Genomic DNA, 71,477 nt, shown 5'->3' on the forward strand with positions numbered 1-71,477 from the left:
TGGGGTGCAGGTGACAGCCACCACCCATGGGGACACCACTGGTGCACCCCACCTTGCTTTGCCTCTTGGGTTGCTATCGGTGGGAAAGCTGGAAAATGGGATATCCCTGGAAGCAAGCGTGACATCTAGGCGTTTTGTCCCTTAGCTGGGACCTGAGATTTGTCACCCAGGTGAGGGCTGAACTGTGCTGGTCATCAAACCGCAGGGAGCAGTCACCAACTGCACTGTTAGCTGGGTTAAAATAAAAGAAAATCTGAATGGACTGACTGATTTGTCACTGGTTTGCAGAAGTAAGGCCATCCTAGGATAAAGAAAAAAATAGGTCTGGTTTTGAGGTACACAGGCCCATAGTGCAAAACTAATTTAATCCGAAATGTCGCGGGGAAAATGAAGTCATCCCATTACTGCGTTAGTGGATGCAGATGGTGTGAACCACAGTTGTGGCACAGCGCAATGTCAGACAGTGAGTCCTGTCAGATGCTCTTCCCCTCCCCAAAACAGAGGCAGAGGCCTCGCCAGAGTAACTGCAGGCATTTTTTTAACTGCAGATAAGTAACGGTGTGTAATTTGGAGCAATAAAACCTTACAGCAGTGTCACGAGAGCACAGCTGCCTGCCACATTGCCCCTGCTAGAGGAGACCTTTGGGTTTGCTGCTCATCACTCACTGCAGCAACTCCTCTTCAGAGACAACTGACCCACCGAGGAATTTTTCCCTGCTTACAACTCTAGTGTTAATTCTGCTTTTGCCCATGAGATGTGGAGCTGGGTAATGGAATGGGCACCAGCATTCAGGGGGCAGGAGGGCTTTGGGAGGTTCCCTCTGTCTGGACACGGCTCCCTCTGCCATGTCACCCACCCAGGAGCTACGGCTCCATGTTGTACCCATGACCTTTGCAGGAGAGCCCTACAATTTTAGAGCAGGGAAACAAGGGAGTTTATTGCAAAGCACCACACTAGCCATCCTTATGCACTTCAGCAACGTGCTGAATGAATGGAAAAGGTACGTTCTTTATGCATTGACTAAAATCTGTGTTCACTCATACATAAATCTACTGAGTTTTGATTGTTTTAAGACAGCAGATACAATGACATGATCAGATGCCTTTAAAAAAACACTAAGTTCCCCTTTGGTAAATGCAAATGTACTTTCCTGTCCTTAGAGCTTGGAAAATTTAAAAAAGTGTATTTCTAGGTCATATCTGCTGCCACATTCCTGGTGTGCGTCAATATTTATGTGACAATGAACAGACAGGAAAAATGCATCTGAGAAAAGGTGGGGTTGTGTGCCAACAACTGCACCAACTCCACACAGCCGTGAATGTGCGTGGGATGGGCTTTCTGGAAAAATATCCTCTCTGGAGGATTTCTTTGATAGTTTCTGTTGCTTTCGGGGGAGGCTTTCATGCCAGCATCCCCCTTCGCCATCTGCTGCTGCTGGGATGCTCCAGACCCTTGCCGGTGTCAATGAGCAATGCCGAGGTCAGTGCAACCCACCTTGCACCTATAAGCTGGACAAGCAGCTTAAAAATAAGGAATGCAAACAAGATAGCACAGTGACAGCCCCAAAGTCCTCTCTCTAACCCAATGGGTGTGACGGTGAATAGAAACGCAAAATTTAGAAAAAGGAGCGCAAGGTGCAAAGGGAACGGGTGTCCTGGCACCAGCAGGTCGCACTTCTTCTGGTCTCCTTGGACCATGCCATGCGGGCAGGGGTGGGAAAGGCGATGCAACGGGGGAGTGTGTCGGGCCAGGCTCTCCCCGGGTGTAAATCAGCAGTGGGTCATTGAGCGGTGCTGTGTTGATTAATACCAGCTGAAGACTGGGCCCATTTTATTTTATTACGCCATAAAACAGAGAGAAATACCCTAAACCTCAGTAAATGCATTGCTGGTTTTATAGAGAGAAATCTGAATCGTGGGCTGGGGTAAATGGGAAATGAAAAATCATTTCGATGCGATTACTTCTTGGCTAAAGCTCCTGAAAGGAGATAATGCTGATTTTTATATTCAAGGATGCTTCTCCGAGTTTATGTTTTCCTATCCTTCGCAGACAAACAGCCAGCCCCAAGCTGTTGAAGGGGTGATCAGGAGCGGAGCGTGCGGATGGAAAGCTGATGGGATCCTCTCTGCTCGCGCCGTGTTTGAAGACGCTCGTTTGTCACCTCTCGTCAGACACTCTGCCCGTCACTACATTATTCATGAATTGAAAGGGGGCAAAAAATCATCTTGAGAGCTCCTCAGTCAGCTGGGAGATGCTCTGCAAGAATATAAAGCGTAATACCTGAGCCCCTCGAACAGGCAATGTCTGCCCGGGGGCAGGAATAGGCTGTCCTGGCCATATTCCTCCTAACTGCAAAAGACCTCTTGGGTGATAGTACGGTCAGGATTGTTGATTGTATCCAATGGCACGCGTGAATGGGGACATTAATATTAATATCCTTTTTAAAAATAAATAAGTATTTTCATAGCGGATGGGATTCAGCTGTGGGGTAGCTCCGCTGCGGTGGTAGATTGGTTTGCTAAATAAGATTTTTGCAGCAAAGATTCAGATAATTCTACAAAACAGGAGGTGGTGAGCGGGGGCATGCTTAAAATATCTCCTGAATGTGGCCAAATGCTCCAGATTCAGTCTTCACCCCCCACCGCCGTGTCTCTCCCCTGCCAGTTAGAGACGGCGTTAGTGAGGACGCCTTTTCATTGCTCCCGAAATAGGCCTGCCGTAAAAACTGGTCTTACTGGAGGTAAATGAATCCCTGGGTTAATTAGCATTGCTCCAAGTATGGGACAAGCTGCTGCCAAAGCCCAGAACAGAAATACAAACTCTTGCTGTCTTGACGGTGAGCTGGTGGGAAAAGAAGAGAGTACACTGAGATCTGGGCTGTGGTGGCCGGGGCAGCTCTGCTGACCTGAATCAAAGGCTTCCCTTGCAAACCCGGATTTAACTCACATTCCTAGAAATGCTGCCGAGAGCAGGGTTTTGTCTCAATTTCATGGGATGTTTGGAGGTGCTAGGCAGCCCTGTAGCATCCCCAGCCTGCAGACAGCGACCTGCCACCTCTCCGCCTCATTCCCCCAGCGCAAACCCCACACGAGTGCTGTCTGATCCCAGAAATCCCGAATTTCCTTTTTTTTTTTCACAGCAATGAAAGCAAAAACCACAAGCCCAAACTGAATTCAAGATGCTTTTTTAAAATGTGACATATAGAAAAGATTCAAGGCAGTTTTTAAGCAAGCTGTGCTACCTATGCTAAGGAAACAGATTCATGTCCCTTTTGCATAGTGTAGGTCATGCCTCCACAGAATCACAGAATCACAGAATCACTAAGGTTGGAAAAGAACTGTAAGATCATCAACTCCAACCATCAACCTAACCCCACCATGCCCATTAAACCATGTCCCGCACTGCCACGTCCACACGTTCCTTGAACACCTCCAGGGATGGGGACTCCACCACCTCCCTGGGCAGCCTCTTCCAGTGCTTCACCACTCTCTCAGGAAAGACATTTTTCCTAATATCCAGCCTGAACCTCCCCTGGCGCAACTTGAGGCCATTTCCTCTTGTCCTATCACTTGTCACTTGGGAGAAGAGACCAACACCCCCCTCCCCACAACCCCCTTTCAGGCAGTTGTAGAGAGCGATGAGGTCTCCCCTCAGCCTCCTCTTCTCCAGACTGAACACCCCCAGCTCCCTCAGCCGCTCCTCATCAGACTTGTGCTCCAGACCCCTCACCAGCTCCGTCGCCCTTCTCTGGACACGCTCCAGCATCTCAATGTCCTTCTTGGAGTGAGGGGCCCAAACCTGAACACAGCATTCGAGGTGTGGCCTCACCAGCGCCGAGTACAGGGGCACGATCCCCTCCCCACTCCTGCTGCCACACCATTTCTGATACAGGCCAGGATGCCGTTGGCCTTCTTGGCCACCTGGGCACACTGCTGGCTCATCTTTAGCCGGCTGTCGACCAACACCCCCAGGTCCTTTTCCGCCGGGCAGCTTTCCAGCCACTCGTCCCCAAGCCTGTAGCGTTGCCTGGGGTTGTTGTGACCCAAGTGCAGGACCCGGCACTTGGCCTTGTTGAACCTCATACTATTGGCCTCGGCCCATCGATCCAGCCTGTCCAGATCCCTCTGCAGAGCCTTCCCACCCTCCAGCAGATCAACACTCCCGCCCAACTTGGTGTCGTCTTCAAAATGACTTCTTACTTAGTGTTTTCCTTTAGTGTCTGACACTACATGTTGTTGCACAGTTCAACCTTGCAACTCATATATAATATAAATAAATGTGCTGCCTCTTGAGAGCAGATGAACTGAACCAGCTTTGCTCTCCGTTGCTTCTCCCCGGCTCCTGGGACCCTCCACACTAAGTTACCCCCAGCTTTGCCACCGGCCACATGAAATTTCTCTTTATGGAAACATTTTCTGTTGGCTTATATTTTTAATTTTGCATGTGGGAGGCCAAGTTTCAGCCAGTGCAAAACTGCACCACTGCACCGACGTCAGTGCAGGCATCTGCACTGCCCAAACGCTGCTGTGTCGGTCCTGGGGAATTCCAGTTTTCCTTCCATCTGGGATAACTTATGGTAACTATGGAGGGGTGTTAACTAATGTATGGAAAGACAGACACGCTTCCAAAACAGCACGTTTTTTGGTGCACAAGCAAAAAGTGTTGCTCGTCTTTGAGGAAGGTCCTTCAGTAATGGGACTTCTGCTTGGAAGCCTGATCCGGCAAACAGGAGGGAGGAAAAAGTACGTAATCACATTTATCATCTCTTTTTTATCATGATTCCTCACCAAATTAATATTGATAACATTTCCTTAGATTTTTAATGCAATTTGATGATATTTGGAAGAAGCAGCTGGGGAATGAGATATAAAGAAAAGCGCCTCAGGTTTTTCATTTGGATGACACAAAAGTTTAATAAAAATATTATATTTTCCTTTTGGGGCCAGAGAATTTAAAACCCTGAAGTTTTGATAGGAAGCCTTTGGAAGTGGAATTCCCCTTTCCCGACCATCCCACACAGAGCTACTGAGTCGGCTTTTTCCCTCTAACTAGAAAAATCTGCTGCAACCTGATATCCCGTGGCCAGATAGAAGCTTCGGGTTGTGCTCCCAGCCCTTCTGCAGGCAAAAATCCATCTTGTGCAGAGCTGGTTGGAAATAAATTAGCAGAAATAGCAGATCCTGCCAGTATACCCTGCCAAGGGCTGAACCTCCTCCAGCCTGCGGCTTCTTCTCCCTCGCTGAGGACAGTTGTATTGAGCAGGGGAGTCGAGACCATACGGCACCTCGGCCGGGCACGGCTGCAGTTGTCTGTATTTTAAATATAAAGGCATTTCCCTCACAGAAAGGGTGTCTGTAGCACAGGGAAATGCAGGATTTAATAGTTATATTGGGCTGCGCTCGGTGCAGGTACCTACAGGTGCAGAATATTTACGAAGAGTTATGGTTAAGAATGTCATAGTATTATTAAATATGTATTACTGATAATAAAAAACCTAAGAGTTTATAATAAAGGAGGCCACCGGGAGTTGTGCAGCTGTGTGGACAAGCTCTTCCCATCACGGCCAAGCTGCCGGCCAAGACTGCAGCCTCGTGGTCTGTCTGCCAGCCACCCCAAATAATTTTGCCCCGGGCTTCTGCCAGACCCTGCCTCACTGCCTTGCTGCACTAATTTGGCCATTTCTTTGCTTTTCTGGTAGTTCTTTCCTCGTGGAGGTCTGTTAGCATTCCTGCATTTGGATTATCTTCTTATTCCAAATTAAAGGATACTGTCTGCGCTCTGCTAATCGAGCGTGACAGAGTATGTATCTTAATTTAAAATCATCAATATGGTTATTATTCTAGGTCAGACTGTACAAGGAAGCAGAATAACACTTTGGGGAATAGTCAGTATGTTTCTGCTGCAGAGAAACATTACATCCAGGTGTTTTTTTATTTAAAGGCATTTATTTAAGTCTTAAAATATATGCAGGAATCCACTCCTTAGGTATGCATGTATCTGGGCTCAGATGATGTTTGATCTAAGCATGGGCTTGTACCGTATGATGGCTGCAGAGTCCTGGTACATCCCTGCTGCACAGATGAGGTCTCTTCCCTTTGCTGGCACCGCGCTTCCCTCCTCTCCATCTCCCTCTTCTTGCCGGGACCAGTCCTGGCTCCGGGCTGCGGCGATTGACGTGTTTGCGAAGATTTGTTTTGCTCATTCAGCAAACGCATCGTCAAATCCCAACTGAACCCCCCCTCCGTGTTCCCGCAGCCTTTGCGAGGACTCAGGGGCACAGGCTGGTGCAGGAGCATCCTCCGGAGCAGAGGTGGGTGCAGATCGCAGCCCTCAGCCTTGCTGCGGTGTCTCCCGAGCCTGCTGGGGTGTTTAGATTTGGGGTTTGGCCTGGGACTCCTTTGTCCCCCAGCCAAGGCACATCCCTGGCCGCCGGCAAGCAGCACTGTCTCGCCACGCCATCCCTTCAACGCCCTAACCATAACCAAACCGCTTGGCCTGCCCATCTCCAGAGGACGAGCCCCTGTGAGGGAGAGGCGGCCGAGCCAGGGGAGTTGGCATCTAGCATCCCTCCTCCTGCCGACGAACCCTCCTCTGCTGCCCGCTGCTTTCTGCCCTCCGATCTCCTCCGTCGCCACAGCGATTTCAATTTATCGGGAAAAAAGTCACGGCTGAGATTCCTCCTCCCCCAATGCTTTGCCCACCGTTGTTTTGGGCTGAATCAAAGAGTTTTCAGAGCTGGGATTATTGTGGCTTGAAAGCCACAGGCTTAAAAATTGAAAGATGCGATTCAGCTGTTGGTATATAAATATGCAGAAATTATAGCTCATTCCTAAACTCAATTGAGCACCACATGATCTGCATTCACTGCAGTCAATTTGGAAACATTAAAAGCTATTTTGATGGCTGTTTTTACAGTTACTGATTTGTTAATGTGTGTTTTGCAAATGCGGTTTTGATTGGCTCATCTTAATTTGCCAATTGGAAGGCCCTCCTAATGAAGCTAAAAGAAGCGGAGGATTTCATTTGACTTTGCGTTTTAATACAGCGGCTGGCATTTATTTTTCCACTCTAGCCCGCACGGGAAGAGAAAGGGGGTTGTGGTGAAACACCCCCCCCGGCCATTGAGCACTTTGATGTACGGTGCGTCTGAGGGAAAACGCTGCTTTGCTGGTGCGGCTGTCTGTCACCCAGCAAAGCGGTTTTGGGAGGTGTGCCAAGTTACTCAGCAACAGTGCATTTTGCAAAGGGAAGAGCCCATGGGTACCCAGGGAGCTCGGCAGCATCTGCTCAGGAGAAGCAAAGCAGCATCCGAGCATTTCCACTGCACCGCAGGCACTGGACGTCCCCAGAGAACGTTGCCAGAGGGTGCAGGAGGCCACAGATAGCCGCGTTGTTTCTACTACTGGGGAAATAAAGAGAATCTAAAGTCCCAAGAAATATATCACTATTTGCGCGTGTCGTCTTCATGGTCCCTCGGGAGAGATACGGGAAGAGATGTGCTCCTGTGTGTAGCCAGCCGGGGAGCCCAATTTTTGAATACCATCATATTAGATACATAAATTCAGTATTAGCTGAATGCTTATATATTGAAAACCACTCATTCCACTGGACTTTTAAAAATGCTTCCATTGATTTTAAACTTCTACAAAAATCAAAGTAATGGCCACTGTTAAGCATGTAATTTTACTTTGGGAGAGATAAGGAGTTTCTGTTCCTCCCTGAAAAGGGAAAATAAGGCTCTGGACTGTGGGATCCCCCTTGGCTTGGTGATGCACACCATGCTGCTTTGCACGGAGCCGTGCAATTAAACGGGACACCCTTCTGCCTTTCCCTCGCCATCCTAAGGTCCTCAAGCACTGTGATCAGCCGCTCACTGGATTTTTTATTAGCAAATCGATCGGGTCTATTTTCACACTGAATGGGAAGAGACAAACATTGAACAGACCAGAGCAGCAGGACTCAACCTTATTAACTCAAGCATTTAAGCTGATTTCAAACAACCAGTGCGTGGAGGTAGGAGATAGGTTTGGTTTATAGTTTTTGAATGTAATCATCAGCATCTCCCAAGCCTCAGGCTCTGAGCCTTACACCTCCCTGGCACTCCCTCCGTGCTGCCGTGACTGGGCTCTTGGCATTTCGTCTACATTGCCGACTAGCCTCAAGCTGCAACGAAGTCTTTGATTGACCAAAGTAATAAATACTTCCAAATCCTGTTCCTCTGATCCAATTTGCTGCTGTGGAAAGCATGCAAAAGAGCAAGTGATTGGCAGTGGTTTTATCACCAATAAATTCTTCAATTTTTTCCCAGTCTCAAAAACGATGCAGTTATTGAAACCCAGGGCACCCAAAACTCAACTCTTAGGATGCTGCTACAGGAAGAGGAGGAGGAAGGCTGTGCCCTGCTACAGGAGGCTCAGAAAGACAATTATTCAAATTTCTTGGTGGCGATCTCATCTGCACCCGGCTGACCGTGGGAACAAAGAAATCCTCGACAACATCAACCCATTCTGTGCACTCCCCCTCCTTCTACGTGTTAGTTATCACACGCAGTGATCAGATCAGCTACGAGGGTGGGTGGCAGGATCTCAGGTTTTTCTGGTCTGACTTGACGGATCCTCAGGTTTATCACAGAGTCCTCTGCTACTGCAGGCACCACATCAAATAGTCTCCTCCTCCACCTAAGAACGTAGTCATCCACTGTCTTGAGCGGAGCTGGCTTCTTAGCTTTCACAACTGGCCACCAAAACAATGTCTCAGTCTGAAACCTCACTGCTGTAATAGTTTTATTTCAGATCTTAAAGAGTTCCTCCAGTTCCCATTGTGTTCTCACATTTGTCCATGACCTGAAAAACTTCTTGTCTCTACCTAATATCTGTCCCTTAATTGTCTTCACAAACAGCAGTCAGATTTTCCCATGCTTTACTTTGCTGAGATTTCGGTAGATTAAATGCACCAAGTTCCTGTAGTCTATCCTGCACCCAGAGAGCTCATTTTTTCTTAAACATGCCTGATCAGAGTCGTGTACAATGTCTCAGATAAAGTCTAGTGAGATCTTTGTGCATCTCCTGGAAGGTCTTCGTCCCCCATGACCAGGCAGAACTCTCCTTCTTAATCATTTTGAACCGATGCACTGTTATCGTAGGGCTCAAGTCTTCATTGTGAGATCCCGAGTGCATTTTACACTATTGAATTTCCTCTCCTCCTGTATTTCAGCCCTCAAGGTCCTTTAGTTATTGATGTTTCCCCTTGAATTTGTGCCATCAGCAGATTTCATCAGCACCCTTTTTTTTTTTTTTTTGTTACGGTCATTAATGAAAATATCAGACAATGTTGCTTTCCACATGGATCTTGAAGGAAATGGTTCCACTCCTCCGGCTGTCACCTTCCCTCGCCGTTTCTTGCCTCCCTTTGAAACCCTCTCCTTGTCCCACCTATTCCCCACGCAAGTGCAACCTGCTTTTACTCAAGTCCAGCTAGATGCAATCTCCCAAATTTCCTTTGTCTTAGAGATCCATTATCTTAGCAAAGTCAGGCTCAATTAACCTTTGTTTCACCTTTGCTCCAGTTTTATATCATTTTCCATTTACCTCAGTAACAGTAATGGTTCCTTCCTTCATCCATTCTTTTAAATAAAGTTAGATTAGTTGGCCTTTAATTACCCAATCATCATTTTTTTTAAGTGTCAGTATTACATATGCTATTCCCCAATAAAACGCAGAGCAGTCCTTGGAGCAGGGATCAAACCCCGTAATTCCTCTCTCCCAAGTGGGAGTCCAAATCACTAAGATAAACCACTAAGAACCACGCACCGGTGTTTCCTTTGCCCTTCAGCATAATATCTCTTGTGCTTTCTTAAAGCTTTATTGCCATTAATAGGTCATGAATTAGAGGTAATAACTCCGGGAGCTTCATTAATTTCCTTACTGGGCGCGAATGAAAAAGGTGACCTGGATAAACCCATCATGTTCTGGATATGCTCATCAATCCTTGGAGACTGAATTTCTTTGTTCCTCTTCACATTGCTGCATTTCTTTCCCTGCAGCTTGGGTGAAAATGCTTCACGAATCTCTTCAACAGGGCCTTAAAATACTCAGAAATGAGTGTTTTCACTTCTGGAAATCCGAGTTCAAACGCGGGAAGTAGAAATGAGACGTACTCATTGCAACTTGATGCCTACAGCTCCACTTCATAACCGAACCCCAGAGTGGTGCTGCTGGTTGGGGTACGGGGCAGGAGCACTGAGGCTCTGCCCGGGACATATCAGACTGACCATGAGCAGCACCAGCTTCATGTAGCCTTGGGAGATGTCCGGGCAGGTGACGGCAGTCAGATGTCCCAGGCCACGTACCTGGCACTGAAACCTTGTGCAGGACCGTTAAACCCCGTCGCGCTCGCCTCCCCACTTCGCATCCCACTGCAGCTGGACTTGGGGCACATCACACCTCTGTTTTGGGGAGCCAGATAGCTTCTAGGTGGACATCCACCTCCCACCAGCTGCACGACATAGAGGGGCTCTGAAAGCCGGGTCCCAGCAATGGGATACTAATGGGTGATCGCTGCTGGGCGGGAGGCAGAAAGCCCAGAAATTTCATGGCAAGCCGTTCCTAGGGGATTAACAAGCGGAGTTTGCATACTTCTGTGGTTTGGACAAGTCCCTGAATGCCTGCGTGTGCGTCCCAAAACCAAAACCAAATGCTGAATTTCATGAGAAGCTCCAATTACTGCTTTGATCCTTAGGAAAAAAAAAAAGGCATTGCTTCACCTTCTGCAGCCCTGCTGCTTCTCAGGAGCTGATCAACCCCCAGCGACGTCTTGCTACGCAGACTCCGCTCCTTAAGCTGCAAGTTGACATCCTCAGTAAAGAACTTGATGAAAGTAGGTTAGGTGTTTATTTTAGGACACTGTACATGTGTAACACTTGTTTTAAAAAGTAGAATTCAGGTTCACAGAAGTGGAGGTGTACAAAAGTTGGAAGGAAGCTGGATTTTTCATCCATAACCAAAAAAACTCTGACGCAGTGAACAATGCCGGCACTTTCCTTCATCAGTGCCACCCCGCCGCAGCCTCCCTTCCTGAACTCTGCATCTCGGTGCTGTTCATGTCGGTATGAATTTGGGCCAATTTTGGGTGAGCCAAGCGGGATGGCACAGGGAGCCCGGGCAGGACCGTGCACTTCCCCGGGCGTTACACCTGCACCCAGTCCTGGGAGTGATTTGGGGCTCTTGGGGCTGCAAACCCAGGGGCTGCAGTTGGGAAGGAGACACAGGACGGAGCCAACCAGGTTTTGAATTGATCCCCAAAAGCAGTGGGAGGACAATGCTGTGGAGGCAGGAGGAGTAGTGGCTTTTCATAACTCCATACTATGTGCCTAGATGTACCCGACACACACGCCCGGCACAAGCAACACATCGGAGGCTTCAGCAGACTGTGCCAAAAAGAGCAGACTGTGTCCCGCGCCCTGGGTTTCTGAAGACACACATGATAAATGACAAAAGGTGTGTTTGCATCCATGGGGACCCGGTGGGTGGCCTGTGGCGGGGAGGCTAAGTGGCCACGGAAATTACTAAACCTAAAATAAAATTACAATAAAATGCTACATTCCATTTAGCATCAGGGGAGCAGGATGATGCCTCTCAATTTAATTTAGAAGCATCATCTTTATGTTTCGGAGTAGGAATTTGCTGGGACTGCAAAGGAAGCAGGTTTGCCCGGCAGCGTGCCCAGCGCAAGGGCAGCTTCCCATCTCAGAGGCATTTGTGGCAGCCTGGCCAGCTTTGTTCCAGCCCAACAAGACTCAGAAAAACATTTTGAGGTGGTTTGAAGAACATTGTTGAAATGCTTTTGCACATCTGTCATTGACAGAAGCCTGGGGAGGCTTCAAGCGCAGGTTTTCCGCTGCCTCGGCAGGAGGCTAACTCTACTCCGTAGTGCTGGAGTAAAACCACCATCTCATATCTTCGCCTTCATGGAGCACTTGCAAAGCCTGTAGCTCCGTCTGCTGCAACCTGAATGAGCCCAAAGCATGGTCTCAGACTCCTTTATTCCCACCGACCCTCCCTCCCCATCCCAATAGAGCCTGAGCCCCCCGAGAGTGCCTAACCCGCTCTGTCCTGCCTTCCGCACCCTGGCAATTCTTGCAGTATTTTTCACCCAAACAACATATATATGTAGATACATGTATTTTTTGTAAAACACTTAGATCTCATTTAACTTAGTTTCCAATGCAAAAAAGGCTTTGTCAGCATTTCCTCCATTACATTTAATGAAAACACCCTGCCTTAGGTCACCAGTTCTCATCTTCTGCCCACATTTTCTTCCCAGGCATTTTCCCTCGCCCCATGTGCTGCTGTCCTGGCCAGGGTTATCTCACGGCTCCTTTGGCGCTCGCTGCCCAGCCCATGCCAGAGATGCCCTCTGAATGTCCTGCAATTATGCTTTAATGGCTCCTCATTAAACTTTGTGGCTGTTAAAACTGCCTACAAAAAAGAGGCGTTAAGTACATTAATAAAAAGGCAAACCTATCGGTTTATTGACCCAGCTGCTGCAGGGCAGGGGCTGCTCCGACGGCAATGCTGCAGGACAGGGACCCGACAACGGGCAATGCCACCCCTTGCATGGGCTCTGCTGGTCCCCGTCCCCTGTGGCCCCCCTTCCCGGGGAGCTCTGCTCTGCCGAGAAAGCCACAGCTTGGGCCGGATTAAGTGCCTGCTAAGTACCCTGAAACCACACAATAAAAATCCCTCTGGAGTGCAGAATATTTATGTTTTATGAGTTCATCATAAAGCTGATGTGGTGAAGATACCTAACGCATGAATAATTTGGCGGTGGCTACAAAATACACAATGGACTGCAGTGAAAGGGAATGGCAGAGAATTGGAAACGCATTTTCCTTCTCTTGTTTCAGCAGCTCGTTATTTAAAGAAAGGACTCAGGGAAGAGCACTCAAATACACGTTTCGCGCACATTAGATGCAGTTTAAAACGAGCCTCAGCTCAAAGACCGACAAAAGTCAACTGATGGCCGACGGAGCAATACAGGTCAAACTCATCCAGTTCTGCAAGGCGTTTCCTTGGAGAGGCACGCAGGTAGGAAATAAAACAGCCAAAGCATTTTCTACCCCACCGAAATGTTAGTCAGGACGCAGCGCACCTCTGCTGCCCGGGGCAGCGATGGTGATGAGTGCTGGGTACCGAGGAGCGCTGGGTACCAAGGAGCTGCGGTGCCTTTGGGGATGCAGGAGCTGGGTCACCGCAGTGCTGGCCCCCCGGCAGGCAGGAGGGCAGGCAGAGGCAAACCCGAACACCAGGCAGCGCTGAGCACAAGCTCCTCTGATGTTATACTCCTAAATAACAGGGCTGCAAAAGAAAGATGATAGCAGGGTATTTCATGAAGTGGATGAAGAAAATGCTTGTGTTGATAAGGTTGTATGGATATACATAAATATGTATGTGTAGCGTGCCTTACAGCTGCTTTGCCCTTGCAAAGGCTTGCCCTGGAAGCCGGCTCGGCCGCTGCTCCGTGCAGGGACAGTGTGGTGGCAGGACCAGCTCACGAGAGCCAGGAGGGACTGTCACCCTACCCTGGCCCAGCCCCGGCCGATGCTGACCCAGCTACTGCACTTCACCCGCCCAGCCTGAGCTCTGGTTTCAAGGATTTTCACGCCACGTTGGAATATTTTTTTTGCTTGGCTTATTCTGCTTATAAATGTATTACTTGTGTTGGTAACATTCATATCTTCTTCCTCTGCATCTCACCCAAACAAGGGCTGACTCAGTCCCTAGGCGATGCGCCGAGGTGAGTACAAGCCGAAAATTCTTCTGGGACACGTATCTGCAGACAAACACACGTGCGTGTCTAAATATATCCACAGCTCTCTCCACTCCCTGCAGCTTTTCTCTTCCTCAGGCACACACCCCCCCCCAAGAACTCCTCAGGGTAACAGGACATGTATTTTTAAATGGCAGCATGCAGAAGTGGTTCCTGACCAGGAAAAAAAATAATACTGTTTAGGCACCACTGAATTTGAATATAAAGGCGAGGGCTGCGGAGGCAAGCAACAAAAAGCAGCTTCTGGAAGCCAGGGGTGAGTTACCAACACACCGCGTTATCCTCATACCACGCACGCTGGCATTTCTTCCTCGCAGATCTTCGTGCCTTGGGCACTGGCAGCAAGTCCTGCTGCTCCTGAGAGCCCCAGGTCTTCCTCCCACCGCGGCTCTCCCCTGTGGATTTACACCAGAGCACGAATGGGATCTAACTCTGACAGCTAAATATTTTTTTTCCACTTTACTTCCCCAAATGTGCTAAAATTTTTTGCCCTTTTTTTCTTCCTTCCCACTTCTTAGCAGACAGACATGCTCCTGGGGAAAGCCTAGACGTGTGGGAGCCCAGAGCCGGAGGGGTACATAGGGAGGACTACAGCATGTCCAGCATTTCGTGTTTCCAGAGACTTCTCCAGCCCTCCAGAGCAGGAATTTCCATGCAGCCAGCAATCCCATGTGGTAGATACTCAGTGAAAGAAGTTATCTGGGGGCTAGCTGTGTCCACGTGGTTTCGTCATAGCATTTTTGTTGCGTGCAGAGCAAAAGAAAGACGGTATTTATACAACCGGGGAGCGCAAAGGTTATCATTTTTGTTCGACTTTCGGTTTCTGAATGCAATACTACTGTCCCCACGTCGCTTCTGGAGGCGTTACAAAACCTGGCCCGGAGCCTGCAGATTTCCGTTTGGCATTAGTGGTCCGTTCCAAGAAAAAATGGCTAGGAAGAGTTTCCTGACAAACTATGGGAAAATTTCACACCGAGCGCCTCGGGAAACAGCCGGCTGCAGCTCGGGGCTGTGCTGCCCATCACATTATGACGTCTGAAACAAGACACCACGACCGACAGCCCTGAATACCACAGGGCTGAGCCAGCTGCCACCCCGGAGAAACAAGAACACAAGGATCTTTTCCCAACTACGAGGGCGAGAGCAGCACGGTCTTCGCAAAAGATTCAGGGTCTCCCCTGTGGTCATTAAACCCCTGAATTCTGAAGGATGCTTAACTGGGAGCATGACGAATGCTCTGGCTGACTCCAGGCATGTTCCCAGGTCCTGGTGTAGCTCTTTGGGATCACACCGGGGAGTGCCGCTTATTTTTACATGCTATTTTGAGTTATGTTTAAAGCGCTCACCCATGGCTCTGGGCGCTTTCGCAATAATTTAAAGTGTGCATTAACATCAGGGAGTTTCTCCATGTCCGTGTGGGAGAGGCTGTTCCCTGGGCTGTGGGAGGATGGTTGGATGCAGGAGGGCATCGCCCTCCGGTACCTGAAGAGCCATGCAATCATCCATGTTCCTTGGTAGGTCATTTATTTTTGTTATTTATTATTAATTATACTATTCAGTAGGATCATTCCGAACTGTAGCCCTGCCAAACACTCTCACACGCCATCATCTCTCAATGCCAGATGGGTTGGGGATTGTGGTAAGGAACCATGGCTCTGCCCCTTGCCGCTGTGCTCTAGCAACGACGGGCTTGAGCGATGAGCTCCAAGGGCACCGTCCCCTGTCCCCTAGGAGCATCCCTGCCCTCACAGGTGCTCCCAGGAGAGCTCTCTTCCATGCATAAACCCTGAGGAGGAGCCAAGATGAAGCTGTTAGCTTTGCAGACTCACTAACAAACAGGAAGAACTAGCGATGTTTACCAGCTGGTAGGAGCGGGTGAGATTCTTCCTAGAAAAAAAAAAAGAAGCTGAGGCGTGTGTACCAGCGCCGGTCAGGTACTCGCACAGTCACAAGCGCTTCCTGCCCGTTAGCGTCCCTGCCACAGCTTTGGAAACTGGGTTCGTTAACCATCTGGCCTTAAAAGAGAAGAAACAGCACTTGAGTATTCGTCACCTTTCATTTTCCCTTCCTGGCTCACGTAACCATGGCAAAGGAGCCTACGCTAGCCTGTGAGATGGCATAATTCATGCCAACCCCCATCCATTTTCGGATTAAACTGCCCGATGCAGAGCTATGTAGTCTTCACATCTTTCCGAGTCTCACCTTAGCACTGCTGCCACTAAAACATCAGGATTTTGTGCCTGGGCAGGAAGGGACCATGCTTTGCTCCGGTCCGTGAATGATACCTGCCACTTCTGCTCCCCCCCTTCCTCCGGTGCCTGGTGTGCGGCTCATTGACGGGAGGATGGAGATAGTACGGGAAACCCACGCAGGCAGCTGTCAGAAAACGAGCTTACTATAAAAGCAACATATGCTGCACTGAATTACAAGACCTTCAAATGACTACTTAAAATATTCCGGAATTTAATTACAAGAATATATGTTTTAAATGCATGAATGTGTAATGCAGACTTGGGCTGTGACAAGGGAAACTCTTCTTCCACATGCACTTGAAGGGGCTGGAAGGGAAAATCCCTGGAGGGCACGGTGGAACAATCAGCTGGGATCCACAGAGCCGTGTTGCCCCGTTGCTAGCGGCCGGGATGCCACCACGGGTGGGTGACATCCTCTGGTGCTCTGCATCCGGGACTGCTGAGCCAAATGAAGGCACGTTTATACTGAGGGTGTGTGCGTAAATCTCAGTTATCAAAGACATATTAACAGCTACAAAGTTGTTTGGGTTGAACCCTTTCAAAAATGTTTTTAATCCTAAAAAAGCTTGCCTGTACTGGAACAACTCACTCCTTTTCTATGTCATCTGTCCTGATCTCACGTGGTGTTTGTCAGACAGACGAGGGTTCATCCCTGACTAAAATACATTGTTATTATCTTCCACGAAGTTAAATGCTTTGTGTATTGTGCCTACAAAAATGAAGATGGACTTAACATAACAATGTGGTTATTAGCTTAATGGCAGGATGAGAAAACTTAGGGATGAGAATTAAAGCACTGCTCTTGCAGAATGACCCTGAGGAAGGATCCCTGTGTCCGGGATACCCATGAAGGCTACTCACCCCCCCGAGGTTTCCTGGCAGGCATCCCACTGGCGGATTAGCATCGCAGCGGCTAACACGACATGAGATGGGGAACCTGAATGGATATCACACTGATTTGTAGTAGATTATTATTATTTTCCTACTTTAATTAGCATAGAGAACTCAAATGAGAAAAGAGAGCACATGTATTTTCCAAGCAAAGAAACAACTGTTTGGAAAAGACTTTGACCTGCAAGCAGCGATGCAGGATTGGACTGGAAAACTAATCACCATGAGCCAGAGCATCCTCCCTGTTTGGAAGAGCCGGGCATGGCGCAATATTCCTGCCCATAAACCCGTGGAGGGGCCAGGGCGAGCCTGTGCAGCAAGCCTAGGGTTTTCAGGACGTAGAAGAAAGCCAGAACCATCATTTGCAGGTTTGACAGAAGGACATTTGCTGGTCTCTTCTGACTTCCCATCAGTCATCATTCCCACCACTGCTTCCCCACCCAGGGCGGAAGCACAGCTGAGACGACACCACGCACGCACCCATGGGCTGGAAGGTATCATTTAGCACAAAGGTATCAACAAGACACTTAGATGACAGCCAGGTCAGAAATGAGGTTTGCAGTGTAAATACGGAGACGGAGAACGCACATGTCGTGCCAGGTAACCCAAGCAGTGACTCATGCTTTGCAGCTACGTCACGCTCGGGATCTTTCTGCAGGAAACACTTACCGGAAAAAGCAACGGCAACCGTTGTATTATTTGGCTCATTTTAAGGCTGGAGAGAAATCAGGACTAGAGCTGGAACAGCTGCTCAGGGCTTACTGGGCCTTTTATCTCTTGATTTTATTTCCAAAGCTCTCAGGCTGCTGTTTGGAGCCAGTAAGTTTTGGGATGAGCTGAGCAGAGATCGTAGGCACGTGGCCGCATCCCTCTGTGTCTCACCAGCACCACGAGCATCAAATGCAAAACCTTCGCTTCTGGTTTCCCAACCCGAGCTCATCGGCACCATGTGCCTGAGAAAACACCGTGGGCAATCAGGTCCCCGCTTCAGACTTGGGCTGGCACAAACACTGACCTGGCAAAGGATGGGGCTGAAACAGGGATTTGGGGCTGTGGGTCAGCTGAGGCAGCGGTCGTTAGCTGTCTGAGTTTTCAGGGGCTAAGCAATCCCAGCTTCAACAGTCCCAGAGCCCATCAGGGTTTGGTGGCACTCAGAGATCAGCCATGGATACCAAAAGAAGGGGATGGGGTGATAAAGCCCATAAAACCACCATGTCCTACGCTTCTGGCCAGAGGCTGGGCTCCGGTGCCAGAGGTCAGCAGCGCTTCCGAATCACCGGGCCCTTGCTAGGGAGGAGGGACTCAGCTAGACTAACGACTACTTTAATTAAATACGGCAATATCATTAACCCGCTGGAGTTCATCAAATTAGTGTTGCAAATGAAAACCGCATTGGCCTCATTTTCATAAGGCAGTTTCAAGAGGGGAAATAGCATTTTGCTGTTGAAGATGATGTTTGCTTTTCCGATAAAACAAAACCTCTTCTTATCCCTCTGGAGCTTTGGCTCTGTTCAGTTCTCACCAAAATATTTGCTTTGGCCCTTCCTTGTTTTTAGGGTACCTATAGTGAAGGTACTTGACATGATAGGGGATTGCTGCAGGAAAATAGTGAGAAAGAAGGATTTAAAAAAGAACTTTGGGGAGGAGGAGGTGCTGGTATCCCTCCTCTAGTGCATAAATCATTTCTGTAGTTCAAAATAAACCAGCATCTGTGCTAGTTGGACTGCTGCCATTTATTTTCTTATCTTTCTTGTTTGCTGAAGGGTGACTCAGTGCAAAACTAACAAGGTGCCCATGGGAGCGCTGCTGGGAATGTGCTGATGTCACCGACTGCATCGAAGCCGAAGGGCTTGAGGGCTGGGAGGGGGATTTCCACCTGCCGGAGAGGAAGGAAGAGAAGCGATAGGGATCCCTCCACTAGCACCCTGGCTCTTAGCCCAGGCCACTTTCCTTGCTTATGTTGCACTTGGGGGAGAGTGTCTTAAATAAATAGAAGCGCTGCTTCATACTGGGCTGGTGTCCCACTGGCGCAGGGGGAACCTCCCTCTCCCTGGAGCTCATTGTGGCATCTCGGTGTTGACCGAAGGCTTGGGCTTTCCTAGCAAAATCAAATCCCTCTTGTCCGTGGCTTGTCCCGGAGCCCTTGGGCTTGCACTGCGAGCAGCACGGGGGGATGGCGTGTGCCCCAGGGTCTCAGTGCTCCTTGCTGGGATCCCGGGGATTTCTGCCTTCCCCATGAAATGCTGCTGGCTTGTACCCACCAGAGTTTGAGACGCTGGGAGTTGCTCGACTTTGTTTCCACATCCCTATTAATCACCCCTTTCATCCCCTCTTGAAAATTCAAGGTCATTTTGCAAAGCTGAGTAAGATTAAGGAGTCAGGGAGCCTGAGTCCCTTTAGGTTGAATGGTCTCCAGAGCACAGTGGTCCCCGGGAGATGCTCCTCCATTTTTGGCATTGCAGGGGCATCGCTAAAACCAGCGACCAAGCTGCTTCTATGAAGGGATCTAGAGGAGCCGACAAATGAACCCAGCTCCATCAGCAGCTCCCGGAGATGGCATGGGAGATGCACGCCCTGCCCCGGGAAGGGATGGGCAGTACGGGAGGGCTCCCATCGCCCTGACCGGCCCCACGCTGCCAGGGCAGAGAAGGCACTTGGCCTTAACCCCAGCGATGAAGCAACCCTGTGCCTTTGCAAACACTTTGAAGCGGGTTTCACAATAAGCAAAGCCAATTTCTCCACCTGTGGCCCTGCCAAGCACGAACGCATTCAACTACAGCGTGGGGGCAGCCCCATCGTCTCCTGACGTCCGTTATCACCCCGTACAGCCCCCTCACATCCGCTCGGACCTAGGCACGGGTAGGATTTAACATGAGAAAAATCCACCTCGGTTTGCCCGTAATTCCTGTGCTACTTGATGCCAAGAGGCTTTTTCATCAGGAGCTGGTGCTGTGTTGCTCAAAAGCTCTGGCACAGGAGGGAGTAAGCCAGCGTTGCCCTTTGACAGACTGTGCTCCTGACCCAGCTGTGCTGGTGGCACTGCCACCCGGGGGGACATCCCCGGTGGCGGTCAGGGAGCTGCCACCCCCATAAGTTGCAGTTCCTCGATCTCCATGGGGGCCAGGCATTGGTGTCCCCAAAATGAACACAACCAATAAATCCTCCGTCGAGGAAACGGGGAATTCTCTGGGCTTGATTCACTGCAGCTTTCAAACTGCCAGGGACGTGAGCCAGCTTGCCTGGTGCAACCGCAAGCTCCAGGTGTGGTTAAACCGGCACTGGGGAAAGGATGCCAGTGTGGCGAATGCCATCTCCATCCTCGCCCACGCCCAGGGGACTGGCTGTGCTCGCTGGTATGTTAGCTTGACCCTCCGGTGGGTGCAAATCTTGCCCTTTCTGAGCTGCCATCCTTTCTGTAAAAGCAGCTGAGGGTGCACCCGGTTTTCCTGGAGCACCATGGCCCAGGCTTTGCTCCCTAGGTGTTCCCTGCTAAAAAGATCTGCTCCCTGGTGCCAGCGGTCAGATCACTTGGGTTTAGTGTCTCCTTATCTGGGGACAAACAGCGAACCACCGCCTGGATGGGCTCCTTGGTGCGATCCCCGGGGTGGTCATCACTCCTGTTGGACTTGGTGTGGCTTTGCACGCTCCTATGTACCGTCCAGCTAAGGAGCTTGTAAATATTCTTCTCTTGTTATTGATTGATAATAAAACCCAGCATCACTTGTCAAAGCCCCATCTTCCCTCCAACACAACCTTCCTCCCCGCAGCCTCCACCTAAGGGCAAAAAACCACTTTCTTTTCTTCATCTGCCTCCGGCTCCTCATCAGGGCCAGGCCCCTTGGGCTGAAGACCTTTTGGTCACCGCCTTTAAGCTTTTTGGGGTTGAAGCATGGTTCCTTGAGATGCTTCTGACATTTCAGACCAACGCGGTTGGGTTGAACCCACCAGGCAGCAGGAGGGACACAGCCCTGGGCAGTGCGGGCTCCTGCTAGCAGCACCCAGAGTCCTGGCAGGGAGGCAATAGAGGCACCCACCACCTTTGCCAGCAAAACTCTGGGCTCCCAGGAAGCACAGGAGCTCCTTTGGAGGTGGTGGCAATGGGTTTGCCCTCCCAATGCCCTTGTGAGCCTGGGAGTTGCTACAAGCCTCAGATAAGGAAAGAGGCATGGAGATGTGAACTGGCTTGCCCCATATCCCACTGGAAAACTGGCAGGAGAACGAGGAACAGAGTAAGTCTCTTTTGTACTTGGACCAGAAGATTCCAGAAACCTTAGGATTTACCCATTTTAGTGTCTAAAATTAGCTTTTAGTTATTGTCAGCGCATCGCCCTCTCTGCCATGCTCATTTCGGTAGGAGAAAACTGTTGCAAGACCATCCTTCTCATTCCCCATGTAACAGACTTCCAAAACTCCATTCCAAAGTCCCTTTTTTTTTGGAGAAGATTTACCATCCACCCCCTGCTGATTTTCACAGGGATGAAATTGCGGAGCAGTGCTGTGACTCTGGCCCCGAGCACTCGAGCAGGGATGCTGACCCCACACAGGCATCCCATTCCCACCAGGAATATCCCCTCAAGCCCCCAGACCATGGCATGAACAAGCTCGGCTGCTGGATAATCCTCTCTCCCCATCAATATTTATTAGGCAGGAGGTCAGAAGAGATTTCTGTGCCAGATGTCCCCCCAGACCTGTGAAAACTATGGGTGGCTCCAACAAATTTGGAAAATACAGCGGGAAAAAAACTGTGTAAGCATCGAGGGAACGAGACCCGGCTTCTGCATGTATCTTTCTTTATGAGAGGTTATTATATACTTATAATTAATTGTTGGCTCATGGCAGAAAAGGTTTGACTTGCACAGACAAGTCAGAGGGAGGGAGGAAGACCTGGGATGGGAAGCAGATACGTGGGAGGACGCAGCATTCTTTTCCCACGTTGAGGAGCAGCAGGACATGTAAATTCAGCTCTGGAATTTTGCTCCTTACCTTTTATGGTGAAAAAAATGAGGCTTTCCTTTGACTTTGCAAATACATGTTCCAGCTGAAATCCAACCTGTGCATTAATACCCAGCCCAGCGTGTGCAGCCGCTCACCTGGATGTGCTGAGCACGGGCTTATGCATAAGGGCAAGCACATCTCTAGGCTCCTAAAGGCTCCCAGACCGCTCCGCGCAGCTGATGTAATGGTTTTATCTGAGGACAGGATTTGGTTCTTATTGCTCAGTCTTGCCTTCAATACGAAATAACTAAGTAATTAATTTTTAATGCATCCAATATAGGCAGGGAGAGTTTTGGAGTGATTTATGCAGGATACCGCTGCTGCTGCCAGTCCGCTCCTGGGCCTGGAGAGGCAAAGGGGAATCTTGCAGCAACGCCCGAGCCCTGCGCCGAGCCCCGCTCTCCCAGCGATTCCCCGCCGCTGCCTCCCCTCCACCTCACGGAGCCCAGAGCCACACAGGCAAACCCAGCGACACTTTCCCAAGGCTCGGAAAGCCTGGCACTCCTCGCCTTGCCAGCATGGAGCCCACACACTCCATGGGGTTTGGAGGGGAAGGGATGGAGCAGCGATGTCCTGCAGGTTCCCTCCAACCCTTCTTTTACGATATACCAAGCCGCAAATAAAGTGAAGCCGCTCCAGGAGCCCTTGCTTTCTATAACCTTTCTATAAAACTTGTTTTATTTAGTAAACAGCAGTGTAGGAAGAAGAGATTTAAAATTTGGAATCATTCATTTGCAAACACCCAACTACAAAACCAAAATGCGTTAGAAGACCAGTTAGTCTTTTCTGAGTCATTTAATTAGAGCAACTAACTTTCCCTGTCTATGGAAATCTCAGGGCAGAAAGTGTGTGAAACCTGCTGCAACCAACACTTGCCTAATTAGCCTCTCGTTTGCCTCTCTCTGAAGGGAGTCAAAGCGTGTGCAACCCACAGACGTTCACCCTTTTTCAGCCTAATCTAGTTTAGGAGTTGCTGAGGTGGGACAGGCTCTCGCAGTAGCAGCCGTGGGACCCCCAGCCTGCTGCCCACCACCGTCCATCCATCCATGCTGGTGCTTTCTGAGCTCCAGGTCCTGGAAACACCGCAGAGCGAGCCCAGGAGTTGGGGCTGGGCACGTCGCATCCCTCCATGCACCACTACAGCATCTCGAAGCAAGCAAAGAAATGGAGCAAAACTCTGCATTTCATCTTCCCGGCTGCAGGGAACGTGGATGAAAATCAAGGCCGGGATCACCATGACCCAGAAAGTCCTGTTTGACCCAGGGGCTTGGTTTAAATCTCATTTTTGCTTTGCAGCTCTGGTCCGCAGCCTCACGCAAGCAGCCCTGGAGAGCGGCTCCTCCTGAAGCAGTAATCCCTCGGTGCCGACAGCCATGGCCATGAAGAAGCTGTCTCGAAAATGAACGGCTTTTAGTTAAACAGAAATTTGGGGGTAAGGATTTGTGCTAGGAGCTTTTGCTTTTTCAGTGACTGTCTAGGAGGAAGTTTAATAAGGTTGAACATTTACTATTCTTATTTTGGGCCAGAGATTTAGATGCCCAGTTCCCACAGACACCCTTGCACCTCCCGAATCCCCGCGTGTCACTGCAAAACGCGCCGCTCACCACTGCTTCTCGCAGAGGATTTCTTCTCTCTGCTATTCGCTTTACAGAAGCGCTGGGTTCTGTGCATGCAAACCCCACCACTTGCAGGTCGTCACTGCTGGGGGCAAGCTGGCGGGTGGTTTGCCCCGTGTGGGTGCCCGTGGCCGTCCTGCCGAACCCTACTGCTTTCCCCCCCGAAATTCCTGAGGTTTTTCTGCAGAGCGGAGCCAGATTAATCACAGCCTGGCACTGCTCATCCGCGAGGCTATAGCTACCAGCTTCACAAGCCTAATAAGTGGAGAAATTCAGCACAGAACTTGGCCCTGTGACTTTATGGTGGGAAAGGGCATGCCTATGGTTCAGAAAAGAACAATAAAAATCAATGCTGAAGCATGTTAAGAGTTTCAAATGGCACAGAAAAAATGCTTGCTATGTTTCTGAGGGCCTATGCTGCTGCCCCGGACGCTGCTGTTACTCATTCACATGGGCAAGAATTACAAGTATGTCTGTGCAGCCAGGAAAGCTTTGGTTCACCGAATATTTGAGGCTTGGTGTGGTATGAAGGGGTGGGGAGCACGGCTCCAGCCGGCAGCACTTCGAGGAGAAGAGAAACAGTTTTAGCTTCCTCGGGACAATTAAACTGCCTTGGTGGTACTGCGGCCAAAAAAAGAAATTGCATTTATTATTTGCCGAGTTCTTTCTGCTCTTCAGCAATAATTTAAAGCCGCTTTGCCTTCAGGGAAAGTCCTGTGAAGTGCAGCGTTCACAGGAATGGGTAAGGACATGCAGTACTGACCTAATCCACTCCACTCTGCCCTGGAAGCTGTTCCCAGCTTCTGTCCATGGCCCCCAGCACCCGCTGGGATAGGCCAGAGCTGGGTGAGAATTGGGGATTACACAAGTTCACTTGCTTTTTCCATCCCAAAATGGGATTAAAGAAAAAGGATTTCAAAATTCCCTGTGAAATTAAATCCATCCTTTGACTAAAGTCAAAATGTTCAAGCTTACACATTTCTTACATATTTCCAAAAAATATATTCTAAGAAAACCTTGGAATTGAATGTCTCATTAAAAAAATGTTAAATCAGAACGGTGCAACCAGAGAGCTTCATATCAGAAAGTTTCTAAGACAAAATTTCACTGAAATTGAAGCAGTTCTGCAAAACATTGTGCCTTCAGCATATCAATATTTCTGATGGGAAACCATTCTGTCAGAAAATTTTTATCCAGCTCTAGGCTAGCATTTCATATCAAATAGTTTTACTGTCTCCCCAGCAACTGGGACTGCTGATCCTCTATAACGAATTTCCGTAATTAACCTCCAGGAACTGAAAATGAAATCTTTTTGTCTGCAGGGTATTCTCAAACAACGCCTAGAAATCATTTCACTCTGAGCCAAAGCACAATAAATTCAATAGGATTTTCTCCCCAAATTTCAATGGATCTTCAGATCAGCCCGGTTCAGATCAGAGTTCAGATCCAGATCTGTTTAATACAGCTCTGGATGTTTCTTCAAATTTGGATGGGGCTTTGAAAAAAATTAATCTCAAAACAATTCTTCCTTTGTCTTGAAATTGAATCCTATATTGTCATCCAGATTAAGGACTCGTACTCTTTGATGTCTGCGGATAGAAGTACTTCATAAGATGTTTGTGCTGATTTTGTATGAGTGAGGAATGCACAACAGCATTAGGAATTTAGACAAAATACCAAAGTTAAAGCTGTGGGCTCCGAATGCTGATTTTTGGCTTCTCACGTGTGTTCTTGCTCACTAAGGGCTGTTCCCCATACCATCCTACAGCAGAAAATGTCCTTGAGCTGCACGTGATTTCACGGATGGCAGAACACCCCCGACGTGCAATTTGTTCTTACTGCGAGCACTAACAAATCATACATAATGTAACAGCAAAGCAGCTAACGTTGGATTTGCATGAGATACTTTACTGTGTTTATCCAGGAGTTGTCCTGGTTTAGATGTATTTACCCAGGAGGAGTAAGTTCTGCTTCAGGGAAGTTTTGATTTGAGGCAATTCCCCAGCTGGTGGGATAAGAAGGTCAAGCGGCTGCAAGCCACAGCGGGGCTGTATCTGAACGCCGACCCCTTCCCCTTGCAAGAAGTGGCCCCAGGTGGGGTTTCTCTGGGTCCTAATAGATACATTTTCCTATTCTCAAAACATCAAGCTTTTCCAGAGACCGAATTAAGGCATATGTGTGAATAATCCACATAATTTTTGTGGCTTCTACAGAGCCTCCTTAGCTGGGTGGTGTGTTGGGAAGAGGGCAAACATGGGAAAAGGGTGTGATCACCTCCCGCATGCCCTCACTTTACTGGCGCTGCCGTAGGCTCCACGTGTATTCCTGGGGAGGTCATTTAACCACTGTGTTACCCTCCCGTAAAGGGGAGGGAACAACACACCTGCCATCCCGCTGGTGCTATGTGAATAAATGCCTTAAAGCAGCCCCTGGGGATAGGGCCCAGGAGCAGATGTGCTGGGGAGCTGCGGGCGCCGCGGAACAGCACACCAGGTTTGCACGAGATACGGGATCCCACTCGCATGTGCATAATTATGCTACGGTCAGTATTTTAAAATACCTTGTCCTCTGTCTTAATATCCTCCCTTAACTATTAAGGGGTTTTAAAATCATTTTAGTGTGCTTATAACTTTGTTAAAGCATTGCCCTCAGCTCCTGGAACTCAGAATAGCTGAGCTTTATTTCCCATCCAAGTCTCAGCACTCAACGACCTGTCAGTTAAGTGAGGGAGAGTCACTGATGTCTTGAAGTAATTTTACGAATTTATGTAATTCTTTCTCGGTAGTGTAGCTATGGCCAGATTTCTAAATGCCAAAATACAGATTATAAGAGTGTCAAGCTTCATTTTGTTTTCAGTTCACAGGTAATTACCGTTTATTTTCACAATTGCCATTGTTCCTGCATATTATTGTACCAACATCACAAAACAGGAGAAGCTCATACTCATCCTACCGTCATCAATTTTAAACCCTCATTGGAACAGAATAAAATCCGGTTTTGGTTTCGGCAGCCAAAGCTCCCGTCCCTCGGCAGTGGTCTGGGCCGCGTGCAGCAGTCGAGCCACTTGAATCCCTATTTTTCCCTAAGGGAGGTTTTGTCATTCCCTACGCAGAAAATGTGAGGCAGTGCTTTCTGATTTTAAGTCCTAACCGCTCACGGCTACACACGAAAGCAGCAGGAGCTCTGTTTTAAACATCTGCGGTGCCGCAGAACATTAAGTATTGGGAATGAACCGAGGCTCAACCGGAATTAGCGGGTACTTGTGACCTTGCTGCTTCTCGTCTGTCAAACAGGCCTCCTCAGATCATGTCATCTCGTAAGGCAGCGGCGAGAAATAATTTCTTTTCATCTGTTAAGAACTCAAATATTACATTGATAAGTCCCATAGAAGAGATAACAAATGGGTATGTGTTCAGAAGAAGGTTTTGAATAGCGTTCCTAAATGAGGCACGGATTACACGCTGGCCTGTGAGAAGTACAGATGTTTCTGAATAGCTGCTCGTTAAGGTGACAATATCGCTCTGTGGGCTGAATAGGTTCTCGGGAAAAAATAATACGTGATCGTGAAATTAATGACTATCACCGCATACTCACAAGGGAGCCCACATTTCCGACACACAGGAAATACGCATTTCCTAATACACAAGTGTTCAACCTTAAACCTTAATAATGTTCTTTTAACGTACGTCCCATTTAGCTACACACACGCGCACGAAAAGGAGGAGGGAATGGGATGTGTAAGGTTCATGTTTTATGTATATTGTTTAATACTTTCCACAGATGCTTTGGTAGTTGGCATCGCAGGGAGAGATGTTCCGATGGCAATTTTAGATTTAAATCATCAAGCAGTCATTCTGATACTAAAAGCACTTGCTCTCAACTCTTATTATAGCCATAGAAAGTGTTCAGGCAGATTACTTGTGAGAGGAGAGAAATGTGTTTTGATATTCCCATAACATCTTATACTAGATCAGTAGTCATTACCACAGATAATACTAGATTGTATATATGTTATTAACATATGCATAATGCTTTCTTCGATGGAAAGCGGAGAAACTGTGAAAGTCTAGAAAGGAATCAGGTCTGAAGAAAAATGGGGAATTCGAACTAAGAAAAGCAAGAAACCCTGCCTTATAAATCAAAATCCAGACTGTGTGTGAAAAATACCAATGGAAATGTTAACCCCACTGCGTTATCCCCCGAGTTATCAAGATATGGGAAAAGGCATTAAACTTAAGCGTATGACATGAATAATAGTTTTATGGGGATTAACATATCTGGAACAGCTTCCCCAAGGAATGACAACAAGCAGGCAGTTTTGGAGCAGGCAGGGGTGTCTTGTAGCTTGTTGATTGTCACAAGTGCCCAACGCACTGCAGGGCACCCTGAAAGCCCCGGGGTTTAGCTGGGTGATGTTGGCAGCCTCCGAACCATAAGAGCAAACAAAGCATGTAAATGTGATACCACTGGGAAGCGTGCTGATGGAAGCTCTGTGGTCATGATGAGTAAGGGTTCTGTGTGCGTTAAAGTTTCCACATTCCTAACATAGCTGGATGCAAGCAAATTTTTCACGTGAGCTGTGCGAGGGAGCTGCCTCCCCCAGCCCCAGTGCGCGGTGCCCAGCAGCACCAATTCCTTCGCTGGGCACCTTTGGTCCCGGCCACGCCGAGGACCACCAAGGAACGGGCAGCATCAGCACCAGCTTTGGTGCATATTGCCTCTATCTGTATGGAGGTGACTGATGAACTGATAGGGAGCAGATGTTCATACCCAACTCCCATTCAGGATTAACAAAGAACTCTTTCAAGCCCGTCTTCTTTTCTCCTTATATTCAACAGATATGCCTCAGTTGGTGTGTTGGACTCAGAAAGAATATACAGCTAGAGCTGAACCTCCAGAGCTCTATCCCACCTGCATATGCCCGTGAGGCTGCCACGTGTTTCAGTGTGGAGTGGAGGGGAATGAAGAAACAGGATTTTCTGCACTCTGGAGAAGACATGAGAGCATTTACGCAACTGTATTTTTCCAGACTTATCTCCTGTTCAAATATACACAGCTGAACAAAAGAGAGAAAACCAGCTTGCTGTGAGCAATAAGTTTCCTCGCTGCTTATCCACTGTTCTCCCATTCCATCATCTGTCCAAAGAGCTGAAGCCGTGTTGGTGGACAGCAGGGATGGATGGAGACTGCAAAATAGCTGAGACCAGCTTTTAATTTAAAAAAAATGAAAGACAGAAAGTTGGCTGCTCCAACTTTTCAGTAAGGCCTTACAAATAATGCACACACTACAAATTTCAGTGTTTTGCTCATGATTTCAAAGCAGAAACCAAGGCTTAAATTCTTTGGAAAATTCATTAGAGCTGAGCAATTTGACCAGCTGAAGATGTGACACATCGGAACAAAATCAAGAATATTAGCACTGAATTTTGAAATGTCATGCTTGGGATTCTCTTGTCTGTGTCACTGGAGTACCTCGTATGCTCAAACATGCATAAGATAGTAGCGCTTTCTGTTTCAGGATGTTGTAAAACTTTATTAATTGCTCACATTTCAGCCCAGAACTGACACGGAGCTAGTTCGTGACCTGGATGACTCACTCAAGCGATAAGGCCAAAACCCCACCTTCACGAAGGCCAGCCCTGTCTTCGGCTGCGCTAGGCGAAGCTGGCACCTGAGTTCCGAGCAAGGAGGGGAGGCAGGCTCTGCTCCAGCCCTCCTGCCTGCTGGCAGCCCCTTTCCGAGGGCGTCTGTCTGCCTGCCACGCAGAGCCATACGGGAGAGGAGAGGGGCACTTGACGGAGAAGCGTGCTGCGAACCGCTCACAAACCGTCCCTTGTTCGGAGCTGTCACTTCAGGAAAGATTTACCCCGCGCTGTCACAGAATCTGCTGTTTCAGTCAGAGCAGCATTCAGTCCTCTGGTGAACATAAGCCGTTATCCAGTGTTGCTTGGGTTCGTGTCCAGGAAGCTAAAAAAAAGGAGCGCGTTAACAGTGGGGATGTTTTCCCAAGATCCCGACATGCTCCTCACACCCATGTTTTGAGTGAAAACCCCCTCTGCCCACAGTCACTACCACTGCCCAGCTGAGGCAGTCCTGCGGTGCCGCCGAGGCCGAAGCCAAGGGCCTCTCCTCAGCCCGGCCTGTGGCCCTGGAAGGGGCAACCCCCTGAGGGACCCCGGCCTGTGGCCCTGGAAGGGGCAACCCCCTGAGGGACCCCGGCCTGTGGCCCTGGAGGGGACAACCCCCTGAGGGACCCCGGCCTGTGGCCCTGGAGGGGACAACCCCCTGAGGGACCCCGGCCTGTGGCCCTGGAAGGGGCAACCCCCTGAGGGACCCCGGCGGCAGCAGCCATCCTGGCACGACTCGCCGCCCCTCAGGAGGCCACAAAGCCCCGCACGCCGCCGGTTCCCTTTCGTAGCACTGAGATTTATAGACGGCCTGTATAAAATTACCACAAAAACCACCCTTTATTCACGCATCGTTCCTGAGGGTGCCGGCCCCACACCAGGCCTCTCCTTGAGAGGATGACACCGGCCTGCCGCCGGCACGGGCTGACCCCAGCCCTCGGCCGATGGGCCCCGTCCCGGCGGAGCCGGGGGGGACCGGGGGGGGGCGGCCAGGCGGGAGGGGCTCCCCGCGGAGCGGGCGGGGGGGCGGCACCGGGACCCCCCCACCCCAGCGCCCCCGCTCGGGGCTGCGGCGCCGCGCGGCTGCCCTAGGGGGCGCGCTTCTCCGGCGGCCCGCGGCAGCGCGCGGCGAGGGGGCGGGCCCCGCACCGGCGGCGGGCGGTGATTGGCGGATGCGAAGCTATAAATAAGGAGGGGCGGTGGGGGGACAAAGCAGTCTGCGCGGGACCGGCGGGCGGAGCGGGGACGGTGGCGCGTCCCGCGGCTCTGCCACTTCCACCTGGGGTTTTTTTTTTTTCTTCCCCCCTTTTTTTTTTTTTAATTATTTAAATATTTTTTTGAGGTGTGTGTTGGTTTTTTTTTTTTTTTCTTTTGTTGTGGCCGGCCGAGGGACTAAGCCGAGATCAATGAAGGAAAGAAGAGCGAGCCAGAAGTTATCGAGCAAGGCGGTGATGGATCCCAACCAGAACGTGAAGTGCAAGATCGTGGTGGTGGGCGACAGCCAGTGCGGGAAGACGGCGCTGCTCCACGTCTTCGCCAAGGACTGCTTCCCCGAGGTGGGTGCTTCCCCGCGGCGGGCCGGGGCCGGGGCCGGGGCGGTGGCGGTGGGCGCGGGCTGACTGTGCGCTGTCTCCCGGCAGAGCTACGTCCCCACCGTCTTCGAGAACTACACGGCCAGCTTCGAGATCGACACGCAGCGCATCGAGCTCAGCCTCTGGGACACCTCGGGTGAGCGCTCCCCGGGGGCGGGAGAGTGTGTGTGTGTGTGGGGGGGTAAATCGGTGGGGAGCGGCAGCCCCGTCGGTCGGGGGAGCCGGAGACCGTCCCGGCGGCCCCGCAGCCCCTCACGGTCGCGGCGGGGGTGCCTGTCCCCAGAAGCGAGCGGCAGCGGTGCCAGTCGGGCGGCTGCTTCTGGTTTTTTATTTTTTTTTTAAAAATCTGAGGTATACTTGAGCCATATACTTGACTTTTAGGGAGGGAAAAGGGTGTGGAGAGCCCTCCATGGAGCGGTTCGTCGGCGCTGCAGGGGAAGGCAGGCAGGGCAGGGGTATGTGTTCTCACCTGCCTGACTGGAAGGAGCTTCTCTGAGGGGCTCCAGGGGTACCTCTGCTCCTCCGCTGCTGTGGAACCCTGCTTTACCTATAGAAGAGCAAAGAGGTGTTTATATGTGCTAATGGTAAATTACATCAGCTCCCATTCGAGTTCCTTGTGGCCTCCTTAATGCCTGGTTTGGTTGTTTTCGTAAAATACAGTACTTCTCCCCCTGCTTTTGAGAAGTCTTTACAGCCTGGAAAGACTAGGGAGGTAGGCATCTCTAGCCTGCTGAAGGAGCCATCCTTTCTTACCGTGAGCACTGCTTAGGGTCCTCATCCCTCTTCCAGTTGTGCCTTCAGCGGCCTCGTCAAAAACACTGGCTCACATGCCTCAGAGATTGAGGTTTTTGGTGTCTTAGATCTCACGTTAGACCAGGAACTCCTCTAGATCCTGCTGTTGTTAATTGGACTAAGCTTACTGCCAGGGTGGTGAGGATGAACTCCTGAACTTGCCACCTCCGTGCCGGAGAGGAGCATAGACAGCCAGTGAGTCTCTGCTGCGCCATAACTGGGCGCACGGAGAGAGGTGGTCAGGGTGAATGACACCATGAACCATTAAGGCAAGCGTGGATCAACATTAACTCTGCAGAAGTGATTGGAAAAAAAGCTGGAGGAACTTGACAGAGTATGCGAGCTTCTTTAGGCAGGTTGTATAGGTAGCTTTTTAATGCTGAATTTGGACCCAGCGGTTCCTTCTAAATACAAAAGCAGTCCTTTTACGAGAAACGAAAATGTTAATCCCTTTTTAAAAAAGAAGGCGTCCAGGCGGTGAGTTGGCTTTCCTCTTGCTGTTGAGGAAATGACTCCAAATTCTTGCAACACGATTACTGGGAAAAGACAGCCTCTGTGCCCACAACCAGTATCAGCGTAGCTCTGAAATGATTTTTTTTCTTCATCTTATGCCAAGTAAGACTTGCAGACTTCTAGAGTGTGTCTGGTTTGAGCTTTCATCCTGATTACCAAGCTGGCTCTAACAAGCACCATGGAGTAAGGGCTTATTAAAAATTAATAGTTAGTGATGTTATTTTGGAAAATTTTATCTTTTAGTTATTAAAATACGACACGCATGCAGGTTAAGCTGTTTGACATGGGAAGGTTTGGAATCTGTATGTCAAAGGCTGGAGACACCCATGTAATGAAATATTCTGTAGCACTTCAAAAGACAAAAGCAGTGGAAGAAGCATCTGCCAGCCTTTGCGTGTGCGTGTCATCCTCTCAGGCCTGTCCTGGAACCAAAAGAAAATTTGACTGAGTCAGAAGCTTAAGATGAAGGGGCTAATTTGTCTGCAATCTGACACTGGAGAGGAAATGTTTGAAAGATCCAATGCCTGGTCTTACAAAGTATTACTGAACAGTGGATCCTGTGGTTGTGGGACTCTGTGGATGGAGAATTGCCCCTCCGTAAACAGCCCTTCTCACCAACTGCAAGAAGAAACACTACCCTAACCCATTAACCCAGTGCAAAAGCACATCACCAGATAAGGGACATCAGAAGATAAGATAGTGGTTTAGCATTATCTTAAATTCTTGGTAATTTATTTTTTACAAGTCTTTGTCCTAGTCCTCTGCTGAGGTAGAATAAATGTCTTAATGACATTTTTAAAGCGGGACTAGATCTAGGTAACTTAAAAATATGACCGATTAACTGCCAAATACTGATGGAAGATAACGTTCGTTGCAACATGGGGGAAGTAATGGCTCGAGTCATTTGAGGTACTTCAGTATCTCTTGGGAGGATGCTGTTTACCTGAGTTAGATTGCAATATACTGCAGAGACTTGAAAGATGACTTGATCAGTATTTAGTATCCATCTTTAACTCTCTTTAACTGTTTTCTAACTGGGGGCATGCAACAGGCTGCCTTGCAAATTAATTTCTAACTTGAGTTAATGTTGGGGTTTGCATTCCTTCCAAAGGAAGGAAGGTCCTGCCACTTTAAGCGTTTTTTTGCTTACTGAGAAAATGAGAAAAGCTGTAGGCGTTGGTTAAAATAACCTTGTGTTATGGTGGGAACAGGCCCTGCTGTCATGGTTTTGGTTTACGATCCTTTGTATAATAATAATGTGCTTTTTCCTAGAGGACTCTTAAGTACAAAATGTAGAGAGTCATGCAATTGATAGGACATTTTAAAGCTAGCTGTAAATTTATTGGGAAGTTTTTGTTGTATCTTGGATATGCCTGTAGAAATCCGGGACAAAACACTCTCACAAGTAAGAGTGGGATGGGAAGTTTCATTATTCAAATATTTTCTGGTACTGTCTAGTTCTGCAAGTCATTATAAGGATTTAAATTACCCACAGCATTAAGGAAAGCACTTGCCAACTTGAATTTCAATTGGCTTTTGGACTACCAACCCTTCTTTCAAAGCAGGAATGTCTGGTTGCAATCTAACTACACCATAAATTATTCCACTCTGTGGTAACATAGTATGGCAGTCTTGAGCTGTTCGGGAGCTGTGTGCTTACTTTGCTAGGTAGAGTATTAGAAGCTTCTTCAGGCTGAAGCTTCATCTTGTAGTCTCATGGACACTGTGAAGAATACTTGTGTATTAGATGTCTTTGTCTACCACAGGCATGGTCTTAACCTGCATTTACCAAGGTTTTGGCTTCTTAGACGCTTATATTTCTTACTAGTACAACAGCAGCTGTGGCACAGAAATCACATGCTATTAATTAGGTTTACATACCTGTCCCTAAAACATATTTTAGTTTCTTTTTTATTGGTTGAACTGTGGAAATGTGGATATGCCAATAAAATAATTCTCAACAGGGCCAGAAATACTTATGCACTGCTGGGGATTAGCATATAATTAAATCCAGAAGGGCCTTAGAGCTTTAAATCAGGTTAGCTTTATTGTGATTTGAATGTGCACAATGTGTTCAGTGTCTATATAGAAGCATAATATTAATTATAAAGCTTTTTGCTGAAATCTTTCAGAAGACATCTGAAACATACATGAATTAAAGTTACTGTGTTCCTGAGCTCTCTGGCAGTAAGCATTGTAAAGGGAATGTCAAATTTCTTTCTTTGCCTTCCAGTTCAGTTGCAAGTTGGCTGTATTGAGCCATGTGATTTTTTTTTTCTTTCATGGCAGAGCAACAGTAACTAGTCTTTATAGTTTTTTCCTCTTTAGAGGGGAAATAATCAGAATTGATAACTGGGAATGCCAAGTCACCTACGAGAGTCCTGGTTTCTGTTTGAGGTGCTATGAATATTGTGATATTCACGTGCTTGGAGATGACCTGTTCTATGATATTCAGTATACAAAATCACCTGCATTTTCTCCAAAATAGCCAAGGTGGATTTGGAAGGAGGAAAGCCATCAGCAGTGAGTCAGCTACTTAGAGCGACCACTGCAGTATTTGATGTGTTTTCTATGTAGCTGATAATTAGTGAGCCCAAGGGTTTGGGAGGGAGAGTGCTGCTGTTCAACTGTTGTTCTTTCAGTTGACTGGAGTCCAAAAGGCTACAAAGACTAATGCCTGATGGCTGCTTGGTGGTGTGTAAATAGTAAAGTCTTGCCTGTTACTGAGCACCGCTTCCCTTAGGGCCCGTGGGCAAGCAGAGGCTGAGCAGTGCGGGGAGCACGAGCTGCCCAGGTTCAGCTACGTAGGTGGGATGTGAGGCTGAACCTCCTGGTTGGAACTGGTGGTGGCTTTGGGTCTTGCAGGTAAAGGGGGCATCAGCTCTCCATGATCTAGCATCCTAGAGTAGTACTAAGCATCAAAAAATCAAGTATGCTTTAACGATTTAATTCTGTTATTTATTAAGATATCAACATTTAAACTTAAGCTTTGGTATCTTCTGTAGACCAAAGCCAACTGTATTGCTGGTGAGGGGTTTTATTTCAGTTTAAAAGCTGAATTTATGTTGTACTTTGCATGAAACATAAGGTTTTAAAAGTAGTTGAGTCTTAATGTTTAAATTATTTTGGCTTAAATTATTTAAGCTGGCAAACATTAAAAAAGGGGGACTGCAGCTGGAATATACTGCCACCGCAAAGAAAGATGAACTACAGCATTATCAGCAATTCCTTGATAAAACAGAAAAATCATCCGTGTTGTCCTTGACAAAAATGTTTTATTTTGTAGGAAGAGAACCGCAAACACAAATAGGCTTATTTTTTTTCCACAAATACCATAGCTGTAGCTCTCCATTCTCCTTCTGTTTTCTAGGGTTGGCACGGCTTCAAATCTACAGACTAACTTGAAAAAGAGCTAGCAGCCTTACTGGGCTGTGCTCAAGTTGTCTGTTCAGACTTGAGCCTCATTCCTGAGATTCCTGGCTTCTGAGGGTTTCTCTGGGCGAAACGATGAAATGCCAGATTGAATAGGCTCGCACAGCAAGGGCCGTAGCCCCTCTTTATTTGCGCAGTAATAAAGGTTCAGTTATTGCTGTTGAATGAGACTAGGAAATTTCCTTTGTTGGTAACTGCAGCCCGAGTAGTTTAAATGGTTCCCGTTTGTTCTGCCACACATTACCCCAAAGAAAAGGAGGTGTCAAATATTCCTCCTAGCTTGCACCCGAGCAGAAAGACTGCCTATGAAAGTGCACTTATTCTAGCTCAGCATCTTTAATATGAGAGGTTCAGAAGGAAAACCTAAAAAGAAAAACCCTCAAAACAAACACAGCTACAGCTGACACAGTAGAAAGGAGTCTCTGGGCTGGAGGTGGTGACTGTATGTATACATAAATACATGCTGATGGACATATATGGTATGTTGTATCCCTGAAGACTGGTGAGTGAGAAGATAGGTATGTCTAAGGAATTAGTTTCTGGGTGAGGCTTTTTTGAGACTCCTTTCTAGCCAGCAACCGTTTGGCCAGGCATTAATGATCTTCAATCCTGCCCTTGCTTGCCCGAGCCTGGCAGGGAGATGTGCTAGCCAGGCGGTGGCTCTCACCAGCATGCAGGCTGGCGGCGGGGCAGCAGTCTGTGCTTTGGCCGGTTTAATGCTGCAGAGCAGTGCAGGTGGCTAGTTAATGGCACACTGCTTTGTAATTCGCCTGTCCAGGGTAAATAAGTTGGCCCTGGGGCTCTGGGATAAATAACTTTGCCCCGGGGCTCCAGGATGGAGTCACTGTAATAGCAGTGCTGGAGATAGCAGGGGAATAATTAGTAGTAGAAAATGCTTATTGATAGTCGCTGCAAGCAGAGCTGAGCTCAAAGGAACAGTTAACTACCGGTCAGCTCAGCTCGTTTAGATTTCTTTCTAACATGTCATCTACTGCTGAAGACAGCTAACTGTTTTTTGAAGAGCAGTTTTTGACAGCTGCCTCTTTGTTAGATTGACATCATTTATGAAGATGAGCGTTTGAATAAAACAGTCTTGTTCAACAAATTACCTTCTGCTACCTAGTTTGGTAATGCTTCATTCCCCATGTGTTACTCTTCATTTCAAAAACAACATTCCTGGGATTCTTGACTCCTTCCTTCCAGTATAAGCTGTCCAACTTAAGTCATCTGCGATACGTTCACACCATTCCCCGCTCTGCTTTGTGCAGCAGCCTGAGCTGTCTGTCAGTTAAAAACTTGAGGAATTTCTCTAATCCAGTTAATAGTCTGCTCAGCCTCTGAGACCTTACAGCCAATTAGTTCTAGATAGTTGGAAAATTGTTGATATAATTAGCTGATAACCCCAAAACTCTAGAAAGCTGTATTCTTGTTGCATATGTTCTATGCTGTATCTTAGGTTCATAAGGGAAAAATACAGAAATAAGACTATATGACTAAGAAAATGCATTTTAAGTTGCAGGCATGCATTTTAAAGCCCAAGCCCTTACCCTGTTGGACCACTTAACCCTTTAAGTACCCTTCGAAATCAGAAATGCGTTCTCCTCAGTAAGTGAACCTTCAGCAGAGTTAAGGCCAAACCGAATGGTGGCTGAGTGACTGGAACTTCCTAGAAAAAGATTTTTTTTTTTCCCCCCAAACCTGCTACCAGATGATAAAAATGAGATTTCTGACTCTGGAGATATATTTGTAACTCTGCACATCGTGACAATTCTTAGGGAAAACACTGTATCCGTTAAGAGCTCTGGAAGTAAAACATGCACAAAGGGCAATGTTGGACCTATTTCTGTTCCATCAGATTACTAGATTAGCTTTGATCTTTTTTATGTTTAGCCCATAAAACAAATTTTTATCAACATTTATTGCAAGCATATAGTGGTTTACAAATTGGTGAGGCTTTTTGTGACCGATAACTTGCGTGCCTGCCTACGGGACTGGCATTCTTTCCTGCTGGAGTACTGCAACAAACGCTTTTATTTGAAGCAAGAGTTTCTTCTAAAAATTTATGATATCCATGACAACTAAAGATGCTTTTTGCACTTGGAACTATTTGTTTTAAATTAAATGTTAGAAGAATCAAAACTGATTTATTTCAAAAATTTCTGAATTTTTTCCATGAATGTGCAACTGTGACAAATCTGCTTTGAAGAAGCCTTTTCGAGGTTAAGGATTTGCTTTCAAAGTCAAATTCCTGCAGGTTAATGCTGGGACTTAAACTTGGGCTGACCCGATTTCCCTTCCCTTGTTCTTGGGGGCATCACAAGCTTTTGGTAGGAGATGGATCACTGGGGTGCCATCACTCTTAGTTACTTGGGAAAGCTGTTGCTTTTGTAGGTGAGAAACAAAAGGGAAGTGGGGAAATGAGCAACTGCAGTGAGTGTTTGGGGAATACAGTGCTGTTGAAGAAAAGATGGGAGCTGGGTGCTATTAGAGCTTCACTGAAAACCTTTCTAAACTTTTTGAATAAGTCTGAATGACTGCAGAAAGTGAAAAATATAAACTAACAAAAATGTTGTTTGTTTCCCTGCAGGGTCTCCTTATTATGACAATGTCCGCCCGCTCTCCTATCCAGATTCTGATGCTGTCCTGATTTGCTTTGACATCAGTCGGCCAGAAACTCTTGACAGTGTGCTAAAAAAGGCAAGTGTTCGAGAAACATTTGAGTACAGAACTGTTTGAATAGCATGTCTTTAAATATTTGAAGAGCGGTGTTGTTCCTACATTGGAAACTTCAGTTTGTTTCTTTTAATGGAGAGATGACAGCGCCGTGCTCTGCACTGCTAGAATTTGAGATCATTTGTTTGAAAGGAATGAATGTTAATTGAAAACAAAAACTCCCTAATGGACGCTCAGGGGTGAAGTAAATCTCATTCCTCAGCCCTTAGACGGCAGTGAATTGTTTAGGGTGGTGTGAGGTACAGGGCTGGGTGCAGCAAGAAATTCTCTCACGTTATATTCATACAACAGACAGGATTGAGAAACTTTGCCATGTTGCAAAGACAGTTAAAACGTGCCTGCCAAGTGTTTGGACTTTTGCCATGGCTTTACATAATTTCTCAGCCTGAAGTTAGAAGGAGCCAGTGACAAATGCCTCTGGAAGCCACCAGAAGACCTAGCAGTGGCAGAGAAATGCAATCCTGCACCAAACTTCAGAATTTTTCACAACTCAGTGATCCGAGATTCAGTGCCAGACTTTCCCTGAGCTAAAACATTGAATTTTGATAATCAAGGTCTGTGTTTGCAGGGTGGTCCTGGTCCTCTCCTTGGTCACTGGGCATGACTCAAACTTAGCAGTGTTGTCTTCAAGGCTTAATGACCTGAAGTTCCTGGGGTTTTTTTCCCTGTAGCTGGGGCCAGTGATTCTTGTGTCACTGGAAATAAAGTGGCATACAATGCTCTGAATAGTCTACAGAAAATACTTCAGACTATTCTCTCAGCTACTAACTGTGCCAACAAGCATCTAGAGCTGTCTTTTTTCTTTTCTGTCCCTGATAATGTTGGTTACTATCCTGTTGTTTAATTCTGTAAGAGATTTTTCTTAATATGCTTTTAAACCCAAATGATACTCTTAAGTTTTAGGGACTGTGTGATCTGTTCAGATTGGAAAATCCGGGAAATTTTTGGCTTTCTTGTGTTCTCAAAATAACCACGTAGAAGGGGAAGAAGCCCAAGGAATCTATCACAAGTTCTGTTTGAAGGGCTTATTACTGGTTCACAATAGCTGAACCCTTGACAGATTTGTGTAGTTTTAGGTGTGAGGCTGTAGCCATGAGCCAATATATAGCAATGCTTATTTTGTGGTCATACAAGACCTGCCTCTGTAGCTCCATCTTGAGGAGCCATTGAATGTGGTGACACCAGGTTTCATTGGCTCCTGTCTGCAAATGGTGTGGCTGGGTGTTTACCGCTTGTGAGGAGCGACGGGTCTGCAAACCTTTACTCATGTAGGTAAACAATCTCAATTCATTCCCCCTTGATTAGTAAGTCAGTGGAATTAATGACTGTATGAGATTGTATAAGATTTCATCCTTGACCAGATTCTGCTGGAACTAATGCCTTTAGAAGTTGGCTTGAAGGTAGATACAACTATTACATGAGAGTATTTCCACATGAAATGTCATGACTTATTAAACTTCATCTTGTATCTATTGCTGCTTTGGATTTAAACATTCAACTACTTGAGTATAATACTAACCTAAAATTTTACAGTGGAAAGGTGAAATCCAGGAGTTTTGTCCAAACACCAAAATGCTTTTGGTTGGCTGCAAGTCAGATCTGCGCACGGATGTAAGCACACTAGTGGAACTTTCCAATCACAGGCAGACACCCGTGTCCTACGATCAGGTATGTGCCACGTCCTTTGTTGGACTTCGGGGTGGAAGATATGACTCTTTTCTGTTGTTGTAGCCATCTTTATGATCAACTTCTCCCCTGTTGACACAAGTGCATCTTAGAAGTCACATGCACATACTCTGGTAGTTGCTGGAGGTGAAGTTGAAAACTGTTTTGAGTAAAGGCAAAGCCTACCCACAGATTGGATGCAGCAGAAAATTATGCAGCCCCACAATGCATGCTTTAAGCATCATAAGATTGTAGCCTTACTGATTGCAAAGAGCCTCTTAAGTGAATTGAAAATAAACTTACTGCTTTCTTGGGCCTACAGAGGCCAAAACAGTAACTGAGATGTGACATGTCCTGTTTATTTACTAATAAATTGGTGAAATATTTTGTTCAAACTTAAGATTTGAATCTCATACATTTGACTTTAGCGTCATGACAGGCATTGCATATAGTCTGACCCCTTAAAAATCCTATTTCCTGAAAACATGTTCTGTGAAAATGCCTTGTAGCTCCCTCTGAAGGTGGCCGCAAATCCAGAAAGCATCTTAATACTTGGCAGCAGTTCTCTGCTGCTGGGGAAGCGAGAAGTTTGGAGCCAGGCATCAGGGGATGGAGGAACAGAGGTGAAAGGGAAGGGAATCAGGCCATGGGAGAGGAGGAGGTAGAGAATGGGAAAACTGGGCTCTAAGGTAAACTTCCCCTTATTAGTCACACATGTATTGTGCATTGCAGCTGAATCACAGTGGTGGTTTGAGATACACCTTGCAGGGTGCAAGAGTGAGAATGGTACCTCCAGAAGTAACTTTAGCTAGTGTATATATCCTATGCTATCAAACAGTTTTTGATGTTTCATCCACAATCTCAGGTTTTCCAAACCAACAGCTCCTAATAGGCAATTACTAATAATGCAGCCTCCTACAGCATGTTTAAATTTGAAAATGCAAAGATACCATAAACTGAGTATCTTGATTAAAATATGGCATGGAATGTTGTACTGTGAGGGCTTCTGCTGCTTATGGCGTTTTTCTATGCTTCACTCAGTAAACATCCATCTCAGACAATTTTATACGAAACTAAATGTAAGGTTTTTACCTTAGTGTAAAACAATTCAGAAGTGTCCTTAAATCCTGCTTGCTGGGGAAGATGTCATCCTGGTTACAAACTACCACTGTTGCATGTGTATATATTCATGCTGTTCAGCCTTGGAGCTGTAATTTTCCATGCTATTTTTCTTTGGGTATTAAACTTGGAAGGAAATACTGTCTGCACTTATTACATACACAATTTTATATCTTACATTTTTTACAGTACTTCAGTAAAATCACCAAGTCTCACCCCTTTCTGTAGACAGCGATCAAAAAATATGCTGACAGGTAGATTTGTCCCCTGGAATTGCAGGTTCACATCTCTTCTGGAATCCCAGCTTAGCCTGTACCCCTTAGGTACAGGAATCAACTGAAGACAAAGGGCTAAGCCAAAGCTATTACTTGGCAGCCAAAGGGAAAATTGTACATGTTACAGGGAAGCCCATACTTCAGCAAAATCCCATAATTTCATCTGTAGTCTACATAAGCAAAAGCTTAGACTTGAGCAATGGTTGTATTTCTTGTGGTTGCCAAATGTCTGGTGGCATGAAGCAACCCAATGCTCTCCTGCACTAGTTCTAGGGAAGGGTCCTCTGGGGTCGAGTTACACAGCTTATTTTTAAATTCCATTGCCTTGCTAAGTCAACATGGGATCAAAGAGCCGAGTGGGGTTTTCCCCATTCCTCTTAACTTCATAAGGAAGTGTGGGGAGGATAAAGCCAGTTAATGGTGACACCTTGCCTCCAGTATGCTAGCCAGTTTCCAGTCAGCTACACCTGAGCAAACACTTCTGAGGCTCTAAAGTATAGGCTAGGCTTGGTTAGTAGGAGTCGAGATGTTTAACTGTGGGGAGGGCTTGTCCTACAAACTAATACTCCTTTATCAGCCATTCCCACTTACAACTGATAAGATGGCTGCATCACTGCAGTGTAAATAGTGCATACTGAAGACATGGGTCCAAACAGATTAGTGCCATCAGCCTGGCACTAGAGCAAAGAGGAGGGGTTGGACTGACTTGTGCCTGTATCTTGGGCCCATGGGTATGTGAGGAGTGTCACGTCAAGGATGTGGCTGGATTTCGTAACTTGCTAAAAAGATTCATCCCTCGGAAGTGAAATTCCATTGAAACAACTCCATTTTTTTGCACAATGCTGTATTGTCTTCCAGTAGCAAAATCCACAACAGGATACCGGGGTATTGTCATCTGCCAGAGTCACGTGTTTTCCTTGTGCTGCTGGAACAAATATCCCTGCTTTGATTTTTAATGCACTTAAAGTAGGGCTCGTGTAACCACTAATGTCCTTTTTTCTTTTTTTGCGTGTTCCCTAGCTACAAATTGATATAACTGTCCCTGACTCAGAAACCCACAGCACATTTCCCTATGAACTTTGCCCCCTTCGTGGAGATGTAACGTGGGCTGTGCTCCAGGTCAGGGGCACGCTGGCTAGCCTGTAAGGCAGTCAGAATACATTTTCTCTTTGGAGATAGCAGGCTTAAAACTGGAAGCTGCCAGGTCCAGACCTTTCCCATTGAGCACGTGATTCATGGATGCAAGTTAAGGTGTAAGGGTGAAATTGCTAAATAGGTCCTACTAATACTCTGTAGTTGTTTGCAGGTCACTGAGCTTATCTTCTCTCTTCCAATTTGTGTTTATCGGCATAGGAGATAATGCTTGGATACTTGTTTCATGCATCTTGGAACCAAAGCTCTGTTTATTTTGCAAAATTAGCTGCTGGCTGTAGTGCTAGAGCTTTAGCTTTGGTTTTGACAACACACTGTGTATGGAAAACAGCGCTGAAAAGTAATTGTATGGTTTGCTTTGGCTCTCTGTGGAAACTTGGTATTGATTGCATGTTCTTTTTTCCCTTAGGGTGCAAATATGGCCAAACAGATTGGAGCAGCTACATATATTGAATGCTCAGCCTTACAGTCAGAAAACAGTGTCAGAGACATTTTTCATGTTGCCACCTTGGCGTGTGTGAATAAAACAAATAAAAATGTTAAACGAAACAAATCGCAGAGGGCAACAAAGCGAATTTCACACATGCCTGGCAGGCCAGAACTTTCCACAGTGGCGACGGACTTGCGAAAGGACAAAGCAAAGAGTTGCACGGTGATGTGAAGGACCTTGATTTCCTGGAGAAAGGAGGAAGAGAGCGTCCGGGAGGGGCGGAGGCTTGATGAAGTACACCGCCACATGGTATTTAATGAGGGCTTATGCCAGTGCTTTAATGGAGACTTCACCTCTTGTGTGAGACTGTACTTAGGAACTGAGCAGCGAGAAGAAATGGCTGTAAACGAGGTGGCATCAGGAAATGATACATTGAAGAAAATGCCAAAAAAAGGGAAAATGTTTGAATGTGCTGAGAAGAGAGGGTGAATGGGAAAATAACACTGCAAAGAAGAGAGATGTCATTGACAGTGCTTATTTCTTTTATTAATGCTCTACTCCTGGATGCTACCACTTTGATTTCATTAAAATAATACTTTTCATGTTTTTTTTAAAGAAGACATTATTAATGTCCTCCTCATTAAGGAACTACCCCTGTGACCTTATAGTTGGTTTTCCAAAGGATATGATCTAATTTTTGAGTAGCTCATCGTTAAAATGGAGAGTATACTGAGGCCTGTGTGTCACTTAGAGGAAAACACTGTATGTGAGAAGTCTGGAGTTTTGCCTTCCCGCGGCAGCAGCGCAATCTACATTTGAGCACGTTGGTAATGAAGACAACCGTTTGAGATTTCCCAGTATTGTAGGTGCCCTCGCACCTTTTAATTAAATGGATCAAATTGGGGTGTGGGGGCAAACTACCTGCCCGTTGCAGGACTCTGACTTCCCATTCCTCTTTGTGATTGTAATTTAGAGTGGAAATGATCTCCAGTTCTGGTGTACTGTATGGGTATGTTGCTGTAGGTTCAAGTGAAAGGTGCTAAGAGCTATGATGACAAATGATCCTTAGTTTTACAACCGTGATAATTTGTTAAGCCTTACTGCCCATCTGGGGAAGCCCCGAGGCTCCTCTGCTTCTGCTAGGAGTTGCAGAGCCAGGTGGATCCTAGGATCTAGCCCTCTGTAAATGCTACAGAGTGCTGTTCTGTGATGTGGTTCACTGCAATTATCTTTGCAAAAAACCCAAGAATCTGTGAATGAGCCAGCAGAGCTGGGTTATCTTTTGTGATGCTCTGATTTTTGGGGCAGCTGTCTCTCGCTGCAGACTGCCTTTGCTTGTGGTGAGGAAATGGGGTCTGAAGGAAGAACTGTGACGCCTTAAGGGGTCCCCAGTGGAAACTGGATACTGCTCTTAGTCTTTAGGAGTAATATATACGTATCCAGACAACAACCATGAAACATTGGTGAACCAGTTAAGTCAAATTCCTTTTTGCTCACTGAATGCTATTGTTACATTAAATAAATGGGCCTTTAAAATAGTTTGCAACTGTTTACTGACTGACTTAACTTCATAGCTTCTCTCAAAAGAAGGATACTGTAAGCTCTAACCAGTGTGGCTGTCGCTTGTTGAGGACAAGCGTTTTGTTCCCAAGGGTAATGCTTCATTTTTGAAGTGTTAAAGCTGTGTTCACGTTAACTTCTGCAAAGGTAAAGGGTTACCATAATTAAAACTTGGTTCTGTGTGTTCCTGGCACTTTGTTTCATTCGATAAAAGAAGAAATAAAAACCCCCACCCATTCCGATTATTTCCCGCAAAAAGACATTTTTACTACCATAATAAGCTTTTGACTGATGCAACAGTGCGCTTAGGGCAGTATTACAAAATAGCTGGTAAGTGCTTTCTGTATTTAAATATTGTGGAAAAAATAAGTTATAACTGTTATAAAACAGGACATTCATTACTTTTTTTAATTGTTGAAGTCACTTTGTATGTTTGGTTAATGTTTCTGCAGTATTTATTAAAATACCATTTTTTTCTTTGAATTAAAAAACAAGTAATTGACTTGTAGTGGAAATGGCCTTTGTGTGTTAGTTCATTAATACTTGTGTGTTTTGGACATAATTGTACTGAGCTACAGGCCAGGCGTAGCTGGGAATTGGGATGTGATCTGGGTAGAAATCAATCTTACCCTCACAACAGCCTTTTGGTTCTTTGGTGTTATTTTTAAGTATGTACTGTGGGTTACTTAGCTGAACTGTGTTTCCCAAAAATGACAGAGGCAGAGGAGACCGGAGCAAGCAAACAAAATCTGGTTTGCTTTGCCTCTAAAGCATTGAAAGCTGCTTTTTCAGAGGTTTCATATATTCAGGTTGTTCCTAGGAATGGTTCTTTGCTGCCTTCTGTGAGTTCAGCAAAGGCAGACTTCCCTAACCAAGGGACAGGCCTGGTTTCTGTCACTGTTGGGACATCGTGGTTGCTGTGGCTCCTCTTGGTTGCGTTGTCCCAACACATCAGATCTGGTAGGTGTGTCAGGCTCCCATTTGGACACAGAGGGCATGATGCTGAGTGCAGCCAGGGTTGTCGTCCTTGTCGCCTTTACAAGGTTTTCTCCCTGAAACTTGTAAAGTTGAGGCAAGGGAGCTTCCAAGCTTCTCATCTTGGGGTCTACTGAAGCATGTCACTCCACATCTCTAAAGTCATGCAGAAGTCCCAGCAGTTGCTTGTCTCACTAATGCTTGTGACCATCCTGTGCTGACCTGATCATCCTTTTCTATTTCTGAAGATAATCAAGCCAGGTTTTGTTCCCTGGGTTTGTAGATGCTGTAATTACGTGAGTGAATGCCTGGCTGTGCTAGAAGGTGGCTCAAATTGGTGCGAGGGTGCTGGGCTGGGTCCGCAGTGTCACTCCCTGTTGCAGTTCCCTTCCAGCAGCTCCTGAGTTCCTGGGGACCCTGACCCCCCACATCCTTGAAATGCCAGCCCTGCAGCAGCTCCTCTTGGAGCTGGAGGTGGCCTCTGGCAGCGTGCAGCTGGGGTGCGGAAACTCCTCTAGTGAGGCTGCTGCGGCAGGGTGCGTTTGGCCAGGGCTTAATTGTCCTTATACATAAAAAATTGCCTTGTCTTTGTAGTCTGAACTTGTCTTGTTTCAGCCTTTGGTCTTTCCATCTAGTTAATACATGTGTCAGATTGACATGCCCTTGATTACTGAATTTAAGTACACCTTGTATGTCACTAGTCTAGAGTTCAGTCACCAAGAACCAAACAGATCGACTCCTTCTGCAATGACTTTGAATCTCTTGCTATAAAGGGTATTTCCCATTTCATATTTAACCAACTGTGTGGTTCCTCTCAGCACTCTTTGAGGTTTTTGGCATGTTTATCGGAACTACAAATGCTGGAGGAGCAGCTGGGCCACACAGCCTTTCTACTAGTAGTGCTTTTGTGTTCACCCCAGGCGTCATAGACTCATTGACTGGTTTGGGTTGGAAGGGACCTTAAAGATCATCTAGTTCCAACCCCCTGCCATGGGCAGGGACACCTTCCACTAGACCAGGTTGCTCAAAGCCTCATCCGACCTGGCCTTGAACACTGCCAGGGTTGGGGCATCCGCAGCTTCTCTGGGCAACCTGTTCCAGTGCCCCACCACCCTCATCATAACCCTTCCTGCCCCACATTGCCAGTTCCCCACACCAAGTGCTCTGTGGTCTTCCTGGCATCTGGCTATGGCACAGCTGGTGTTTGCTCACACTTGGTTGAGCAATATGGCTATGCACATTCTGCATGATCTACAAACCTTCTCTGGGGTTTTGTAGAACCTGTTACTTCTTTTCAAACCTCTGCTCTGCTGTTTTCTGGGTCTTGGTAAGATTGTGGAGTAGGTTCGGGCAAAGAAATAACCTCTTTGAAGCCTCACTAGAAATGTGCCTTCCTGGTGACTCCAGTTTTACTTCTGAGATCCATCAATGTTTGTAATGATTTTTTCACCTGTTTAATGTTGCGCAGGCTTGGTTTCATGTCGCTCCTGTGTTATACCGAAGTGTGGTGTGGTGACAAGTCAAAACGCTGCGGATTAGGAAGGTACTGTTAAAGGTACTCTTAAACCATCCTTGGACTCCTACAGAAAGGTGATAAAGATCCATTTTCAATTGCCATCAATTAAACAACGTTGATCACTGCCCTGCTTTAACGCTACCAGCTTAGTCCTCCTTTATTTTGCTCTCAGTGGGTGGAAGATGGAAATGTCTTGATTTATCTACATTTTTCTTTTAACATTAAAAAAGAAAGTCGGTAGGTCTTGTCTAAAGCCACTAACCTTGCCAGTGTTTCTTTTTCCCTTACTGCTGCTAGTTTTACCATTTCCTTTAGACCAGAATTGCCAGTTTTGTTGTTCACATGAAACATTTCTTGCTACCTTTGGCCAACGGTGGTTGGAACCTCTGAGCAAGAGAAAGGACCAGAGGTTTACTCTTCTAAAACTGGAGCCTGGGCTGAGGTGACATCCCCAGCTGCAGCAGCAGGGTTTGATTTTGGTGTTGGTAAGATGATCACCCCCATCAGCTCTCCAGTTGCTTGCTGAAGTGAGTGAGGGGTGAATGGGAGGTATTTTCAGTTGTGGGCTGTGGCTTGGTCAGATGTTTCTCTTCAGCACCATTTGATCCCTGGAAAACAAATTTGGCAGAGTGCCATGACTCGGTCCACTTCCAAAAAGCACTTAACTTTTGCAATGTTTTTGTTGTTGTTGTTCTTTTATTGTGCAACTGGGTTGTGCAATCGCTTACAGTAATTGAGGCGGTTTACTAAAACTCATCCCTTGTGGAAAATCCTGGGGGATCCCCAGGAGAGCAGTGTTTCTAAACACAGTGGGCTGGTTTGTGGTGCAGAAATAGACCTGGCACCGAACCTCAGCGGGGTGGCAAACCCTCACCACGCTGAGTATGTGCAATTCAGCACCTCCTCGTTTTGTAGACCGCTTGTAACCAGCACATCTTCAGCGCGTGATCCATCCAGGCGAGGGGGCGGGGGCCAGCAGGATGCCAGCACAGTGGGGAGAAGATGGGTGACAGAAGCAAACCCACCCCATGTTCCTCACTAAAACTTTTTAAATGCTTGAGTTACGCGATTTGAGGGATATTTATCATCATAGAATCATAGACTGGTTTGGGTTGGAAGGGTCCTTAGAGATCATCTAGTTCCAACCCCCTCTGCCATGGGCAGGGACACCTTCCACTAGACCAGGTTGCCCAAAGCCCCGTCCAACCTGGCCTTGAACACTGCCAGGGTTGGGGCATCCACAACTTCTCTGGTATGGCTATTTCCACCTATCTTGGTAGTTGGTTAAAGCTCTAGCAGGTGCTGTTATTTCGGTTTGAGGGTGCGGGGCTCGGTGGTGCTGGGTCCTTGGTGGACGGGTCAGTCTGGTGGCCCTGGCTCCCCCCGGGCAGGACCTGCCCGCCTCTGGGCTGATGGCAGGCAGGGAGGAGAGCTCGAGGAAGAGACTGAGCTCATCTCTCGGACTGTTTTTCATAGCCGGTCTGCAGAGAGAAATGGGGAGAGGTTGCCTAATTAATAGTTTGTTGTCAATATGGCATTTCATTGCCTAATACGTAGCAGCGCTGGCTCTCCTAAGGGAGGGATTATTTCCTGAAAAGCAAGTAATTAGTAATTCTCAGCTCATTGGACTTCTTCCTACCAAACTCCTTTCTTAAAAGAGAAGATTTATTAACCTTTTTTTTCCCAGGGACTTTCCAGCTCATTCAGATCTCGTTCTAACTGCCAGCCTTTCTGCAAAAGCCACCAAGACGCTGGAGTTGCAGCAGAGCTGCGGTCCCCAGGGCTGCAACACCGGCCGTTGCTGCTTTGTACGCTCAGGTGATAATGTATTGGATGCAGAAGCAACTTCTATATTTTCCTGCAGCCCGTTCAGCTCCTTCAGCCTCCAGGAGGCCCTTAAACGTCCAAAATGACCCTTGGACTGTGCTGAGCCCCAACAAGGGGATGCTGGGGTCCCGGCTCCCAGCCCTGTGAAGGTGGAAGTTGCTTGGTATCGAGGAGGGATGTTCTGCCAAGTGTCTCTTTTTTATCTTTCCTAAATTAGTTTGGATGATTAGGGATGAGAAGCGATATGAGGAAAGAAATGATCTTGCCCAATTTAAAAAGGATCCGTGAAAAAGGCAGCTCTCCTACAGCCGTCAAACGGGGAAATGGTTTCTTAGCCCACTGATTCACACTTCACAGAAGCACTAATCCTGGCAACTCCAGCTCTTCGCCGTTATATATACACCGTGGCACAAATTCTGCAAAGTCCTCCTGAAGCTGATAAATGTTTTTCTCTTGCAATGCGCTGTTGAAGTCGGTAAGAGGTTGCTTATATCTAAGCTGCAGAAAGGCTGTGGAAGGGGACGGATCTACCTCGCGCAGTGCAGGGACGTCCCCGCTCTGCCACGGCCCCCCGTGCTGGTCAGAGAGGTGGCAACAGCATGGGGGTCCCGTGGGGGCAAGGGGGGGGCCGAGCAAGGTTCCCCCCAGCCAGCGTTGAACCTGCCCTGGGGATCCGGCGGGTTCTCGCCCAGCGAGCAGAGGAATCGCCTGGTTAAACCGCATTCCTGGGGGCCCGCTTCTCGCAGCCCCCGGCAGCGGGTGGGGAACAGCCCCGCTGGGGGACCGGTGCTGGGCCTCCAGCCCACCCCCAGGTGCCACTTTGGGATGCAAGTAGCTGTTTTACTCACTTTAGCAGGAAAATGTAAAATATTGGAGCGGGGCGGTATCAATAACCTGCTACAGTGTGCGCATGTTGTGCACTCATGAAATACAGTGGTTTTTCAGTGTATATGCAATGCAAGGAAATCATGCTCGTATTATTTAATATTATTAAATATATACATGTGGAGATTCAAGTTATGGTCCCTGGTAACCCATGAGCAGCAGAAGAAGGGGAAGGGCTCTGGTTGGTGGGGCTGTGTATGGGCTGGGCTGTGGACCCTGGCGGGGTCACCCGGCTTTTTTTTGGGGGAAAGACCAAAGAAAGGCTTCATCCCCAGCACAAGGAGCCTTGACTTAAGCAAGCACCTGATTTGAAGGAGGAGAAGAATAAATAAACACTGTGGATGGCTCTAAGGTGTCGACCCATGGCTGGGGTCCAGGTCAGCCAGGCCATCGGTGATCCCGGTGGTGCCCTGGGATGTAACAGGGCAGAGGATGCTGAATCACCCGCTGGCACAAAGTGCTCTACGTGGTTGTTGTCACCACGTAAAATAAGCGATGACCATCGGCTAGAGGAGTTACAGTGGGTCCTGGTGTGACCCCAGTGCTGAGGACAAGCTGGCGGTGACCATGGAGGGACTGGGCAAGGGAAAAGGAGGTTGCTTGGATAAATGCTTCTGGGGATGTAACAGCAAAGGAGCTGCACGCCGAACCTCAGCCTTTTTCCTGCGACCGCCCCGGCTGCAGGGGCAGGGACCACCCTGCACCTCCACCGCCTGATCCGGAGCAGTGGGGTTGTGTTCCCCTCCTTGGGAATGTGCTGGCTGCACCGAGCTGCACAACCTTCCAACATGGGCAGAGGAGAACAAAAGCAATTTGTGGGGCTGCAGGGCATTTTCCACCCCAAAAATGGACCTCCCAAAGTCAGGGAAGGACTTGCAGTTGTAGGTCGCTCTGCTACTTTCAAGTTACTCAGGGCAGAGCCATTAACTTTATCCTGACTGTAATAACTGCAAATTAGATTCAAGACTTTCCTTAAACCAGACAGTGAGTCATTTATTCTATAGCATGTCTAGCATTTAGGGAAATATCTTCCTTTCGATGCTGCTGGCTCCCGTGACTAATGCTGGATGGAAGCAGAGCATCTGTGATGCCGGGGATGTGCAGCATTGACCTTTGCACGGCAGCACTGCGATCTCGCCCTCTCCTTGCCTGCACAGCATCACATTTTTATTGGTGTTTGTCTGCTTTGGAGGCCTTCTGCTGCTCTTCATCCTGCTCGTTCGCCATCATTCACAGCGGGGCTCAGTACTTCTGAGCAGGCGCAGCCGACAAGACGGATGGGCAGCATTGTATGGGGTATCTCAGCTATGAGAAACCCTTCTCCTTCTGAAATGCCCATTCTCTGCTACTGCTTCTGTAGCTTTAACCACCCCCAATTAGCTTGGGAGTGCCAATATACAGGGACGTGCTTCTACAACTACATTTGGGGCAACGCAGCTGAACCACATCCTTCTCCCTGCATACGCACACCTAAAACTGCAGAGCTGTTGCACATCCCAGTTCCCCAGGACCCTTTTCTCTGGTGTCGACAAAGGCAATATTATCCCGAAACACCGCAGCAAGGTGCTACGCCGATGGCGTGCCACCCGAAGGTTGCGCTGGTGGCTTTTTGTCGCCTTCCTTCCTTTGTCCCTTCCTTCTGCGCTCCCACCAGTAATTGCAATGGCTCTGGCCAAAGCAGATGGCCCTGTGCCGGGCTGCTCTGGTCCGTTCCCGCTCGACATGGGCTATGGCCAGGGAGGCTTGAGCAAACATGCATTGGAGGGGGGACATCAGAGGGATGTCGTTAAGACTAGGGGATGCTGCGGGGGGGGGAGCGTGTGGGGTTTGGTGCCTTTCCAAACCGTGGAGGGCTTTGTGCTCCTGGAGGGATGCGGGAGGGCACTGAGATGTGTGTCTGTGCATGTGGATGTGTGCGTGTGTGCATCTCGCTCGGCTCCCCGGCAGCCCCAGCGATGAAAAGGCTGGGAGGGGGCGGCGGGGACGCTGGCAGTGGGGAGGCCAGAAGGCTCATCTGGTGTCAGCAGCATTCATGTGCAAAGCAGGGACCCAGGGCAGCGCATTAGCTCCGAGCTGGAATCGCTCTTGCAGGCGATCCCAGACTTTTCAGGGATGCTGCACACTTGAAGGTTGGTTATTAGTTCCAAATGCTGCAGGAGCATCTGCTCTCAACTAGCTCGAAATCATGTTTAATAACAAGAAAATCTACTTCAGCCAAATCCCTGTTGGGAGGGCTTTAGCCCGAACAAAAGGCCCCACTACCACTGATTTCCATAACAGATGTAGCATGCGATGCATGACAGCTCAGCGCAGTGTAGCTCCTTTATTCCCCACATCTCCATCTGCAAGAAACGGGGCTTTCATTTTATTAATTACTCTGGTGTGCTCCACACGGCTTTGTGTGGCTCCGAGAGGAAGGTTTTGTGTTTCATGCTACAATGATCATGGTAATGGTTTGGGTTGGTTTCTTTCTTTTTTTTTTTTTTAATCTTAGTCTTAAAGGTCATTATCCCTCCCCTTTTCCATTTCCCTGCATATGGCATATTCGGGAAAATACCAGCGACTCCCCGCGGTGCCAAATTTTTCCCTTTCAGGCAGGGGCTGGCTGTCGGCAGCAGGCACCTCCGGGAGCCGACGGGCATCTTCTCCGTGCCAGCCTGGGGACGATGCTCAGCCAAGAGCCCTTGGGACGCCTTTTTCTGTTCCATCCTCAAAATTCCCCCAGGTCCCAATTCACAGTTTTCAACCGGTGGCAACCTCTGAGTATTTTTCCTCCTCTTGATCGAGTCCAGTCCATTTTGCTGTGGAAATACCTGGGTATTTCTGGCAGCATGCCTGCTGCACCCCGCAGCTGCCCTCTCCCTCACGCGCCCCGCTGCTTCCCAGGGATACGGCATGTATCATCACGGATCTCTGTTACTCATCCCCACACATAGCACATTCCTACACCATTAATTTTATCCTATTTCTGCTACTCAGGTCACTCACGCACGGTATTTCAATCCTCCTCTGTGCCGATGACTTGTCCCCACCTCTGTGCCCCTGCCAGATTTCCACGGCAGCTTCCCGCTCTTTCCATCGAGGCTGCCCTTAATCCCCTTTTCCCATCTTTTTTTTCTTTTTCCCCAATATATTTTGGTTTATCAAACCGTTCACCATGACTACAGCTCTGAGCCGTCACTTTTTGAAACCCCGGCTGTAGGTTTGAGTGTGAGATTTTGTGCTCCGTGGCTGGATCGTTTCCAGTCTTTTCAAGGCGTTTTCAAGATGTTCACGTTTCCAACACTCGGGGATATTAAAAGTCACTTTTTTCCCCAAATATATTAAATGGCAGAAATGGAAGAGGAAAACCTCAGAATACATGTGCCAAGTTCATTAGTATTTTTGAACATTATACGCTTTGCAGGATATAGCCACTTTTAATCATTGCTCTGATTTTATCTATCACACCACGGGTTCATCGGCCCATGGAGTGGGGTCCATTCTGTTCCGTCTCCCGGCAGCACAGCAGCAGCATCCTGAGCTGTTTCGGGCTGCTCTGCCCCGAGGCATGCAGTCCTTGCAGCATCCCGGGAAGGCACTGCAGCATCCCAGGAAGGTGACCATCCTGGGACTTTACACCTCTGAAACCCATCAGACGAGCGCAAGGGAAAAAAAAATCCCCCGTACTCCGGCACATGGCAAAAGGAGCAGAGCATAAATCTGAGGAGGTCCTGTTTTAATGACTTACTTCGCTGATGAAGTCTCCCAGCAAGAAGGCTGTCCGGTATAGTGAAGGCTTAACGGGGATATAATTCAGGTCTGTCAAAATGCCGGGACGATTCCCCAGGGATACTTGATTTTTTTCCAGTTAGCGGGATGGGAAAGCCATGGAGTGCCGGGGAGTTTCCAGCCGGACCACCCGGGAGCGCAGAGGAGTGCCCGTCCGTCTCCTGATTATCCTAACAGGCCCACGGCAGCGTCGGTGAGCACTTGAGCAGAGACTTTCAAAGGCGAGGAATAAGCTAATTCTCCTAAAATTTCGGAAGCGGTGAGATAAAAGGCCATCCCTTGCTGCTCTGGCACAGCTGGGAAGAGCTGCATGATGCTTTGGAAGCTTTTTATGGTTTTAAGCATCCTCTCCATTTCATTTTGCTGCCGGAGGCTGAAGTGGAGAGCGGTTCCGGAGCCCCCGGCCGAATTACTGCGGGGCAAAGGCAGAAGCTGACAATGACTCGGGCCACAAGTTTCTGGAAGGAATGAGGCTGCAGAAATTCCTGTGTTTCTGGGGAGAAAAAAAGAGAAAAAGGAAGAAAAAGAAAAAGAAAAAGAAGTGAAGCCCCCCAAAAGATCAGCCTTACAAACTGAACTCGGGATCTTTTCCTAGTCCTTTTTCCTATGAGCAGAGGCACCGAATTCACATCAGCAGCTCAAATCAGAGGAACGCCGTGGTTGCCCCAGGGACAGCTCTTCTGCTCCCCAGCAGGCACCTCCCGGATGGGGACAGTCAAGCAGGGGACATGGCCCTTCCCACGCTTCCGTCACCTCTGCCTTTTCTGCTTGCAGAGGGTAGTTTTTGCCCCCCAGTTTTGCCTCTGCCCAGGAGACCCAGTTCCTCCCTCCCGCCCAGAGGCATTTCCTTAACGGCCTCTTCCAAATCATTTTCCCCAGTGCAGTTTGCCCAGAGCACACCGGCGTACCCCTTCTCACCGAAGCCGGGATCAATTACTGCATCACTTAACAAATGTGGCCTCAGCTTCCCCTCCGTGAAGTATCTGAAAACGGATTACCATTATTTTTCCAATTTTTTTATTGGAAAGATTAAATAATTGCTATAAATAATTCCTGGTTTGCACGTAGTCGTGATGAACGTGCTGAAAGCGGTCGGTGTGACTGCTGAGCGGCTTCAGCTGCCCACACCCCTCCTATGGCAGCTTCACGGATAAAGAGCGCACGGAGCGGGGCTGGATCCGTACGTGTGCACCCAGCAGAAAGTGATGCATCCCAAAAACCAACCCCTTGTGCACAGAAAGCAGGAGCGCTCGCTGCATCTGCTGTGCGTCCCGCGCCAGCCCTGTACCACGGGTGCCATGGCCACACCGACCGCGGTTGTCCCCAGAGGTGCCACTTGAGTTCAGCATCATCAGGAACGACTCTCCTGAGCTTTGCTGGGATGCTCCCAAAAAACTCCCTCATCCCAGGAGGTGAACAGCGGGTCCAGTTGGCCTGAGCTGCCCATCACCAGCATGGCTTCTCATTTATTTTTCTTTTTTTATTTTCTTAATTTGAACTTTGCAGATGGAAAAAACCAACTATCTTTGATAGCACGCCCATGGGAGCTGCCTCAGGGCCAAAGGGCTTTTGTGAAAAGCTTGCAAAAAGTTCTCCAAGAGGTATTTTCACCAGCCAGACTAGCAGAAAGCTATGGGCATACCCTAAAACGAGACAATCACAAACATATCTTGAACAGATTTTGATGCCGTTCGTGGGAAAACAGCTTTTTCAGTTGCATTTTCAACAGAAGCCGATGCGATCCACCCAGCCAAGCGATGTGAGATCCTGCGCTGGGCTTTGCTTGGGGTGCCGGGGGCTTGGGGCGAGAAGAGAGGGGGAGCGTGGCTTTCTGAAATGGCCACCCTGATGAGAAGCAGATGATAATATTTGCAGTTACTGAGAATTCTGCGGCTGTGTATTAACTTAAAAGCATCGCCGATGCCAGCACCGTATGTATATAAGGCATGAGGGAGCCCTTGGAATAATTTCAGCCCTTCAGTCCATCCAGCACGTGTGCTGGGAATTTAAACGGCCCCTGCAAAAGGAGCTCCTTCCCTCTCACCACCTCGCCTAGAAGTGGCCTGTGCCTTTCTCAAGCTCCTTGTGGCACCCCCAGAGCCGGATCCAGGCCACCGGCACCCCAGCAGCACCGGGCGAAGGAAGGATTTTTTTCTTTCCAAGCATTTTCCAGAGGTCCTATGATTTCTTTTATGTTTATTACCTGTTTACAGCCCTGGGTATTTTCCCTGTGGCTCTGTAGCATCAGATTAAAGTCAGCCATGCCTGTGAGACAAATAAATGAATGGCAGGTTGGGCATATCCCTTCTGCAACGGTGGGAGCAGAGCCGGAGCCGTGCCATGTTTTGAGATGTGGGATGGTTTGAGTGAGCGCTGAGCTAAATCAAACCCAGTTCCCCTGCTCTCTGTAATCTGTTTTTAGGGGCTGCTGAGGTGGCCCTTTTCCTCAGCCCCTAATTTCAAGCAATAAGATAAAAGCTGATTCTGTGCAATGGACAGTTCCCCCATAAATCATCTGCCATTTTCCAGCAACTCTTACCATTTTACTTTTCTGCTGTATGAGCAAAAAGGAAAAGCAACTCCTGGCTTTAGCCCTAAAAGCTGAGCATCATCGGGGGCACGTGGCTTCAGCCCTCCTCCTGCAAAAGGGACAACAAATCCTCACCCTAACCCAGCAGCTCTGGGATGGGGGGAGAGATACAAACCCCCCGGACAACCCCAAACATCATCCTGGCAATGGCGGGCTATGGCAAGAGGAACCTGCACGCAGGTGCCGGTGAGTCCCATGGCATGTCTTGGCTCACTTCTATGGGCTCACAGAGGTTTAATCCCCATTAAATTTCCCAGGATTTTAAGGGGATGTTGTCATGGCAACCCGTGCCATCAGCACGCAGCGAGCCGGAGCTGGAGTGGCTTGGTGGCAAAACTTGGTGAAGCACATTTGGTGGGTGAGACCCAGCGCCTGGCACGGCTTTGCCTCCCTCCCTCTGTCCCTTCTCCGGCAGAAAGAGAAGAAAACAGCACGTTTCCCTGTAGACAGATGGTTGCTTTCTTCAATTCCTTTTTAAAAAAGCCTCTGTTTAAAATTCTCGAGGGATGAGGCTGGCATTTCCCCATGAGTCATCCTCCGAAAGATTAAACACCAGCCGCCGGGACGGGTGGCTCCAACGCAAGCAGATGCGGGGAGAGGCTGCTGGCAGGCGGGAGGTCCCCATGCAGGGACAAATACAAGCAAAGGCAGGATGGTGGCTGGCTGGTGCCTCTTGTCGGGGACCCACGGGGCAGCAGGGTCTTGAGGGGAAGCCTCTCTGAATACCCAGAGGTGGAGAAAAGCATAGGTACTGAGCTGGAGGAAAAGAAATGCATTGAAATGGGAGAATGCATTGAAATGGGAGAATGCATTGAAACGGGAGAATGCATTGGATACATGGAAATAAATGCATTGCACAGCATGCAAGGGGGTTTGGGTCCAGCTGCAGTGCCACGTGGTTTCAGGGCAGCGACGCCGGGGCTGGGGAGTTTTCCGCCCTTTAGGCTCTGGTCCCACAGCCTTTGCTCCAGCAAGCACTCACGGTCCGGTAAATAGAGGCATGGAGCTGGGTGAGATATAGGCTGCGTTAAAGACCGAGGCGAACGAGGGTTGCGTGTGCCCTGCAGGCTAATGAGCCATCACGAGCACCAGCCGAGCATCCGAAACTCACAGCTGCCGGTCACGGTGTGCCCCCTCCACTGCCGGATCCTGCGGGACCCCCCGGCCCCCCATACCCCAACCCCAACCCATGACCCCAGCACCGACTTCAAGCTTAGGGAGAATTGGGTGCGATGCTGCCTCGATGAGCCTCGGGAAATAACACTGAGCAATTCAGCTTTTTCCTGGAATACAGAAGATAAGGGGAATTTATAAAGGTGCCTCTAACTTCAGAGGTATGCAATATTATATTCTCTTTCAGAGCCAACAGCGCAGTTAGCTACTCCCAACCTGAGCTTGATCGCGCAGATCAAAGGCCAGAGTTTACCATCAAACGGGATTAGGTCATTGCTTCATATGACTTGGAATAAACCCGAGCACCGCCGGAATTTCTGTTTGATGGTAGAAACACATCTCGCTGGTTTTATAATCCCCCATGTCCTAACATCTTCAGATAAATGGAACTCCAGGCGTTCGCTGCCAAGATCTCCTAAAGCAGGCACGCGGTGGTCAAAACACCGCAGCCCCCGGGATCTCCAGTGGCCGGTGTCTTTTCTGGGAAAAGCGATTCCAAGTCAGGCTTAGCCTCTGGGCCAGCGTCCCCCCACTCCGTACTTGCTTTGGGGGCTTTTCTGACTCAGCCCTACGAAGTTGCAGGGGAGTCTCTAAGGGTTTTTTTGAGTTTATTTTTGAGATGCATATCTTCATACATTAACAATGTGACTTAAACTGTTTGGATGCTGCTAAGTCAGATGTTAAATGCGAGTTTTAAATTAGAACTGAGATGCATAATTACATTTGCAGATCTGAATCTCGGCAGCAATTTTAATGGACAGATGTCAGGCAAGGGAAGGACTGGTACCTGGCTGTGACGCAGCTGGCTCTGGAAGCTGCAAAATGAATTAATCCTTATTTAACCCATGGCAGGGAAAAGCCGTGTTCCTCACTGCTGCAAGAGGTGATGTCCACATTAGCCCAGAGCAAGCTTTGCTAAGCTGGGGATCACCATCCCTTAGCAGGGATATCTATTTATACGTGTGGGAGGGTGAGGAGTGACATGCCATTGGGTTCTCTCAATGAACTAATAAGTGAACTAACAAACAAATAATACAGCTGAAATTAAAAACTGATCTATGCTGCTCCGTTTGGCAGTGTGTGGTTTTCCTTTGCATGAGATCTGCGGCCAATTTTTCTGCTTATTTTCCTGAGCAGAGGTAGGAAAGAGCCGCTCCGAGCAGGACTCTCTGTAGAGCACCACGCCGGGCTGTAGTTAATGGTGGGCTGTATTTCACAGGGATGTACGTGGGTCTGAGCAGAGTCGTAAAGGAAGGGTAGATCATATTTATCTCCATGTTTACTCGTAGTTCATAAAAAACAACGTTTCTGGGTCAGCCTGGTTGCCTCTGCCACCCCCGGCCCCGGGGTTCGCCGTGTGTGGCCGTACCCGTGCAGCAGCGACTGCGTGCATTTGGGAAAACCATTGCCTACATATAAATGCATTTCTTTAACCATTTCTTTCCCAGCCACAACCTTGCTATAAATCAGCTGGTGCATTTGAGGAGCCGGCTCTCTCCTTCCACCAGCCTCCCGTGGTCATTCCGAAACCTTCAGGGATGCGAGCTGATGGTGTGGTAAGGAGAAAAGCTGTGGCTTTCAGCCTCCTGACTTAATTTACTTCTAAGTCCTTCGTTAGAGATGCTGGAGGACACTCTTCCCCACCTGCTCCCGCACAGCACAGCACGAAGGCTGCGCAGCACACAGCAGCACCCCTCCCGCCTTGCTGCTGCGGGAAGCCGGGATAAATCAGCCTCCTTGTGCCAACGGGGCAATAAAACCGGAGCGTTGCCCAGCACCGTAAAACAGCCTTTCAGCCAGACACAGTCAAATTCTCTAGCAGGGAACTCAGGATTTCTCCTCTTTCATTATCGCCCTTTATTCTGAGATAATCTTGTGTGCCAGGATTAGATGAGATTGACGTTTGTCTGTCAGAGACCAGCTTTGCAGTGGGCTTTGGCAAAGCAGGGGGTATGAACGCGGAGCTGAGTTAGAGCTTGGCCTGGCTCTGCAGCCTAAAAGCAAGCCAAGAGTCTGGATTTGGGGGCAAATGCATGAAAAGGTCTCCAGTGGCCCTGGCGAAGAGGGCCAGCAGATGCTTTGCCGTGGCTTTGCATCTTCCTTCCTTCTGGGACCTCAGCAAACACCCAACTTCCATAGCCTCACGGAGGACATCCCTCTCCGGTGCAGCGTTCCTGCTTCTCCGCTCCCCGTTTGCCCCACCAGGCCAGGCCAGCACGGGGATGGGGCTTTCCAGCAAATTAACGGTGCGCTGTCACCCATCGTTCGACCCGGGATGACACCGGTGGGGACCACAGCTGGGACGCATCCATTGCCTTCATTCATCATGTGGGAGTTGCAGCTACTGATGAATGAGCAGCAGCTGGCCGGGGAGGAGCGAAAAAGGAAAAACAAAAAGATGCTTTGCTAAAAAAATAACTTATGACTTCACGCCGGTGCTGCTGGCGTGAAACAAGAGCTCAGCGACGCTGCCTGCGAGGGGTCGTACCCGTGCACGGGCAGGAGGAGCTGCCAGACTTGCCCTCGGGAAGCGCTGCCAGCAGTTTGCCCGTCGTTCCTGGCTCCCCGTGCAGATCACTCAGGTGTTTGCCCAGTCTGCGGAGCCGTGTTAAAAACCCGCACCCGAGTGGGCATGCAGGGGCTGCTGGAGGGCAGCTCCCCGCAGCACCGGCCCTGGGGGCAAACACAGGGGCCATGGAAAAAGGGTGATGCTCCGAAGCTGGAGCATGTCAGCAAGTATAAACATGAGGTCTGTGTGCCCCAAAACGGGGATGTTTCTGGAGCGCACAAGAGGCGGCACAGCCGGTGTGAGGGGGCCACGGGGCCAGCTTGGCTCCCTCAGGTACCCTCCAAACGCCTGCCGCATCCGCACTGACATGCTCCGCACAGGGCCGGCACGAATGTTTATGCACACGAGTGTTTCAGAAAATACTATCGGTATTTTTAAAAGCATTTTTCTGGAAACAGACCTTTTCTTGGAGATTCCCACCCTGCCTGCGCTCCCGGAGAGCACTGACATGGGGAGGGAAAACATGCATCTCGCGGGATCCCACCCATTAGTGTCCCCATCCCAGTGAGAAATGTGCAACCGGACATTTATCTCTTTCTTTAGTTGGAGAAAATCGGTTTCATACACCATCCGTCAGGAGAGGATCCCCTCCGGGGAGGCAGACCCTGGGCGAGGTCTGGCGGTGGTCTGGCGGTGAGGATGCTCTGGTTACGGGGACCAGGAGAGACCCCCCCGGCCTCATCCAGCCCCCAGGTTTCCACAGCTCACCATGCCCACAAGTTGCATCAGTGGTTGATATGGGAAAGCCTGAGATAAATTACATTTTAACTGCTTTTTAAATGTAGCCTAGCAGTTAGATACAGGGGGAGCTGGTGCTTTGTGGCCACCTTGAGCCCTCTGTGCAACAAACTCACGACCTGCTGTAAACCATCAAAAGACATGAAATAAAATTGTATTTGGATGTCGGAAGCATGTATACCTCAGAAACGGTGACCCGGAGGTGTGGGGTTCTGCACAGCCCCCTCATCCACGCTCCCCTCCCCGTGCACCCAGGGAAGGAGGGGTTGGGCTACGAACAAGCCCCACATTTCTCTAGCCCAGGTGCAGTTTTGGGGGTTGCTCTGGCTTCTCCCGGCCCTGCCGGAGTGGGATCGGTGGGTTGCTGCTCTCCAAAGGGGCTGGGGCCCGGGGGATGCTCATGGGGGGCTCCCGCCGCTGGGGAACATAAATCTGCCCCGTCAGGCGTGGTGATGTGCGAGAAATTGTGCGCTCGCAGCAAAATATATGATTCTGGAAGGAAGAAATAAAAATATAAACTCTGGAGAGCAGAGGGGCAGTGCTGCCAGAGGGGCTTTCGGGGGGTTCCTTAAATCCTTCTCCAACTGACCACCCCATGGCAGCCCCGGCATGGCCCGGATGGACCCCGGCACGATGGTGGGGAGCAGAGCCATCCCCACGGAGAGAGGCTCAGAGCGAAGTGTGTTCTCCATGAACCCATGCTGCCGGCACCAGTCTCACCCTTTAACCCTCACTGGTACCAGCCACATCTGCTTATTTCCTTTTGGGGCTGTTGCAAGTCTGAATGTCTCTGCTCAAGACCTGACCACTTATAAAACCATAAAATCCTTCTCTCTTCTTCTTCTTTTCACCTGTACGTCATTAGGATGCACTGCAACCGCACTCTTAATAATTTCTTTCCCAAAAGTACTTCTTTCTCACAATTGCGAAGAGGAAAGCAGGACTGCTAAAGTTGTACGCTCTTTTTTTTACGTGGACTAGACAAGATTCAGTTATCGCTGTGTATCCTGGGTTGCGCATCCCGGGTCATTTCCAGCATCTCCTCTTCTGCCCAGATTTTCATCCCAGCCTCGCCTGCATAACACATTTCTGCAGCTTTTCCTCGTATGCACCTGTGTCATTATTCCAATGGGAAGTTATCTAACAACAAGTCATCAATATCTTCTGAAATGGGGAGTTATTAATGTATTTTTAGCTAAAGCATCGTGTCTTGGCTGTTGGACTCATAATTCACTGTTTGTCACACAAGGCATTGCTGTCGTATGGGCATCAGAAATGCCCCAGGGCCAAGCATCTTTGTGGTTCCCTACTTGTTCTTTTTAGGAGACAGGATGGAAAGATCACGACCACTTCCCACATCACCCGCTCCCTTGGCCGTGGTGTGAACAGGGGGAACTGCCGGGTTTGGGAGCCGCAGCACCCTCTACCTCCCGAAAAACCAGCCCCCGAGCCCGGCTTTGCTGGGGCCAAGGGAAATGTTTTGCTTGACTTCAGCCCAGCCAGGGTTGGGACCCAGAAAGAGCGGCTCCCGTAAAATCCCTCACTTGTATTTTTATACAAATATATAGTACTCGAATCGCCAGACGTTGTTTAAACATTGGTACCCTTGAATCCTCAATCTTCGTTTCTGTTAAACACAACCGTGGTACCATCCCTCTCTCAGGCTGCATTCAAAACACCGGTTTAGCACCAGTAAATTAGCTCCTCGCCGTAGCATGCTATTGCGTAATTTTAAAATGACTGTATGGGTTCCTAAATTAAAAAGGTGATGATCCTCTAAGGATTTACATTCGGCACAGCGGAGTCTATGCAACATCACCTTTAGAGGCTCCCCGGGCTGAAGGTCATTACCAATCGCTGTTTAATCAGCCAAGTCATGCACGCAGGCAAAGGTTAACTGAGCATGGACCGATCCGACTGCCTTTGTCAGCTCCAGACAATTTGTAGCCTAATAAAGCTGCTCTGATTGCACTTAACACCTGCTTTAAAATCCAGCCTCATTAATACTGTGCTAATGAAACAGAAATCTTCTAGCAAGGGCAGAGTCAAAGACGAGGGGTTTGCCTTCCATCAGACGACCTAAATGGCGTTTACCCACCAGGCAATGTGTTTGCAAAGCCGTTCTGAAGAACGGTTGGGAATAATTGCCTACGATATTTTAATTTAATTTTAAAAGCAAACAAACAGATCATGTTCATCTTGAATGGCGCAGAGGTTTATCAGTTTGGTGGGACGTGCTATGTGTTTTTCCTGAAGGCTGCTCTGGTTGCAGCCCAACGAATGCCAGCCACGCAGAGCGGGGAGGAGCGGGTGTAGGATAGTGCCAGGCACCCGTTCCCTGCTCTCTGACAGGCACCCATCACTATATCGAACAATAACCAAGCAGGAAAAAAAATAGAATTGAATAAAATAGACATTTATAATCATCTTCCTTTGGAGTTTCCACTTTCACGGGACGATAACAGACAAGGATGCCAATCCCGCCTGCCCCGAGGTTGGCCCTGGGGATGTTCTCTCCCCTGTCCCAGTGCAAACCCCATCCACAGGGACCATACAACACAAATACGGTCCCTCCAGGCAGTGGGATCCCAGGGAGGCACAAACCCCCTGTGACTCACACCACCTCTAAATCCCACTGAAATCTGTTTCACTTGAAGCGAGCAGAGAGTGGTGAGCTGCTGTTTTCCTTTCGGTGTAGATTATTTGTCTTCATTCTTTATTTCACTTCTGCCTAAATATAATAATCCATTGCAGAGGTGGAGATTAATGCCGCGTTGGTAGGGGTGCTTCAACATTAACCAGAGAGGCAAGTGAGCAATGCCAGACCTCAAGTAAATCCTCTCCACTTGAGACTTTGAAAACTAGACTAGACAAAATGTTGGTGGAAACATTACAGGGAGAAATCCTGCACTTTCTCAGGGTAACGGACCACTGAGTGTTCCGTTAGGTCTTGAGTTTCACTCCTTGGAGGAAAACTCTCCTTTTCTCCTCTTTTTAAATGCTGTCCTTCCCGGACAGTCTTGGATAAAAAGCCAACACAATTTGAGATTTCATCATTGCTATGAGAAGAAACTGCTCCAGCTGTGAACACCGATGCTCCGGTGGCATAAACCTCAAGAGATTCGCAGTTTCCCAGGCTCGTTCTCCATGTGCAAAGGGCAAAACTCTGCTCCTGCATGGGCTGGGAGGAGCTACGTGTGACTCACCATGAACTTTGGACCTTTGCACAGAAAAATCAGCCCCCACTTGAGCTGAATCATCCCATTTCCACTTTGCCGTGTCTGTGGCCACCCTGAGGACGTCCCGAGATGTGTCCTGCTGGGGCCACGGGAGCAAACCCAGCCTTGAACCCACAGGGAGTCTTCTGGGGTGTTGGAGACCGGGTTATTCACACCCTTGGGGGGGTTCTGTGGGAAACAGCAATTCCTAACCCTAAATGTTCAAATACTGGTAAATGAGATTAAAAAAAAGAAAAGCCCGTTTCTCCGGCAGCTCTTCCATGTGCTTTCTTTCCAGCTTTCTGTTGGGCATTTGTATGATGGTGTTACCACGCATGTCCTTGTGCTCCCACTATTTGGGCGCTGCTATTCACACCTTGCATCCTTCGAGCAAGCCTTATAACAAATGCTCGGTGTTCAAAACCCCGCAGTGTTGGCTAATGGAGATTATCAGGCCATCTTTCTTTGTCTTCTCTCCTTTCCAGCTGCAGTCCCCTCTGGTAATGGCCAATTTTACAACTATTAATATGTGCAAGTAACCCTTAAATTAGAAGATTCTCCGACAAGCAGCTGCATAGCAAAGGATTTGCTTAATCCAGTAATAGGAGTGATGCTGGCTGGAGACACCCGGCAGTTTTGGCATTAGCTAAACGAGAGCGATTCTGCTACAAGAAAATTCAGGCAGAGGTTTTCTTCACCAAAACACCTTGTCCCACCACAACTCCCATTTAAAACCACAGTATTCAAGGCTCTTCTGCCCTTTGCTGGTGCAGAATCCAGGCAGCACTGCCCCACCGAGTCTGAAGAGGGGAGTGATGCTCAGTCTGGGAATCACCAGCACGTTTGAGGGTCTGTTGACTGCAAAGGGAGGCTTGGCCTTGAGCAAGACACCGAGCAACTCACAGAGTTAATAAAACATTGTGCAAGATAAAAAATGCATCAAAAAATAAACTAGCCTGGACTGAAGAGGTGCATTGATGGAAAGCTCAGCCTGGAAAAGGGTGGTCCTGCCTCAGAGCCCGATCCAGCCTCGCAGCATCCAGGGCTGCTCAGAGACACACCGTGAAGCTGCATTTGCTTTGTGAAAGACCAAGAAATAAAGAGGGCGGTGGCACGCACATGCCTCCCGAGGCCACGCTTTTCCACCAAAAATAGTCCTGCCAGGGAATTTTGGCAGGGCTGTGAAGAGGAAGAGCTTGGAGGGCTTGGAGGGTCCCATGCATGGGTGAAGGTCCTACGCTGGCTGCACGTGCCAGCTCACTCCTCCTGGTGTGAGCAGCTGAGCCTGTAACCATCCCTGTGAACATCACCTGGGACGGAAGGGACTCCTGCCAGCCTCTGCCTCTGCCTCCACTTTTCTCTTCCTTGAAGAACCCTTTCATCCCACTATTCTTCCCCACAAAGCTAGCCTGATTGTTTTCTCCTCTTCTGGGTCCTTCAGATGATGTGCATTGAAGGGTGTGAGAGGTCCCGACGGTGCTCCTCGAAGGACAACATCTCTGGGCTGCTGCGGCAGCAAGGCCAATGAAGCAGAAAGCTTTGCAGTCTTGGAAAACAGAAGAAAACATCTTTCAATCCAGAAACCAGTGGATATTAAATCCAAATGTAATGAATTCATCTTGGAGTGCGTTGGGTGAGAGGATAAGTAGATGCAAAGTGGGGATGATATCCTGGCAGCCGCGTGCGGCTCATTAAATCGATTGGCGGGAGCCAGCGTGTTTCATGCAAAGAAGTTGAATTTCTGTTTGGGCAGACAGATGCTCAGAGGTATTTCAACGTGCCACAGACTGTGTTCATACTATTGGCTTATCCAAAACAAGTGTGGAGAGTCTTATCTGTGAGTCAGTGGTGACTCAGACATTGAGTTGCTGGATTTTTTACAGCTATCTTACAAGGAAAATAGAGAAAAGAAGTTTGAATGCTTAATAAGTGTTGTCAAATACCTGCGAATCTTGGCTAAGGTAATTTAAAATGTATTTATGCAAACTGTATACTGTGTTTTTTGTCTGCATAAACCTGTGTGAAGATATCGGCATGCCAGGTCAAGGTATGAGCTGGATAAGCTCAATTACTATAACACTGGAATGTTTTTCTTGAAGACCTCTTGTTGCTTGTCAATGAGAATATGAAAATAAACAATGTTTGAGTAAAACTAATCATTTGGATAGATTTTTCCACCCCAAATAGCCTGACAGTGACCTAACAGCTTCTGCTAAACTTTTCCAGAATATCTCACCTCTGGGTGGGGACAACGGTAGTCACCAGAAATAGGCTTCGGAAATTTAATTCACAATTAATATGTTTATAATGGTCACTGAAACTTTTTTACCTATGTGCACTGATGAAATTGCACATACTTTGCCAACAAATAGTGTTTAAAAGACACCGCAAGTCAGATTTAGCAACAATGAAGCTGGAAAGCATGGCGTTTAATTCACATTTTAGGGGATGAAATGGGATGCCAAGCGTGTCACGGGTGCTGCAGCGATGCTTAGCTGAGCGCAGCTGCAAACGTGGTTCTTGGCAGTCCTGGATTGCCCAAAGAAGTGCAAGAGATGATAAACACGAGCAGCAAAGGGTGACACACAAGATGTCATCCCTGGAAAAGGGCTCCTGAGCCCCGCCGCCTCCTCCTGGCATCCTACGGGGCGGTCCAACTCCCCAGGCCATTTTTATTTTAAGATAACAAAAATGGGATGCTGAAAATCTTCCCTCCCTACATATGCACATACACGAGCTTTGCAAACTCCGGCACCCGTTTTGCTAAGCTGAGCTCAGCTGCACAAGTTACGCTCTACAAAGCCCTGGCTGGGGAGATGATAAGCCACACATCAGCAATGCACCACCACTGTAAAAATAATAAGAGCTGTACCCTGTAGCAGCTGGGTGTAAAGTCCTGTGGTGTGGTAGCTCCTGCCACGTACTGACTAGAAATGTATGAGCCTTTGCTATGCATGCTTGGGGAAACTACTATCTTTTTGGCAGCAACATTTCCAAACTTAACCTCTGGCTTAACCATCGCCAGCTGGGACTATCGCTGAAATTCAGGGCAGGGATATGGTGCAAAAATATGGTGCAAAATAAACTGAATTTATCATCAGGGATAAATTCAGTTTTCCTCTGCAGAAATTCCTGGCTGCCGAGCGCTGTGGAGAATTGCAGGGGCCACGCATGGTCTTATCGAGGCACGTTATCCCCGTGGGAAAGCTGGAATTACTTTTGTCACATTGTTTCAACCTGTTCATTACCTTTAGTGAATTTTTGGGAATATTTATGATGCTGCTGAGCGGAACTGTGGTAGCTCTTGGTTTGTGCATCCAAGAATAGTATATAAAGTAATAAAAGCAATTGTAAGCTAACACTGCTTTTGTTAACCAGAGTTGTATTATTTCTGTAAAATGTTTTTATTCTATTTTTACCTTCAAATGGAAGTGTTTGTTTTTCTATTTCATGTTACTCTTCTGTATCACTTTATTTCACTCTGATGTTTGAAATATGCATGCACAACTGCTGCTGTGATTTCTACCTTGAATGAGATTTTTATTGGACTTCTCCTCTCAAGTGTTGTTAAATCACCACAAATTGGAGTCTTCATTGTACTTGGTCAGAAAACAGATTGAATCGTTTATTCAAAAGACTTCCCAAAGAGAAGGATTATTTCCATTTTTCAGCAGAGCCTCTGGTTGACACATGACCTTGATCTCAAGAAAACAGAACTCCAGAGATGTCTTGTTTTTAGACAGGGGTCTGGTAGTCTGAAGAATGCAAAAATATTCTCTTCAGCTAGCAGAGCAGGAGGGATTGCTATGTAGATGTTGATGTTACCCAGGCCATGAAAGCCCAAGTGAAGAGCTTTATTTTTTCCTCCTTTCAATTCATGCAATTCCTACACCTCTTCTCAAGGACAAAATCTTTAAATGCAAGCAAAGAACTGTCATCATTGTCTTGTTAAAAACCAATTGCATCTGAAAACATGCAAGAAAAAAGATCTTAAGGGTAAAACTTAAAATTGGATCAGGTTATACATGAGCTACTAATAACCTCATGCCGCATCATGCCACTCAAGGCACCCCTGTAGCATCTCTCTTTATCATTTTTGCATGAATAGATAAATCTTTCTGAACAAATACGGAATTAAATGCATGTTGTAGCTGGTTGTGAGTTCAAGAAACTGTCTGAATGTACTCGCACAGAAGATGTTTGAAAGGAACATTTTCTTGGATTGTTTCCTTGAAACTATCTGAATTGAAGTCTTTGTGCTGCTGAACAAGTCTTCATGAGCTCACATTAATTTGGGGGTTTGGAAAGCTCAGCTGACTGCAGCAAAGCAAACAAGAGCCGCTCACCACGCAATGAAACGCCTGTGCCCGTTCGTAAACTCCTCATGAATGATGACACATACGTCTCTATTTACTATAGATTTGGGAGCATCAGACACCCTTATTCCTGATAAATTAAAAACAAACAGAGGTGGATACCATCCCGAAGGCTTTATCTCCACTGAGAGGTGAACAGGTTAAAATCTGTGTGTGGAGGGTTCTTCCAAAACATATGGTTTCATGAAAAGCAACGATTTCTCCTAGGGAAATATCAGTTCCAGCCTAATACTCATGTATTTTTTCCTGCAGGAGATGTCAACACTGCCATTTTTACTTAGCTTTTATCTGAAACATCATGCTGTTGCGGTTTTGCAAAACTGGAGTCTGAGGACATGTTAAGAACTGTCATTAGCAGTCAGTGAGGAGAAGAACCAGCAAAATGAGGAGGGTGCTGGACACACTCACTGCTCTAATTCTTCCAGAAATGGCCTGACAGTTGCACATGGACATTTGGTGGGAACCAGCCTGACAGTTGCACATGGACATTTGGTGGGAAGCAGCCTGAGAGTTGCATGTGGACATTTGGTGGGAACGAGCTTGAGGGTTGTACATGGATGTTGGTGGGAACCAGCCTGAGGGTTGTGTGTGGACGTTTGGTGGGAACGAGCTCGAGGGTTGTACATGGATGTTGGTGGGAACCAGCCTGAGGGTTGTGTGTGGACGTTTGGTGGGAACGAGCTCGAGGGTTGCACATGGATGTTGGTGGGAACCAGCCTGAGGGTTGTGTGTGGACGTTTGGTGGGAGCCAGCCTGAGGGTTGCAGGTGGACGGCTGGTGGGGTTCCTGTAGCTCAGCAACCTGCCCAGGGTTTTGCCACCGGGAAAGGGTTTTTGGGGACCCATCTCCTGTCCTCCAAGGCAGAATGCCAGCAATGACCCAGTCCCTCTCGTGCCTAGTGCACCTTCACACTCCCATGCCAATGCTCCACCGTGCAGCTTTGGAGTGGGAAAGTCTAATTTAAAGCATCCTTTGAAGTTTTAAATTATTTTATTTGTCTGCTTTAATGTTATGGCTCTCCTCGCTGTGTGGGCTATGGGAGCGTGGGCACTGTTCACCACCTTCTGGGACTCTCCAGCTAAAATGTACCAACATTATTTGCTGTTAAGGACAGTTACGATTGAACTCCACAACTGGCATTTCACAAGAACCTGTCAGCGTCTTTTTGTTATATTTCTGTGTTATTTCTTTCTGTTAAGTCTTAAAGGTCAAGTTTAAAAAAAATCTTTTCTCTATCTTGTGCAGGCCTCCTATTTTTGTACATATCAGAAACACAGAAATGCAAATTATTTCTCTCTATGGCAGGAATTAGTAAAATTAGTAAAAAAAAAAAAAAATCAGTAAAATCAGAAAGCAGGTTGCCATTATTTCTGTGCATTTGTTATAAACATCCTTAGTGACAGATTCCTCTGGGAACGGACTTTGCTTGGGAAGGTGCCGTGACCAAGAGTTTTTGGGCTCATCTGGTAGCAGGGGCTCATGCCGGGCATCCAAGGCAACATGCAGGGATCCCCAGCATAGGACCCAGCAGCCGCTGTCCCCCAGGCTCCCACAAAATCCCATTGCTTTGTTGAAAAGGTGGTGGTTAAACGGTGTCGAAGCTTTAAAAGGTAGAAGCAGTCCGTGGTAGCATGTGTCCCAGCTACAGAAAAAAGCTGCTGTCATATTAAATGGGAATTACTGAGCTTGAATGGAGAAGGGGAAACAACCTCTAAAGAGGGAGAGTTGGTATGAAAATCATGTGTGGGTGCAGCATCTCTATCCACTGTGTGTATTTATGTGCTCGTGAAAGAAAAAGAATTAGGGGGTTATTTAGTGCAATTGGATGTAAAGCCATTTATACTGATAAAAGCAGTAACCCAGTGGAACTTGCTGCTCTGAGAAGCCCAGGAGATGTTTAGTAGTAGTAGTAGCAGCAGCAGTAGTAATTATATTACTATTATTTAATTACTTATTACTTATTAACTATTTTAATTAGTGATGATGGTGATGATAATAATGATGATAAAAAAGGGAGCTTGCATCCTTTAAGAGTAAACCCATTCATCAGCCGCAGCTCCGGGGCCAGGGCTGAGGACCTTGCTGGGAAGTGACGCACCCTTGCCTAGGGCTTGCCAGCCAGCCCCCTTTCCTGGGGGTGCACAAGGACCAAACGCTCTGCTCACGTGGCGAAAGGGAGACCTTTAGCTCTTTCTTGCTTTTCCCTGAGTGAAAAGTGTAGATAAACTCATTGTGCTGCCTCATCAGCAAGAGGTGGGGCTGGGACCAAGGCTGCCTCCCCACCAGGCAGGTTCAGTCCCCTCCACCCCAAGGACGCCCCGATCCCTGGGCATTGCAGTCCCTGACTGCATGGATTGGTGTTCAAGAACAGCTTTCCTCCTGAGATAGTTCATTTCTCGCGACATGTAATTGAAAAGTCTCCGTATAAAATAAAAGGGAAGAAAACTCAGCTTAGAGTGTAGCCCATTTGCTGCTCCAATGCAGGTTACTCTATGTAATGGATAATAAATCTTCATCATTTCTAGAGCAAGCACTTTGCTGTCCTGACGGGCTCAGGTGGCACCTTCCTCCAGTATAAACACACCGCGGCCACGCAGAAGTGAAACACCGCGCGCCACAGCGGCAGCACTGGGCACAGCCCTGGGCTGCAGAGGCTGAGACAATTCCTCTGCAAAACAGCAATTGCACGTGTTTGCCTTTCAATCTAAAACTAGCATGATGAGGTGGAGAAGACGATTAGATGTCAGACTGGCCCATTCCCTCTTTTCCTGGGAAGATTGGCTATTTAAGGATAAAAAGCTGCATTGCAGGATCCCGACTTCTGCCTCTTCCTCCTGGGAGATCTCCCTTGCTCAGGCCACCCTTGAAGGATGCTCATGGAAATCGTTATGCAGATCATCATTCAATCATTCAGAGCTGGAGCTGTCCTTTAAAAAATAGAGAATAGGCACTGAGGTGGGAATCGGTGTGCTGGAATCACAGGAACTTGTGGCATTGCTTGGGATGGCTTTTGTTGGCACACAGAGATGTTATTTTTACAGTTGCACTTTGCACTGTTCTCCAGGAGTCGTTTTCTATTAAAAAAATCAATTTTCTCCAGCCTGTGATTTAGCCAGACACAAGTGCTGGTTTTCCTCTGGAAGAGCTTGTGTTAGCGCTTCCCGATACGGAGATCGCAGGTCAGAGTTAAACCTTGTTGGATGTGGAGGGGAAATGGCTTTCCCGGTGCTCGATCCGCACTATCTTTAGCTCCTACCAGTCTCCAAAGTGTTTCAGGCTGATGAACTGTGCATGTTTAATGTTCCGATTAAACACGCTTCTGTGTATATCTCAAAAGTGCAAATAATTGTTTGTAACTCTCAGAAAA

The 71,477-nt window shown here is 47.9% G+C and overlaps 1 protein-coding gene across 1 annotated transcript; it reads left to right on the plus strand.

Annotated features, from left to right (window-relative positions):
* The first annotated feature begins 30,578 nt into the window (after positions 1–30,578).
* On the plus strand, positions 30,579–44,902 carry RND3 (Rho family GTPase 3). Its single transcript, XM_059820171.1, has 5 exons — positions 30,579–30,765; positions 30,850–30,937; positions 38,126–38,235; positions 39,805–39,939; positions 42,892–44,902. The coding sequence occupies exons 1-5, from the start codon at positions 30,616–30,618 to the stop codon at positions 43,141–43,143; spliced, it is 735 nt and encodes a 244-aa protein (XP_059676154.1). The 5' UTR covers positions 30,579–30,615; the 3' UTR covers positions 43,144–44,902.
* Positions 44,903–71,477: the final 26,575 nt, after the last annotated feature.

This window comes from Gavia stellata, chromosome 8 (genome assembly GCF_030936135.1).
Source record: "Gavia stellata isolate bGavSte3 chromosome 8, bGavSte3.hap2, whole genome shotgun sequence".
In the NCBI taxonomy this organism is placed as follows: Eukaryota; Metazoa; Chordata; class Aves; order Gaviiformes; family Gaviidae; genus Gavia; species Gavia stellata.

Bases quoted from the DNA above. Each gene is read 5' to 3' on its own strand.
- RND3 (XM_059820171.1), top strand. From the start codon at position 30,616: ATGAAGGAAAGAAGAGCGAGCCAGAAGTTATCGAGCAAGGCGGTGATG. The intron at 30,766-30,849 runs GTGGGTGCTTCC...GTCTCCCGGCAG, and splicing joins CCAAGGACTGCTTCCCCGAG to AGCTACGTCCCCACCGTCTT. The intron at 38,236-39,804 runs GCAAGTGTTCGA...AAAATTTTACAG, and splicing joins TTGACAGTGTGCTAAAAAAG to TGGAAAGGTGAAATCCAGGA.